The sequence below is a fragment of the Eriocheir sinensis genome, chromosome 12 (genome assembly GCF_024679095.1).
Source record: "Eriocheir sinensis breed Jianghai 21 chromosome 12, ASM2467909v1, whole genome shotgun sequence".
Classification (NCBI taxonomy): domain Eukaryota; kingdom Metazoa; phylum Arthropoda; class Malacostraca; order Decapoda; family Varunidae; genus Eriocheir; species Eriocheir sinensis.
The window spans coordinates 13,102,242-13,174,330 of NC_066520.1; the positions used below are offsets into that span (position 1 = coordinate 13,102,242).

General features: G+C 41.6%; 4 protein-coding genes across 12 annotated transcripts in view; 3 read left to right on the forward strand and 1 right to left on the reverse strand.

Moving 5' to 3' along the window:
- The first annotated feature begins 5,556 nt into the window (after positions 1-5,556).
- LOC126997422 (tyrosine--tRNA ligase, cytoplasmic-like) lies at positions 5,557-22,053 on the forward strand. Of its 3 annotated transcripts, XM_050858504.1 has the most exons (6): positions 5,557-5,653; positions 9,748-9,864; positions 10,725-11,005; positions 11,845-12,042; positions 17,124-17,277; positions 19,361-22,053. In XM_050858504.1, the coding sequence occupies exons 3-6, from the start codon at positions 10,742-10,744 to the stop codon at positions 21,649-21,651; spliced, it is 2,907 nt and encodes a 968-aa protein (XP_050714461.1). In that variant the 5' UTR covers positions 5,557-5,653; positions 9,748-9,864; positions 10,725-10,741; the 3' UTR covers positions 21,652-22,053. The 3 variants fall into 3 exon arrangements, with proteins under 3 accessions (XP_050714461.1, XP_050714462.1, XP_050714463.1); XM_050858505.1 differs by lacking the exon at positions 9,748-9,864; XM_050858506.1 differs by lacking the exon at positions 5,557-5,653 and having other exon boundaries at positions 9,712-9,864.
- Positions 22,054-23,909: 1,856 nt separating this feature from the next.
- On the forward strand, positions 23,910-51,397 carry LOC126997423 (ras-related protein Rab-32-like). Of its 7 annotated transcripts, none has more exons than XM_050858508.1 (6): positions 38,108-40,259; positions 43,239-43,446; positions 44,184-44,365; positions 45,084-45,227; positions 46,683-46,799; positions 47,447-51,397. In XM_050858508.1, exons 1-5 carry the CDS (start codon positions 38,652-38,654, stop codon positions 46,791-46,793), a joined length of 2,253 nt encoding a protein of 750 aa, XP_050714465.1. In that variant the 5' UTR covers positions 38,108-38,651; the 3' UTR covers positions 46,794-46,799; positions 47,447-51,397. The 7 variants fall into 7 exon arrangements, 6 of the variants coding, with proteins under 6 accessions (XP_050714469.1, XP_050714468.1, XP_050714466.1 ...); XR_007752100.1 differs by having other exon boundaries at positions 38,110-40,259; positions 46,683-46,847; XM_050858512.1 differs by lacking the exon at positions 38,108-40,259 and adding an exon at positions 23,910-24,067 and having other exon boundaries at positions 46,683-51,397.
- On the reverse strand, positions 50,905-58,432 carry LOC126997425 (glutamate receptor 1-like). The gene is made up of 8 exons (XM_050858513.1): positions 57,989-58,432; positions 56,787-56,893; positions 55,751-55,924; positions 55,117-55,400; positions 54,265-54,482; positions 53,488-53,738; positions 53,169-53,277; positions 50,905-52,531 (listed from the first exon to the last, which is right to left on the reverse strand). Exons 2-8 carry the CDS (start codon positions 56,840-56,842, stop codon positions 52,391-52,393), a joined length of 1,233 nt encoding a protein of 410 aa, XP_050714470.1. The 5' UTR covers positions 56,843-56,893; positions 57,989-58,432; the 3' UTR covers positions 50,905-52,390.
- A 13,350-nt stretch (positions 58,433-71,782) lies between these two features.
- LOC126997427 (succinate-semialdehyde dehydrogenase, mitochondrial-like) overlaps positions 71,783-72,089 on the forward strand; it is a 22,084-nt gene continuing 21,777 nt past the window's right edge. The window contains exon 1 of the mRNA XM_050858516.1: positions 71,783-71,947. Within this exon, the coding sequence (XP_050714473.1) occupies positions 71,906-71,947 (42 nt within the window). The 5' untranslated portion in view covers positions 71,783-71,905. The remainder of the gene's footprint in view (positions 71,948-72,089) is intronic.

Genomic DNA, 72,089 nt, shown 5'->3' on the forward strand with positions numbered 1-72,089 from the left:
ATAAATGCATATTTCCACCAGCCATGTTCTGCTATACCTGGTACATTTGTGGCTATAAATGATAATATGCAATACTATAGTTCATTTTTTAGCTACATTTTCTTTAGTGATTCTAATATGCACAAGGACTCCCAATTCTTTCTTGCTTTAACTACTCATGTAGAAAACTAACCAGAATATTTTAGGGCACTGGAATAAATAGAGTAATGAAAAGTTGCAGCAGGTCCATCCTCACTAATATAGGCTTTACAACATTAACATCAAACTGCTCCACTTGTGCAAGCTATATTATTATACTATTATATTATTACTATTGGTAAACCACTCTTGAGACAACCACATAACCTTGACACAGCACTTTGTTTTAAGCAGAGAGGGGAATTACACTACCATATCAGTTTGTCATTTATCTTGCACTAGTATATACATATACATATAGTGGAGTGGAGTCCCTGCTTATCTTGTCCTGTATACATACCTATCTTGGTCAAATATACCTCACTTCATTGAAAGTTTAGGCTGTGGCAGGGCTATTTCAACCACAAGGTCCTTTCATATACATACCCATGGTTTTTTTGGGGGGGAAGCTGTATGAAGCCTCTGAGCTTTCTTAACTTTGCATCTCTGTATCATCAAAATCATGTGATCAAGTAGCAACTCCACTCTTTTACTTCTCACAATTTATGTCAAAAATTACAACATGGCTGATGGTAAGTATTTGTGGTATTATTATTTTATGCTGATTTTTTCTTTGAGTTAATAGGTTTAGCTCTATCATGTTTCATCATCAATACTCACGTATAATCTCTCATGAACTGAAGAAATTAACTCTATTAAGCCATTGCACTTTCAATGACAAAATTTTAATGCAAGGCAATAACTCAGAAAATTTGGACTTGCTAATGGTACAATGAGGAAACAAAATGCATCACGAAGGTCTGTGTGCGTGTGTGTGTGTGTGTGTGTTAATGGATAATTGTTTTTAAATGACATTCTATCCTCTATCTTATCATGATAATTGTTATGGTTATTTAAAAATGTGGTCATCAGCATGTACCTTATAACTGTGGTCTATAAATGTTTGTAGTGTGTGTGTGTGTGTGTGTGTGTGTCCCAAACTGCAGTGGCGTTCACAAACTATACGCAGCTTACAATCTACCTCTTTAAACACCACCAGCTTCCTTACTGGCCTATAATAACCTCTCCATGTGTGCCGCGTCGCCTCCACCCGCTCCCTCTGCCTCACCCCCCTGGCACAGTCCACCCTGCACCAGCTCCTCCACCGCCCCAACTTTCCCCGCGACTGCCGCGACCAACAAGTGATCCAGCGGAACGCCCCGCCCATGCCCTCCCCGCCTCCCAACAGGTGCTCTCCCAAGCAAGCAGGTCCCAAAGGTGCGTCGTGCGGACAGGTGCGCTTGTTACACCTGCAAGGAAGCAAGCTGTGGAGGGTGTGGGGTCAAGGAACACCTGTTACAGCCGCAAGACCTTCACCATCCTGGGAAACAAATATATACTCCCATCCTACAAGTGGCAAGAAGAAAAAAAAACATATTTCCACGTACCAAACGGAACTCAGGGCGGTACGAGACATTGGAGGGGCTCAGGCACTCACGTCTGGGAGTGACTACACCTGAGGAACCCTGGAATTTAAGGCATAATGAAACCAGTTCGAAATCTGTGTCAATTTCCCAAAGAGAAACTGCTACTACGAGAGATCACAATAAAAAGGGTGTTGAGTGCCATGCGAGTGAGCGGGACGGCATTACCTTGGTGGCTGCGAGCAGGCTGTGGACTTGATGACACTCTCGCGGTCTGTGGTCCTAGTTACATAGTAATTTAATAAAGGCACGGCAGCACGAGCGCCGCACACACTCCGACCTCGACGACACTTGGACTGACACTGACGCAATCTGTGGTCGCACCTGCGTACATCCTCCTCCCGGGGGCCCCGTGAAGACAAAAGAGCATCGCAGAGGTGGCGCCGCACGCCTTAAAGGGGCGCGCTGACTCCACTTGTGTTGTTCCACCTCCCCTGCGTGTTGCCCCTCGTCCCCTTTATACTAGCTGCACCTAATAACCCATAAACAGTATATAGTGTAGAAATTTAGTAAGACAGCTTTAACCGTAAAACTGAAGAGTTGATCGATGACACACCACCACTCGGGCAGCGTCTGTGGCCTACAAGTGTGGGCCCTGCACAGCACCCGGTGTTTGAAAACGGCAAACAGCTTTATTTGTTTGTTAGCATGTTTTACAGATTGCATTAGCCATTAGACTACATATTTTCTTCTTAGAAGTTTGACACAAGCTCGTAGTGGTTTGTATATTACACACACACACACACACACACACACACATATATATATATATATATATATATATATATATATATATATATATATATATATATATATATATATATATATATATATATATATATATATATATATATATATATATATATATATATATATATATATATATATATATATATATATATATATATATATATATCGTAAGGTTTGAGTCATTCGCTGTTGCTGCGCGTGGCCTTCATGCCCATCTCCGTCTCATTGGCCCTTGAGCCTGTGTTGGATAACAAACAACCCATTACCCCGAGACACAGGACAAGTGAGACATTCGGATTACCACATTTTACCTTCTCCAAGTCATCCAAGCTCAGTGGCGGATCCAGGGGGGGGGGGCCCACCTGGTCACGTGCCCCCCCCCCCAAAAAAAAATGTTTTAATGGAATTAATAATAATGGTAATTATTATTATTATTATTATTATTATTATTATTATTATTATTATTATTATTATTATTATTACCATTATTATTAAATTGCATAAATGAATGATTATCTACTAGTTCACGTTAACATAAAAATTATGTTTAAAAAAAAAAAAGTGAAATACTCCCCCAGAACAAGTATTTACACCACATTTTATTCACGCTCTGCGACTTTCGCCTCGCTGACTTGTACGCGTATCGGACAGTTACTGGACAAGGGGGAGGGAGAGGCTCAGACAGCTGCGGCTGGTCGCTATTGATGTACAAAGAATACCTCTTAATAAATTATTCAGTTCTGGGCCTGGATGATTTATATGATTAATATGTCACTGAATTCAGAATGTGGAGATCACGTTGATCATCTGTACCTAAAAGTTCCTTGCCAAATGCTGTACTTGATACATATAAGCAGTGCTCACGAAATAATCCTGTTACAAAGAAATTATTACTTATATATTTACTTAAAATCATACAGACGGTCAACTATGGGTGAGGAGAGATTGGATGAGCTTGCAAAACTATGCATTCACCGTGAACTGACTATCGGTGATCTGATTGAAAATTTTGTCACGGCTCTCATTGATATCTTTAAAAAAAAAGGAAAAAGAAGAAGAAACTTTATCCTGTAACACACACACACACACACACACACACACACACACACACACACACACACACATTTCTCTCTCTCTCTCTCTCTCTCTCTCTCTCTCTCTCTCTCCTAAAAACAAGTAGCTTAATGTTATTTAATACATTACTGTGGCTCAACACTTGACAAAGAATTTTTCATTTGCTTTTTATTTACCAAAACACTGCCAACAAATTACATCGAGTAAGTAAACTCAAGAGCAAAAATTTTCTTCTCCAACTTCTTTTCCACATTCACTTCACAAAAAAAGTTAATGAAGCTCCTCATGTAGCCTAACATATTTTAGAAGTACAATATGGAAGACAGGCTGGGATGGGAAAAATTAGTAACCCAGAGACTAGCCTATAATGTCTGCCTAATAAAGTAATACTCGTAGGTAAAGTGGGGAGCATGCGATATTGCCGCGCGTTGCATCGGTGCTCATTTCCGCCTCCTTGACCTTTTGAGCCTGTGGTGGACTCGTATCCACTAGCCCGGGGACACTTGGCCCTATGCCGTCTGGATTCCCACAATTTACCTTCCCCAAGTTTCCCCAGGTACCGGTTTATCGACCAACCCAAAAGGAAGGATGATCAGGAGCAATAACTGGGTGGGCTGTGCGCCGAAGGCACCTAATCGGACTCGAACCGGTGCCCCGAGTAGTGGTAGGCGGTCACAGAAACCACTCAACTACAGAGGCGCAGCTTCAGGGGTGTAAAGACAGAAAGCCCATTTTAACTCTCACTCTGCCCGGGAATAGAACCCAAAATCTCTATTCAACCGAAAAAATTCGGTTGCAAGCCGAGTCCCAAGTGCCCCACCCCCAAAAATGATTTTCTAGATCCGCCACTGTCCCAGAAACAGCTCTCGAGTACGGCCAACTCCTCCTGCCCTCCCTGGAACACGCCTCAGGCAGCGATGAAGGCACCAACTAATATATCGTCGTAAGATATATGTATACATGTATATGATTCGAGGTAACCGGATGTGGAGACAAAAAAAATATGTACATTCTTTCACTGCAGCAGATAGGGCAGGAAATATTATATGAGGCTAAAATCTTCACCGATTCCATATATAAGTTGGCATACATATTTTTTTTTTCATTTATGTGCCATCTTTGGTAGCTTGGGTTGTTCGTTCTTGCTTCCACCTCGAGCTTCCCTGCACACGTGAACATTATGACCAAATAGTAATATATGCTTTCAAGCATTTTTCATCCATGCATGAAGCCTACGTAGAGTTCTTTAGGCACAGTGTCCTTACGGCACATTCCCTGCATGGTGAGGGACAATGTAGTGGAAAGATAATCACACAAAAATACCGATATGGACATACTCATGTTCTCTTCAATTTCCATCGTATAGTTTTCAATGCTGCATTTTGTTAAGTCTGTTCATGCGTGTGGTGAGGATGTCGAGGTCACCAAATGCTTCACATACCTTGGTAGCGTAGTGCATAACAATGTTGGGTCAAGAATTTGTCACTCGACTGATTGGCATGGCCCACGGTGTCATGGCCTCGCTCAATACGAGTAGGCTATGGCTTTGTCGATATCTATGCAGGCGGACAAAGATTCGAATCTCTTATTAAGTCTCTTGTTCTCTCTGTCTTACTGTACATATGACTGTGAAACATGGACACTGAATATTGACTTGAGAGGCGTGACGATGCCTTTGATACCAAGTACCTTCGCAGGATCATGGGGTATCGCTGCAATGACTTCGTGTCGAACCAGCGACTACTCAGTGAAACTGAATCGAGGCGGCCAGCTCAGTCCGTGAACGCAAACTCCGGCTATATGGGCGCGTGGCACGCCTAACGGACGTCGATCCTGCTCACAAGGTTGTTTCTGTACAAGACAAACCTAAGTGGAGGAGACCAAGGGGACGCCCACATAACTCATGACTGGGGCAAGTCGATCAGCTGATACCTGCGTGGGAGCTTGCTCGTGAGAACCGCCGGGAGTATAGGCGACGAGTAAGTGAAGCTAAGCTCCCCTGGGCGTATGTTCCCCATAAGTTAGTTAGTTAATTAAATAAAATAAAAAGTTGACTTCAGTGAGGGAATCCCGTCCCCGTTGCAAAGGTGTTATCAACCTCATCGACATTCTGTCTTTCCCACGGGCCGCGCCTCAGCCAGGCCTGCCTCCCCTCCCTCCTCGTGCAGCACGCCAGTCACCAGTGACAGCTGCGGGCCGCGGCGCCTCCTTACACAGCTGAAAACAAGGTAAAAACGAGTGCGAGACATTATTCATGAAACAGAATATGTATTTATATGCATCATTTGGCTTGAGACGGATGAAGACTGTGAAAGAAATGTGATGATGTGTACAAACCTAGGTCATATGTTGGATCTACCGGTACGTGCTCACATGGACTCCGTGATTGCCTTACATGTCGTAACACCTCGGCATTACTTGGGGAGCCAGATGTGCCATGCGATAGTTATAGATGTGTGGAAGACAAAGTGTGATGTCAAACACTGTGAATCCCATCTGATTTTCTCGAATATTAGTTTCTGGATTCAAAAATTGTTCTTTTCCTTTGTGCTGGAGAAAGTACAACAGCAGCAATAATGTACGTAGTTTCTCCACAGTAAGTTAAGATTCGTTTTAGGTCCGTGCCAGTATCTCATTACCTACCTTATGAAACATCAGTATCTCTTCATATATCTTTTCTACAAACCTTCAACAGTCATGGAAACGCTTTGAAAATCCAATTCAAGGACTTCTTTTTTACTCTTGAAAATAGGGGATAATGTTTACGAAAGCGCGTTGCCTCCTCTGGCGGTGGTGCAGCCGGTGTTGCGAGAAATACCTCTTTGCTGACAGAAGTCACATATACATGTGGGGGGGGTCCAGGGGGGGGGCTATGCCCCCCCCTGGTTAGAAGGGGGGGGTCGAGGGGGGCACAGCCCCCCCAGTAGTAGGTCGTAAAGTTCGGTTGGAGTAGTTTAAATATGCTCCCCGACCCTAAACCCTCTGCGAGCTATTTTACGGCTGCAGCGTCGTCGCAGCCGCCGCCAGAGGAGGCGACGCGCTTCCGTAAACATTATCCCCTATTTTCAGGGTTAAAAAAAAGTCCTTGAATTGAATTTTCAAAGCGTTTCCATGACTGTTGAAGGTTTGTAGAAAAGATATATGAAGAGATACTGATGTTTCTTAAAGTAGATTATGAGATTCTGGCACAGACCTAGTACGAATCTTTACCCCACAGTATTTCCAGTTATGCCTTTGTCATTCTGCTGCTTGTCCTCCCTTTTGGCCTAGTTGATAAATGACTATCTGGGGAAGGTGACTGGGTAAAATTCTAGTGTATGCCCATACTCCCCCCTCCCCCCCATACAAGCCTGGGGACCTGGTGGGAACACGGGGTTTTGGGTGGGGGACACGAAATCCGTCGCAAGTGCATATTTTTTTAGTGGGGGGGGGATAAAAACTTCCTAGATCTAGGGAAATTCCCTACATTTAGGGATTTTTCCTCCCACCACCACTAAAATGAGCGTTTGCAACGAATTTAGTTTTTCCCATACGGAAACCACGCACTCACTAGATCCCTAAGCTTGTTTTGGGAGAGAAGCGTAGTGAACCCACCAAACGATGCTCACCTCACCATCTGGTGTGGCGCCGGAGGCCATATGCGCTGTGTGCGCTCACATAAACCGCCTACACCACACTCTCTCTCTAGTAGGTTGTCACCTCATCGCAAGGTTTCTGTCCTCCAAGTAGAGTCCGTGGCACCAAACACAGCGTATCTTCATTGTTTATCACTGACACAAGCAAAACCACCGGCTAGCCATGATCCGTCCAACGCCGCACCTTAAACAGTACTGCGGGTTCTAGAGCAAGTGAAGGCTCTTGAACCTCCTGCCCGAGCTGTTCGAATGCGTGAATCCTTACTGACCGCATTTTGAATCTGCTTCATGGGTTCGTATTCCCAGTATACAAGGTGATTGTGGATATTGACTCCGCGCCTCCAGAATACGATAATACGCCTCCATATATCATAGTTAAAAAAACAAAATACATGTCCCTCAACCATAATATGAAGGCGGAAGTACTTAAAAGTAAAAAAGAAGCCGAATTAATCCCCTTCCCCCAACGATCTTGGGGGACCCGCGGGGAGTTGGAGTATTTGGGTGGGGGAGCATATTTAAACTACTCCAACTGAACTTTACGACCTGCTAACGAGGGGGGGCTTTGCCCCCCTCGACCCTCCTGCTAACCAAGGGGGAGGGCTGTGCCCCCTCTGGACCCCCCCCTTATAAGTACCCCAACCAAACTTTACGACCTAACAGCTAACTGAGGGACATTGAACACAAGTAACCTGCGTTTGAGCCTGCTTCACGCGTTCGTACGTGCTACCAGTAAGTGAATACGTAATCGTATATGACGGTTGCAAGATTCCTATGATGTAAATTACTTACCGTTTGGATGCTTCATTATGACCTTAATACTCTAACGGGGGGCTTTGCCCCCCTCGAACCCCCCTTTGGTATGGAGAGTGAGTGAAATTGCATGGTTTCCATACGTTGTAAAAAAAAGAACGGAAAGTATGAAATTTCCCTACATCCAAGTAATTGTAAGGAATTTCCCTACAGCTAGGGTATTTTTCAACCCCCCATAACTCAAAAACTATGCATTTGCGACGCATTTCATGTTTACCACCGCATTCCCCGAAGTCTCAATGGCCCCCTAGCTAATTTTGGTTGCGAGGGGTGAGTATGGGCAAACACTAGAATAATACCGGTGGCTGTAATAACCTGGGATTTTGCACTGTCTGTGTGGCCTAGAGTAAGGGGTTATTTCCCACCACAAACTCAAGGGCCAGTGTGACAGATGAGCACTGAGGCTTTAGCATATGGCCCCATCTTTACTTTTGTCATCCACAATCTTGAGCCAGATTCAAGTTCAGCACCAAATTATATCCATTAACTAAGGGCCATGTTAAAGACACATGAAGGTTGAGGACAAAGGCCCTTTGAGAGGATATGGTGTTAACAAGAGTCAGGGAGACCGAGCTTGAACAAGGTGGATGGTCGAGGACAAGTTTACCCCTATGTCTTTGTCGAGTGTGTCGAAATTTCAGTTTGAACTATCATTAGAGTGTGCACATGATATTAAGGGCCACTTTCACAGTCACTTTGTTTGTTTTGATAGTTACCAATGGCGGCGATCACCGCTATAGTATTTCCACGTAAAACTGGCCGATGGGGTAGGGGCAGCTGCGGGGTTAACCTAGCCCCGCACCTTACCGCACACTCTCAACACCTCTCGCTTCGTCTGCAGCCGCCACTACCCCATAGGCCAGTTTCACGTGAAATGTTATAGTGGCGGTCGCCGCCATTGGTAACGATCAACACAAACAAAGTGACTGTGAAAGTGGCCCTAAGACATTGGAATGATACAAAGAAAATTGAATTAGAAATAGATGTAAGCACAACTTATTTTTCTGGAAATTGTTTCCTTCCTTGTATTAAAATATGATAGTGAATGAAATTTACCATGGCTCAGATGAAAATGCTAACATAACCCATTTTCCTGTATATTTCAAAATAACCTATGTTTTGTTATTTTATTTATTTTTTGTTTAATATATCAAATTATGATAACTTCAAATATTAATTTGTATCAGTACGATATTTTATCAGTGTGAAATGAATATTTGCAATCATGAATATTTTTTTAATGTGTCAGGCTAAGCAGCAGCCATTTGAAGTTAATATTTGCCCATTTCTTTCTGCTGCCACTCATGGCCTGAATGTCAGGTTAAATGTTCTATTTATTTGAATTTTTAAGCCATTTCTTGCCATTGCTTTTCATGCCTGGGCAGTTTGGTCATGTTAAATATATTTTTTGCCTAAATCTATTTATCAGTTGTCATACTTTTTATCTTAATTTTTTGACTTTGTGCCCTGAAACCCTAATGTTACTGGAAATCCAGCGTATCCATGGATAGTTTGGGCTTGCCAGGCATACCAGCACTCAGACGCTAGGGAGACCGGTGTTTGGTATCCATTCCATGGCTTCTAAATAGCCTCAAAGTTTAGAGGTTGCCTAAATTGTTCAGTGTCAGGGCAGGAGCTTCATCTTTTTGTGTTTCAATACGGACAAATTTTACATCTGAACTCAAAGGTAAAGTTGGGTGCCTATGCTAAAGCTGTGCGTGGCTGTGGTGCTCATCTCCGATCTGTTGGCCCTTTGAGCCTGTGGTAGGTAACAACCAATTACCCCGGGACAAGGGCCTGTGTGAAATCCGGGATTGCCACAGTTTACTTTCCCTAAGTTTCTCCATGTACCCATTTACTGACCAACCTGAAAGGGAGGATGAACAGCTGAGTGAGCTTCACGCCGACTGCCCAGGCCAGGATTCGAACTTGGGCCCGCAGAGTGGTAGCCAGGCACGCTGACCACTAGACCACAGAAAAGTAGACTCAAGGTAGACTCAAACTACACTATTCTCCTAATACTCTTGTTCTATTTATTGGAGCAACATCTATTAGGCTTTTGTTGTTGTTGTCTAATTTTGCCCTTGAGCTCCTTCCCTTGCTGTAAAAAAACTGTCAATCAACAATGTTCAGAGGAAATTATTTGCAGTAATGAAAGAAGTTGTTTATCAAAGATAAAATAATCTTAATTAATAAGCACAGATCTACAGTAGAAACTTTACCAAATTCAAAACTCATTTTGTTTTTCTTAACTCAATATATTTGTATTTCACTTTTGACTTCTGCTTTTAGGTACTATAGTCTGTTCACCCAAGTCTGAAGTGAGCATTATCGTGGGCTGGCAACCTGCTGTCACGTGGCGTGTCCGATTTCATGGATGCTTCATGCTAGCCTATGCATAGTAAACAGTTGTCAGTGTCAATAACATGCAGGCTGTAATAACAAATACCGTCAGTTAGCTATAGTTGATTTTGAGTTAAAAAAAGATTAGTAAGTATTTGGTATTGCTGCCTGCATATTATTGACACTGACGACTGTTTACTATGCATTGGCTAGGATACAGTATGTATACACGAAAACTGACACTTCGTGTGGCAGCAGGTTGCCAGTGCACGATAATGTTCACTTCAGTCTTGGGTAGTAGTAGACTACACTATCCACATACGCAATGTACATGAACCATTAGTTGGCAGGATTCATGAGTGATAGAGTTGCTGTTTGTTTTATTATCAGTTAGTAGATCAAGCCAAAGGAATGTATTTGCAATGGATTTACATTTGTTTGTACATACTACATTAATAGTGTACAGACACTTACACACATGCTTATAATTGCTGTTTTTTTTCTTCAGAAAAGAAAAAAAAAAAAATGAAGGGGGTCAAGTGGAGCCCTGAGAATCTAAAGGCTCTTGATGATCACCTCCGTGACTACAGTTATGTGGAGGGATGGCGGGCAACGCATAGCGATGGGCTCTTGGTTCGCGCTGTGGAACCTGTTATCAAGAACCTGGTGGACTATGTGCATATAACAAGATGGTGGAAACATATGAAAACCTTTGAAGTTGCTGAATTCCAAGGAATGGCCAGGACTACGGAAGAAGTTGTGGCTATGTTTGGAACAACCTCCAAAACAGTAAGAGTTCTATGTTTTCAACAATAACTTTGGTTATTGTTAACAACAAAGGTGCACCTCTTTTTTTTATTTTTTTTTTATTTATTTATTTATTATTAATTTTTTTTTATGTCTACGCCTATAGCGCTGGTAGGCTTGCTTGAGGAGCCTGGATGGTGTTCAGCCCCAGCCCGTCATGGCGCAGGCAAGTGTTTATAGTGGCGCCATCTTCTCTTGGCTCATGCTGCCCCCCGGAACTTGTTCTTGATTCACTTGGACGGTTTCCTCTAGAGTCCAGGTTGATGGGTGGTCTTCAGGACAGCATGTGGGTAGTTTTAAGCCACTTGCCAGTGACTGAAAAATCCGAGGCGGTAGCATGGGGATTCGAACTCGCGTCGTCCATCACTCGGTAAATGTGGGCCCAGCACGCTACCACTCAGCCACCGCCTACCCATACTCATATTTCACCAAATTCTTTGACACAAATGCAAGTAATAGACTCATAATAGATAATCAGTATAGAACTCCATCAAATATTGCTATACAATAAATTGCAGCAGTTGAGAGGTCACATTATAGAAATAAGTTACAGTCCATCTTGAACTTTGTTTTTAGTTTGCAATGTTCCAAGTTTGAAAGCTCCTCTGGAAAGAAAAAAAAAGACTATGTATATGAAAAATACTTGATTTTTTTGCATTTGTGGAATAGCAGCATCCTAACCACTGAGGTCAGTCATTTCTCCGAGGACTGCTACACTGCTACTTTTTTTGTTTGGGAATTATTGGAGAACTTCTTTGTATAGAGAAATCATATTTGTGTGTGAGGGTTTATTGGCAACTAATTCCTGTGTTTGCTTGCAGCCTGAGGTGTGTGCAAAGGAACGACTCAAACTGATTTGTCGTCGACTGGATGAAGTTACTGGTGAGGACCGCATTATGGCCACCCTGAAGGAGCGCCCTCTCAAGGTCTATTGGGGCACTGCCACCACCGGCAAGCCTCATGTGGCCTACTTTGTGGCAATGACTAAGATTGCTGATTTCCTGAAGGCTGGTTGTGAAGTACGGATTGCTACAGTTTAATTTTTTCTTACCATACAAATCATTCATTCAAACCATTTAGTTCTCATGGAGTCCACTTATAATATATATAATGTTTTTTTAATTGATGAGTAACCCTATGGGTATCTACTTCATGATAATGATGATCAGATCATTGTTATTTTCATCATAAATCCTATTTTTGCACTGATCAAAGAGACCTCGAACAAATATATATATATATATATACAGTCACCTCTCGATTAACATGAGTTTAAATAACGCGTTTTTGATTTAACACGAGTTGATATTTAAGGAGATACGTTTAACTGATGCGATATGTTCGATTTTACACGAGTTTCATCGATGATGTCATCGTGAATTTCTGTATTTCCTCCTGCCTATGACTTGAACTCTTTCAAGAGGAAGGTATCAGGACACCTCTCCTTCCAAAGTTTGACCTCTCTTTTGGCCACTCTTCTGAGCGCTTTTTGTGGGACCAGTGAATAGCAGGCTTTTTTTTTTCATTATCGTTCCCTTTTTTTTGCCCTTGAGCTGCTTCCTCTGCTGTAAAAAAAAAAAAAAAAAAAAAAAAATATATATATATATATATATATATATATATATATATATATATATATATATATATATATATATATATATATATATATATATATATATATATATATATATATATATAGATATAAGTGTTTCCATTGCATTTCACCTCTCTGTACCACCATAACCACTGCAGCTTCCTTTTCATCTTCTGTTGTAAGGAGTTCGTCAGCCAGGACAGCTAGTAATGCATGTTAAACGTCGCCAGGAAGATCAGCGTACACCATTTTGCTGCGAGTGGGACGCCGTTACCATAGCAATGACGAGGCTTAGTAAAAGGATGGCCTTTATCTCCACTCTTGCAGCATTCTTGGAGCACTGGCAGTTACTGCGGCAAGAATTTATTTTACTCTATGATTTTCAGGGTGTTGGCCCTGAGGGAGTAAGCCGTTTCAAAGGCTGTAGTTGGGACCGAAAGGGAAAACTACCTCCTGAACAAAGACCAAGACTCAGGGCCGCTTTCACAGTCGTTTTGTTTGTTTTGATCGTTACCAATGGTGCCGATCGACATTGTACTTTTCCACGTGAAACTGGCTGATGGGGTAGTGGTGGCTGCAGAGGAAGCGAGAGGTGTTGAGAGTGTGTGGTTAGGTGCGGTGCTAGGCTAGCCCTGCAGCTGCCATTACCTCATCGGCCAGTCTTAAGTGGAAATTCTATAGCGGCGATTGCCGCCATCGGTAATGATCAAAACAAACGAAACGACTGTGAAAGCGGCCCTAAGACCAAGGGAGAAATCCCAGGCCACCTGTGACATTAAGACCAAGACCAAGATCATAGATACAACGAACACTGCTTTCATTCACGTGGTATGCTCTCCCTACACAAACATAACTCATCCCAAAACGTAACTTCTCTTAAATCTGAATTCTTCTGCAAGGTGAACACCTATCTCGAATGATTTGGGGTGTTTTCAGCAGGTGTTTTGGTAGAACAGTGTTGCCACTCACGCCATGGCTACTTGGTGTGACGAGGGGGAAATTTAAAAATCCTAATAAAAATTTTCCGTGACAATCCGTATAAAACCGAACTATATATATATATATATATATATATATATATATATATATATATATATATATATATATATATATATATATATATATATATATATATATATATATATATATATATATATATATATATATATATATATATATATATATATATATATATATATATATATATATATATATATATATATATATATATATATATATATATATATATATATATATATATATATATATATATATATATATATATATATATATATATATATATATATATATATATATATATATATATATATATATATATATATATATACAATAGTTTACTTATCAAGTCTCGCTGTATCATGATTTTAAATTGTATCATATCGCAGATTTTTCACTATATCATGATTTTATGTAAAATAATCATTTTCTAGCCTTAAAAATGAAAACGATATAAATCAATGTAAGTAGGAACACACCTAAATAAGCACCTACGTCACCCACCTATTTTTTTATTTTTCCGTCGCGGCCTATTGCGCCGTTAGTCTTTTCCCTGGTTCATTCCTCCCCACTTTCTTTCTTCTCCCTCTCCGTCCCCGTATTTTTCTCCTTCATTCTCAGTTTTTCTCTTTTAATCTCTTTCCCTCCCACTCACACCCTTTCTCTCCCCCTCTCTCCTCACCTTTACCTGACCCTCCCTACCTCTCTCTTTTAATCTCTTTCCCTCCCACTCACACCCTTTCTCTCCCCCTCTTTCCTCACCTTTACCTGACCCTCCCTACCTCTCTCTTTTAATCTCTGACCTAAAACTAAGGAAGCAATGTATTAGTGTGAGGAATAGGGCTAACAGGGTATTAGGCTTTATTAACAGGACGGTAACCAACAGGAGTGCAGAGGTCATCCTCAGACTCTATTTAGCGTTAGTTAGGCCACACTTAGATTATGCTGTCCAGTTTTGGTGCCCACACTACAGAATGGACATCAACTTGCTTGAATCGGTTCAGAGGAGGATGACCAAGATGATTCAGGGGCTGAGGAACCTCCCATATCAAAATAGGCTGAAACATCTAAACTTACATTCACTAGAGAGACGAAGAGTGTGGGGAGATCTGATAGAAGTATTCAAATGGGTCAAGGGTTACAACAAAGGTGATATAAGTAAAGTACTGAGAATTAGCCAACAGGATAGAACTCGCAGTAATGGATTTAAATTAGAAAAGTATAGATTTAGGAGAGATATAGGCAAGCATTGGTTTAGTAATAGGGTGGTGGGGAATGGAATAGACTCAGCAATCACATAGTTAGTGCAGGGACGATAGCTTGTTTTAAGAGTAGACTGGATAGCTACATGGACGAGGACGACAGGTGGCAGTGAGGTGTGGGTGCAGTAAGGTGACGGGGTGCTGGATGCGTGCCTAGTACCGCCGGTATAATGAGGATCAAGCCTCTACCTGTAACCCTTGTAACTACACCTCACCCACCGTGAGTAGTGGGGGGGATTCTGGAGCTGCCCTGTGTAGGCCACCCAGCCTCTTGCAGTTTCCTTATGTTCTTATATGTTCTTATGTTCTTTCCCTCCCACTCACACCCTTTCTCTCCCCCTCTTTCCTCACCTTTACCTGACCCTGCCTACCTCTCTTCTTTTCCCGTCCCATTCCCTCCACTCATTTCCCTTGTTTCCTCCTGTCTCACACCCTCTTATATTTAGTCTTATCTCTCACTCTAGCACTCTTCCTCCCTTTCTCCTTCCCCATTAGATTATATGAACACACACACACGCACACACACTGTGTGTGTGTTTGTGTGTGTGTGTGTTTATAACTAGGTAAACACACACACACACACACCCTGACCTGACCTGACTCTCCCTCAGGACTTCACCTGACATGACCCTCCCTTCCCACACCTCCTTGTTTTCATCCTCCTTATCTCTCCCTGTTTCCTCCACTACTTTTCCTTGTTCTCCGTTCTTACATCCTCTATCAGTAATTTTTTCATGACTCGCTCTGTCCCTCTCCTCCCGTTCCCCTTCCATGTATTCACTTAATTGTGATATAAAAGAAGTGAGCTACGCTCATATTGTCCTTTCTCTGAGTATTCTTCCGCCCCGCCAAACTAATTCCTGTGCGAAGTTCGTATTTACGAAGCAAATGTTGAAAGTCGAAACAAGAATTATACGTAGTATCATTTATTGGGACTGCGTCGTAATGATGAAACGTCATAAGAAGTGTTTATAAGAGTGTGGAAAAGGGCAATAGGAGTATGGGAAAGGTTTGTAAGAGTGTGGGGAGGGTTTATTAAGCCTTAAAATATATATAAATAATAAAAAAAAATATGAGGTTGCTACTTCGCGGATATTCGCCTATCGCGGGGGGTTCTGGAACCTAACCCCTGCGATAGACGAGGGACGACTGTGTGTGTGTGTGTGTGTGTGTGTGTGTATATATATATATATATATATATATATATATATATATATATATATATATATATATATATATATATATATATATATATATATATATATATATATATATATATATATATATATATATATATATATATATATATATATATATATATATATATATATATAAATCAAACAAATAAAGAGGAATGTCTAGGCTTTTCCAATGAAGACAAGTATATCAGTTTTTATCTTATCAAGAGTGACAAGGCTGGGGAAAGTAAAGGGAAAAAATATCCATGATGGATCACACCAGATGTTGACTGTTGTGGAAGATTTGCAGGAGTGGGTTTCAGAGGGTGATAGAAGGGCTCAGGAAAGAGTTTAGGAATATTTCCCTACATAATGTTGAACAGGAAAGAGAGGTGACTGAATTAATAGCATGTTATGAATTGACCTCAAATGAAACTATAGTTACTAGAGAAACTAGCAGTTGTTCAAGTGGAAACTGTTAGCACTCACACTTCCATAAAATTCCATATCTATTTTCCAGGAGAAGGGAGGCTTGCCCCCATGGTAACATACTGCTTTTAAAATACTTTTGTTATTGGTCACCATGAACCATTTATCATTTGCAATATGTATAAGTATTTTCTGTAGGACTTTCCTATACTATAGTGTTTGATAGCCCACTCAGGCAGGATCTTTGGGGGAGTTGTACAGTTTGAGGTTATGGTTGATTATGTGACTTAAGTGTTGGGCGGCTCAGTGGGTCTGATGGTTGGCTGGCGACCAAGAAGTTGCAAGATCAATCCCAGCTCATGGCAGCTTCTTGGTGAGAGAGGTATCTCTCTCTTGTAACTCTGGTGGGGTTATATTGTCTTAGCTACCTTGCTCAGGAGGGATTTTTTAATCACCTTTATAGTTATGTGATTAATTAAGTGCAAAACTAACAACATTGATTTACAGACATGAAATCTCCCATGAAGTGCATGAAAGTGCAACAGCCTGCTTTTTTCACAGGATGTATTTTTTCTTTATATATGTCACAATATAGCATATATGAATTCTTGACTTTTCAGGTAACTGTGTTGCTAGCTGATCTCCATGCCTACCTGGACAACATGAAAGCCCCATGGTCCCTCATTGAGCACCGTACCCAGTACTATCAGGCTATTATCAAGGCAATGCTGAAAGCCATCGGGGTTTCTATAGAAAAGCTGCACTTCATTCAAGGTTAGTCATTTTCTTCTCTGGAACTAGTAATGATAATTGCTTTCATCACTAATTCTTGCTGTCAAAGATAATTACTAACTGAAAGCTTTACATTGAGGTGGCTCTTAATGTGAGTTATAGTTGATCCTCCACCAATATGGTTTTCAGTGTTACAGGTTTCACCATTGTGGCACTCCCCAAAAATATCCATATTTTATACCCACCTCAAAAATCTGCGTCATAATATCTTTGTATATTTATTTACTATATTTAAAAGAGACAGGTTGTTTGGTTTGTTTATAGCAGCTTTCTTTGTATTTACAGTTGTTCCATAGTGTGTATATTAAGATTCATAATTGTTTTCATGTTTGGCTCTTTATTTAGACCCACAGCCCACCCCTATTATTTTCAGGGACAGAGGGCAGAGAAGATGTCATGTATTATGTATGTGTATAAATGTCGATTAAAAAAACAAAAGGGCGTTTCCAAGGAAAATTAAAACATTGGCAGTGACTTTGGCGATTACAGTCTCAGCCAAACAGTTTATAAAGTACATTAAGGTTTCACCAATGTGGATTTCATCACCACGATCCATTTTGAGTACAGTGCTTTTTGCAATGACATTGGTGGAGGGCTGACTCTATACATAGTTTAAATGCTGTTCCTGAAAAAGAAATACAAGAACTCCTGATGAAAATTTATTGGTTTTCGTATTTATAGCATAGTAAATAGTAGTACCCTAAAGTAAGTGTTCTCCAACTGCATTGAAGAGAATTATAAAACAAAAATGTATGAGCAAAGAGGTAAAGAAAAGTATCACCAATTGCATGGTCCTCCCAACTCTTGTATGCATCAGTGACATGGCTGTGAAGTGTAGCACAGTAACCAGAAATAAGAAGAGTGAAAATGCCATGAATGTAACGGCAGCCTAGGCCGCTACAGAGAAAACCAAACATTTCTGTTTGTTATGTTTTCTAGACAGCATACGTTATAGCTGGTATAACGTCGTGTGATTCCGTTAAGGCCGTCTTGTAGGATCAGTGAAACAACTGGTATCCTGGTGGTGACTCCATTGACAAGCGAATTTATTTCCTAGAATATACATGTTTTTACGAATGGCGATTGGTTATTTACAGAAGTTCGTATGCGCTAATATTTCCAGTAATGGCTTTATGGTGATGTAGTTTCAGTATGTTAATGTTTGTAATAATAGGAGTGATTGTATACATATATTTACATATAGTGACTTGCAGTCTGATGAATATAAAGACAAGATAATACAGTGTGATGAGAGTGGAAGAAGAGAAAGAGGACAAGGTGATTTACAGGGCAGACTGAAGAAATGAAGGTGGAGGAAACGAGAAAGAAAATGGTGTGTTTAAAGAGGAGCAACAGTGTAGATGAGTTTGACAGTTGGTAAGCAAGGAATGAATTTGCAGAGAGAGTCAGAGCAGAGGAAATTTGAGTGTAAACGCCTCAATAGTTGTTGCCATCTCCAGACACAATGGATTCCGGGAGAAAAGTAAATGAATAGGATCAAACGAAAATTTTAGAGGGGTGATTGGCTAGTACAGCACTACACTACCACTCATAAGCTGTTTTAAGTTCTGCTGTCTTGATCCTGATGGTGAATATAGCCACAGCATCATCACTTACATAGTATTTAGCAGCCCATCAAAGTTTGAGCATCATTGGCTTTCAGGTTGAAAAGGGAAACTACTGTGGTTAATTTTTTATGCATTATAAATTTCTGAACCAGCCTATTTGTCATGCTTTGCATTTGTCATTCTTATTTAATGTTATCATGGATTTTTCATCATATCCATATTCAGATGTGTCAAAAGGTTGGTTAGCCTTTTATGATGCACTTTATTTCCACAGCTCTTTTGCAACTTCCTATTACTTTTACCTAGTGTCATATAGCTTTAGTAATGAAGCCCTTATTTTTCTTTTTCTATGCAGGTTTTCAGTTGGATATGGTCTGATAACTTCACATGTCATCACTTACTTTTTCTCATCACTTTTATTTATAGGTAACATTAATTTTAAATTAGATCACTTCAGGCCTTTAGTCAAAGAGTTTTAAGTATTACTTTCTCCCCAGGGCGGAGCTACCAACTGGGACAGCGCTACACCCAAGACATGTACCGCCTTGCTGCCATGGTCACTGAACATGATGCCAAAAAGGCTGGTGCTGAGGTGGTCAAGCAGGTGGAGGCTCCATTCCAATCTGGTTTATTGTACCCTGGACTGCAGGCACTAGATGAAGAGTACCTAGGAGTGGATGTTCAGTTTGGAGGAGTGGATCAGAGGAAGATCTTTATGTATGCTGAAAAGTACTTGCCCAAGCTGGGGTACCAGAAACGGTCACACCTAATGAACCCCATGGTGCCAGGTCTGACTGGAGGAAAGATGTCTTCATCTGAAATTGATTCAAAAATTGATCTTCTGGACTCTGCAGAGGCTGTGGAACGGAAACTGAGTGGGGCAGCTTGTGACCCAGCCTCCCCAGACAATGGTGTGATGGCATTTGTAAACTATGTAGCATTCCCTGTGCTGGAGGGGCAGGGAAGGGTTTTTGAGTTTGATGATGGTCGGGTATTCTTGAGCTTTGAAGAGCTGAAGGAAGACTTCGTTAATCATAAGGTAGATGGGGAGGATATAAAGAAAGCTGTTATCAGCTTCTTGAATTCCTTATTAGAGCCTGTGAGGTGTGAATTTATGAAACCTGAGCTCAAAGAATTAGCTAAAGTAGCCTATCCTAAGACCATTGAAAACCCTCCAGTTGCAGGGGCTGTCTGTGAAGAAACAGGTGAAAAGTCATCCGCACACGGACTGAGTCTTGATGAGCGATTGGATTTAATGGGCAGGAATTTAGCGTCTCCTCCCCCTCTCTCCCTCAACACTATCCTTGACCAGTCTCCCCATGTTTTGTGGTCTGTGGCTGTCACCAAGCGTCCTGATTGTTGGATACTTGGTCACATTGCTAAGTTACGTGACTTCCTTGCTGCTGGATGTCGTGTCACTGTATTGGCCTCTGACATTCTATCCCACTTAGATGCTTGCCAAGTGCCATGGGAACTGACCACACATGTTGCCAACTATTACTTGGAAGTGATCAAGGCTGCTATGACTGCAAATAATATTCCACTGCAGAATGTCAACTTTGTTAAAGGCAGTAGTTTTCAAGAGGGTGAAAAATATGTTCTTGATTTGTACAAGATGAGTGCCCTGGTTACCTGCAAAGACTCTGGCGAGGCAGTTTCAAATGTAGTGAAGGATCCAAACCTCCTTTCAGCTCTCCTGTATCCTGACATGATGTCCTTGGATGAAAAGCACTTGCAAGCTAATATTCATTACTGCAGTGTCAAATATGTTCCAATATTTAAATTTGCTCAAAAAAGCCTCCCTTTGGTGGAAGGAAAACCATGTGTCCCCCTGATGGGTGCTGAAATTCCATCATTGTTGAATCGAGCTGCCCTTACATCTGAGGAGGAGTATATTGAACTGACAGAACAAGAATCACAGATAAAGAAGAAAATTAAGTCTGCATTTTGTGAGGAGGGAAACACCACTTTCAATCCTGTGTTAGATTTGGTGAAAAATATCATCTTCCCATGGCTAGGGAAAGATAAATTTGTAGTTTCAAGGACAGAAGAAAATGGAGGTAATTTAGAATTTGATTCCTTTAGTCATCTAGAGGAAGTATTCAGCCAAAAGAAATTACATCCAGGAGACCTAAAGGCCAGTGTTCTAGAATATGTCAAGAAAAGTATTCAACCTATTCGTAAAGCAGCGGAGTCCCCAGCTATGAAGAAACTTCAGAATCTGGCTTACCCACCACCAGCTAAAAAGGCAAAGGGTGGCCAAAAGACAGCAGGACCTGGTGGAGAAGAATTTGTTCCTTCTAAGTTTGATATGAGAGTTGGAAAAATAATTGAAGTAAATAAACACCCAGATGCAGAGTCCCTTTATGTTGAAAAAATTGACATTGGGGAGCCTGAGCCACGAACCATTGTGAGTGGATTAGTCAAATATGTTCCAATTGAGGAAATGCAAAATAGAATGGTAGTGGTATTGGCCAACCTCAAGCCAGCCAACATGAGGGGTGTTAAGTCAGCTGGGATGGTTTTGTGTGCCTCTGTAAGTGAACCAGCTGTGATAGAACCTCTGCAGCCTCCACCTGGAAGCCAACCAGGTGATCGTATAATGGCAGAGGGGTACGAGGGTGAGCCAGACCCTGTCCTCAACACAAAGAAGAGTGATGCCCTAACCAAGATGCTGGAGGGCTTCATGACTGACAGCTCCTTGAGGGCAACATGGAAGAAGGCTGTCTTGGGCACCAGCAATGGACCAGTGACTACAGCAACACTTAAAGATGCTCCCATTAAATAATGCTTGGAACATTTAGTGTTTTGTCTGATTTGGGGAAATGACTCATATTACTATGATGAAATATGAGCATTAGTAATGACAGAAATATGCTCCTTAAATGGATTGATTTGTCATTTGTCTAAGTGCCTTCTGAGTGAAAGAGTGGGACACCTTAATTTGCTGGTAGATACCTAAGACTGTCTATAAAGCTGGACTTCCTAGATTTGCATAATAGAGATGTAAGGTGTAGTGTGGGACTTGTTTGCATGAAGGTATGAAATGATGATCTTCCCTGTTCATAAAACCAAAAAGTAACCGTACAAATTACCTTCATTCTGTAGTATGATCTCAGAGTTATATTGTATATCTGTTTTTATCTTTACTTTGTTGTCACAATGAATACATGATTAAAGTTTCTTGATATTTGTGTTTGTTGCTCTCCATCTGTAGAAAGTGTTAAACAAGTTTGCCATTCAGTTTAAGTTATAACTGACATCCTGAAGATGTGACTCGCATCTGAATTGAAAGGAACATTTTAATAATGATATCATATACATATTGATGAAGGCCTGCTGAGTGCAATATGCTAATGACATGTTATGAACATCTCTTTGGGCAGTTTATGCACAATTTGCATTCCATCATGCATGTTTTGCCTTGGGGAAATAAAATGACAAAATACCAGAAATAGTGGTTAGTAGAATTAGTATGCATGTCAAATGAAAAGATTTACGATTATTCTATGTAAATTCCATGTGATCATGTGAAACCATTCAAAATTATATCCCACTTAAAGAATTGCTTTTACAGATATTGAATTATGTACACTATGACATCTGGCACAAAGCTTTACTTTCCAAGAGACCTTGAGGATACCTGTTGCTACTTTCATCTCTGGCTGACCTATTGCTGTTGTAGCAGACAACAGTCTTCTTAAAAACATGTTCTACCACCTAGTTTTTCATTAATCATCTGTGATTTTCCACGGATTTAACAGCAATATCCACTTACTGGCAAAGTCAGCAACCTTTGATGGCGGTATAACCAGTGACAAAGTTTGCTGCTAACACAAAAATAGGATTACCATTATTAGCTAAGAACTACGTACAATGTGGTATTACAGGGGAAACTTTTAATAACCCATATGAGTGGTTTGTTAAATGGATGATACATTTCAACATCGACAAATGCAGCGCCCTAAGTAACCACATTAGGCAATGGTTGTCATTCCAGCTGTGAAAGGGATTTGGGTGTGCGTGTGGACTCTGACCCCCAGCCCAGAAATCAGTATCAATATTACCGCCAGGAACCGTGCCCACAGATAGGTTTTATTCCAAGAAGAGCACATTAGATAATCTTCAGTATTATATCTGGCACTGGTTAGACCCCAACTTGATAATACTGTACAAATTTAGTGCCCATATCACAGAAAAGGATGTCGATTTTCTCGAATCCGCATCGAGAAAAATGACCAAATTATTTTAAACTGCATTCTATAGAAAGGCATAGACTGCAAGGTGATTTAATTGAAGCATTTAAATTGTTGAAAAGATGATTCGGAAATACATTTACTGGAAAACATGTTAGGACACGCAGGACTGGGTATTATTCGGTTTTGGGGATGGATAAAAACTGGCTCATGAGCATTGAGCAGGGTGGTGGGTGAGTGGAACAAATTAAGCAGATATTAAAGTTGATGAGAGTTTCATGATGAATTTAGACTGATTTATGGATGAGATTCGAAGGACAGCTGTAGGTATTTGCTGGAGTGTATAGGTTCGAGTCCTACCCGGTGCCATTGGGAGTGGAAAGGTTGGGCTCTTTCCGACACCCCCAGCCCCGTTGTTGGGTCTCCTCCACTTGAAAGAATTGGGCATTTCTCTACCAGCCGTCTGGGTGGTTGCGCGGCATGCACCGCCTTCCTCCCTTGGGGTATATCCCCAACGAAATACCACCCCCCCCTCCAATAAAAAAGTATTAGTTATAAAAAAAGACCATTTCATTACTTTCTCTACCTTTATTATTATCATTACTCTTATTTATGTATTATTTTTTTCATAACTGAGCCCAGATAGATTGATGACTGGGAAGGGGATGTTAGTGATAAAATAAAGACCATTTCAATTTTCATTTATCTAGTCTACCTATTTAATTACTACTCATCACATTCGAAGCAGTTGGTACATGGAAATTTCACCACCTGCACCATAGAACACCCATTTACTAAGGAGAGATAGAGAAAAAAGAGTGTCGACACCCTCCACGCTGGGATGGTGTCACGTGCACCAGCTGATATGGGTGCGTGTTATCAGGTGGTGCATCAGTTCAGGGGACTCCTCCAGTATGTGCAGAGGGCGGGCGTGACGGTGCGAGTTTATGTGCGTCCACTGCATGTGCATCAACCATGGGGGAGGAACCCAGCCAACCAGCCGTCCAGGTGAGCCATGGAGAGCGGTGCCACAGGTAGAGGAAGGTTGGGAAAGGTAAACTCCATCCCTTCACCTTGCTTGTTTGTTGTGGCGGTCCAATCAATACCGCGTGTCTCAATCTCAGGCTCTGGCCGTGTCTTCTGCCCTAATCTCACGCTCTTTGAGGCAACTGGCTATTGTTTTGTGCGTATTTGGCGTCCAGGGTTGGTCCTCTTGGTTGAATGGAATGTATGAAAGTCTGGAAAACAAAATGACCCCAAAAGTTCCAGGCGAGGCGGGAATATGAACACCACATATCTGTCCTAACAACACCCTCCTTTCCAGTGCTCATCTCCTTGTCTGTAGAGGAATGAGGCGACATAGCTTTTATATAGACTGTAAGACGATATTCAAGCGAGGCGTATGATGCACTATAGACTTGTGTTAGCCATGGACTACGTATAGCTATCGAAGTATAGGGGTGCTGTTTCAAATGAGTGCCAGAGTTGGGTGCATGGATCACAACAACCATTTCACAATAAACTATTCAGGAATGCTGTATATCTAGCAGTGAATCAGGTGTTGGCGTCTATGTAACCACAGCGCTGCGTTTCTTCCTCTACAATGCCTACATGTTCAGATATTGCCAGGCATTTTGAAACAGCTTCAGTAAATGTGCAGGCGATCGAGGGTTGTCCAAACAGATAATTCATTTCCAATTCCTATTTCAATGGCCTTTTCTTAACCCTTTCCCAACCTTCGTTCTCTCTATAGCCTTTAGATTTTTTTTAACGTTCAATTAAGTGATTCAACGATGAAACGTGAATTTATCACGTTATACTCCTGTCTGATAATTATGTTAGGCGTTGGTGTTGGGCCACGTGTCTCCACACCAACAGTTTGCAATGGAAAGCGACAGGAGGCAGATGTGACAGTTTACCATTATTCAACTGATTTAATATGTTGATTATGGAGTTATTTGTTTACGATTTTTTTTAATGAAGAATGAGGCTATTTCTGGACATGATTATCAGAGGGACAGTTACTTTACTTTTTCTAAATTTCCCATTTTACGGGCTGGTTTGTGGCTCAGCTGTGATTTATTTTTTTAATTACATGAAAAATAACCATGGATGCTACTATACTTCTTTGGATATCAAAACTGCTTTTCAGTCACTGACTTCATCATAGTATGTTAGGACCACTGCATGATAATTGAGAGAGAGAGAGAGAGAGAGAGAGAGAGATATTGTCGTGAAGAACACGCATGCTATTCAGCGTCTGGGTCACCATCCCGTGCGTCTGGCAGAGGGGCACAGCCAGACCCAGTGAAGGATCGTCTTGTCTTCTGTTCAGGGGAATGGTATTAATGAGATCACATGCTTTGTACCTACCTATGCGTGATGAAAATGCGATCAGACTGGAAGGCGCCACAACAGTATTTGTTATTCAGTCACTTGGGCGAGGGCTGTCAAATATTAAATTTTATTCCGTGATGGATCACGCTTGTCACAACGATTGTGGAAGAGACTCAACAACTCACAAAATTTAGCAACCATTTGTTTGGATAATGTCACCTTACTGTAATTTACTAAATATGCCAAAAATGTCATAGACGCTATGAAAAAAAAAAAAAAAAATGGCTGGCCAATAACTGCTTCGTCTATAGAGAAAAATCGTGTGTGAACGAAGATTTCTGGAGGCCCCCCACCCCCGTGTGGAGCGTTGGCAGTGGCCAAGGGGCAGAGAGAGCCTTGAGAGACCACTACTGCTGCTACCTTCTTGCGTCCGCCTTCAGTCTGTGTTAAATAATTAGGGTGTATTTCGCCTAAATGCGAAAGATTACCCTGCTATCTGTCGCCATTAGCCGTAGCCGATGTGTGCTGTAAGGGCGAGTGATCAAGGCGCCGGACACAATGCATGGTGTGCAGGAGAGTGGCTGGTTCACTTGAAGTTTGTTCCCTGAGCTGGTGTGGTCACTGCCAGCCTGCTGGTGACTGCTGAACACTGTTAATACTGCCCAACGCGCTGCGATGACCAACAGCGGCATGAACAACGGCGCTCAGAGGCGGAGATTGACGGTGAGTGGGATGTAGTTCTTGCGATGCGTGTTCTCGAGGGCCTGTCATCGGCTTTATGCTTTGCGACGAGCTTTACTATTGACACTCAGATATTTGAGGAAAATATCACAGGTAAAAGCATAACTAATGTTAACAAATGTCGTAAACCACAAGTACTATGAATATATTTGCCTGTCTGGCATACAGACAACAGTTCGTCTTCCCGCTGTTCAACTACAGAAATTGCTGAGCTTGTGGTTTGGTGGAACGACTGGATAAAGGGAGGAGGTGAGGTGTTTGGATGCTTCATATTATAATTATATTTGTTGATATACTGAAAGGGTAGGGTTGCCGATCACTTTTTGCATACTCCGACCCCGTACTTGATAAACACTAATGAAGAGCAAGTGGAGTGTAATCAGTACTAAATTATGTGGTAACTTTTTATCTTCTCATAACATTGCATTAGTGGCTCCAAAATAGTCAATGTACGTAATACTAATGATAAAAATAATTGTCAGCTATAATAATAAAATAATAATGACAATGATAATAATATAATAATATTAATAATAATAATAACTATAATAATAATAATAATAATAATAATAATAATAATAATAATAATAATAATAGTAATAATAATAATAACAAAATAATAAAAATACTTATAACAATAATAGGGATAGACAATCGTATCACGTTATTATTTATTTCTCTACTCTGCATGCACCTTTTCTCTATATTTATCTATCTGTCTATTAATCTATCTATATATTCATCCATTCCGTCTGTAGATAAGTCACTCTATGTAAACGCATATGCGGTACGTAGTGAAATATTTATGCATCCGAGTCCTCTTTCTGGGGGTCAAGGGTCACCAGAGTCGCATGCCAGTGTGAGGCGCCGTGTTACAACACATGGGCGCGGTCGCAATCGTGATGCGGCATCTATTATAGTATCATCATAAAGTCGGCGCTTTTATACTGAATTGCGTCTTCCCCCCCCCAAAAAAAAAAAAACTATTGTAACTCCGGTTGTCGTCTTACACCATCATCAGCAAGCCGATGGAGTGCTTATATATGTACTACCTATAGCAATGGATTCGTGTTTTGCCCTAGGTGACTTCTGTCCTCTTGAGTCGTCGCAGACACATTTATTAAGCGTGTCTGCTGCGGGCGAGGCCTATGTGGCGCGCTAAGGGCTCCGGGTGTTGGGGTGCTGTGAGATCTTCCTTAGATCACCAGACCGCTGGGGGCTAGAAGGTATACCGGTTTAGGTGACTCTCACTCCCACCTTACCTTGTGTTAACGAACGCGAGTTTTCTCTTTTATCACCCCCCTCCTCTCTCTCTCTCTCTCTCTCTCTCTCTCTCTCTCTCTCTCTCTCTCTCTCTCTCTCTCTCTCTCTCTCCTCAGTACCCTTTCCTTGCTGTCTCTTGTTGCGTTATTGTTTACCAATCTTTAAAAAAAAAAAAAAAAATACACTCGCGTTTCCTCCAGAATTGATTAATAATTCCCCCGCCCTCCCTCTCATGTATTTTCTTCTACCATTCCTTACTTTTGTTTCCTCTATCCTCAGTATTTAGAAAAAAAGTAATCCATCGCATAGGTAAGCGCCTCCACACGCCTATAATAGCTACGAATCCGCAGGCTTGGGCCGTAATGAAAAGATAATAACTAATAGTAATAATAATAATAATAATGACTCATTATTTTTTGTTATTATTATTATTATTATTATTATTATTATTATTATTATTATTATTATTATTATTATTATTATTATTATTATTATTATTATTATTATCATCATTATTATTATCGGCATTTTTGTTACATTATTATTATTATTATTATTATTATTATTATTATTATTATTATTATTATTATTATTATTATCATCATCATTATTATTGGTATTGGCAGTGGCGGCATTATTGTGCTCTATCATGGTAAGTGTAGTCGTGGCTGTCGTCGTTATATCGTGCTTGCAGGCTGGAGTGCGGCATCCCTGTTTTCCAAGCCCTCGTCTAGCACACCTGCCGCCCTCCTTGGGGCTGCATAGCGGAGAGTTGTGTTCAGCAAGGTCTTTGGGATCATGAAAACCCGTTCTTTGTCCTTTTTGTCGGGAGCGAGAGTGAGACCCCCAAAGCAGCACATGAAATTTAAAGCATCCACATCAGATTTGGGTCATGGAAAGTTCATGTATACTATTCTTATTGTTATACGCGATACAGATGCGATCATTTATGCTTTTAAGGATTTAATTTGCACACACACACACACACACACACACACACACACACACACACACACACACACACACACACACACACATTCCATGTTATACCCAGGGTTTTTCCTCCCCATTCCACTTTGCGCGCTTCTTAGCTTTCTCTGAATATTTTACGTGGCGCTTAGTTTCCGATGCTTATGTCAGGACTGGCAGGATATTTTGTACACCCTTTTCTTCAGGGAGAGTGGCACGTTGCTATTCATGACATTATGTTTACCAAAAGTGCTCCTTCACATTGCTATTCTCCTTCTGATTTATTAAGATTTGGCAGTGCCTCTACGTATAAGCCACAGCTTGTGTGTTCAGATTTCATACAACTGTTAAAGATGAAGAAAATGTTGTTTGCTGAGGTATGGGATTTATAACTAAACATATAAACAAGTAGGGCACTTCTTTTAAGGCTAGCACTGAGGCACATGCTCAGATGCTGACCATCTCATGGGCATACGTGCTTGACCACAATAGTTTGAGTATAATCATTATAGAAAAAAAAAGGTTAAGCATAATTAAGTAGCTCTGGTGTTTGTGTCGGCAGAGGAGGTGGTGGATAGTGTGATGGTGGTGGTGTGTGGTTGTGTAATGAAAGAGTCATGTGGATTGAGAAAATAATGAACCCGTGGGGTGTTCAGAACAGGTCCCCAGCGTCGGTAATACAAGTAAAATCCCTTATTTGTGTCGGTGGTCAAGGCGAGGCGTGGTCGGCGGCTCACAATCGGATGGTGATGATGGCGGTGTCTTAACGTCGTATTACTTCATCAAACATAAGGTGGCTGATTTGTCTTTTTGACCCGTTTTTCAAGGCGTGGTTAGTTGGTTTCGTTGATGTTTTTATATAACTTTTTACGACTGAGTTTGTAATATGTCGAGCTAACTGTGAAAGTCCGACACTTCTAGCTAACGCCGTCTCCAAAAAATGGAACTGAAATGGCAAGCAAGCCACGCAACTTTTAATAAATACTAATACGACGTTTAAAATATCTGCCGTGAGTCACTTGTAGCGTTTCTTTAACCAGCTTAAAAACTTCAGATTATCCAACAAGGCCTTTGAGCATGGCGGTTTTCTGCGCCAAGTGTCGTAGTGAATCTGGGTCCTTCACTTTTCACCTCCTTATTGTTATGATCTTATTATCTCAGATTCATTGTTGGGTTAGAACTCATCGATACAGTAGTTTCTTCCTTCACGAATTTGCCCACCAAATGAGTCTGTATCCCTTAATTTTCCTCTCCTTACTATTTTTTTATATTATTATTAAATGTTTAGGAAGAACTGGGAGATGAAAACAATTTATTTTTTCACCAAACTTGTCATAAAACAAATCTAGGTACATTAACTTTCATCTCCTGATTATTGTTCTTTGACAACGTAAAGGAAAAAAAATACTATGCGATACTTATACTAAATTCCAGCAAGACAAAGTAATAAGAGGCATCGATGTAGGAAGATACTGAACAGTCAAATGGTAGAATGGGAAGACTTCGGAGAGGAAGGAAACTTGGAAGGCGAGCTGCCCCCTCTCCACTTTTTTCTTTACCTGTGATGATAGAGGGGAAATATCTTCTGCTAAACGTAATACAGTATCGCAGTGACAAGTGAAAAATCTTTGAGTCTCTCTTATTTTATGGATTATAGTCTTTCAAGTTACATATCTGTGGGATTATCAATGAATCAATTAATGGGGGCATACGCGGGTGGCCGTTGCCTTGCCCACCCCCACGAAGCCATTCCGCGGGGGTCCTTTCGGGGAAGTCTCCATGCCGACCCCTTCCCCTGTGTGTGTGTGTGTGTGTGTGTGTGTGTGTGTGTGTGTGTGTGTGTGTGTGTGTGTGTGTAAGGCTTCCTTTGCTCCTCCCACGTCTCTCTTCAAGTCATCTGACAAAACAGCGGATTAGTCCTTGACTAGCGTTAAAATGGCGCGTGATAAAGGTACACACACAAAAAAAAAAAAAAAACATTCGCACTTACAGCTGTTTTTGTATATGTAAAAAAAATAATAAAAAAAAACCCCGCTGTGTGTGTGTGTGTGTGTGTGTGTACATGACAGATAACACTAGATGGACCGTATTTATGTTTTGACGCACGTTCTTAGTACCGGCCTCTTGTATTGTTTGGTTACAAATTCTAAAATCTTTCAACAGGGAGCTCCAGTTACGCATTCCCTTCCCAAAGCTCTATTGTCCCATATATCTTGAGATGCGACGAGGGTAGGATGGCCGGGTCATATTAAGCCGAGATAGCCGAATATCGAACCCTCTGCTGGCGTGCTCACTATCTCTCATCAGCCCATTTTCGTTATATTATCGTCACTTTTTGTCCAGGATATAGCATGAAGAGGAATTGGATTAATAGGAAAGGTTCAGTGGGGGAAAAGGAAAATTGTTTGAGTGTACAGGCTTGTTAGTTGTTCTGATGTGCAAATTGTATATCGGGCACCCAATTTGTATGCCTCGGCGAACTGAGGGTATAATTATCATGAAGAGGAAGTGGGTTAAATGGGAACGGTCAGTGGGGGTAAAAGGAAAACTGAGTGTATAGTTGTATGATGTGTAGGTTTGTTAGTTGTTCTGACTTACGAAATGTTGATCAGGCACCTAATTTGTATTCCTCGGCGTACTAGGGGAGTGTACATTTGATTTGTTTGTATTTAGAGAGCCAAGCTAAGCGTCAACACAGTACTAATTCCCTCCCTCCTTCCTGCCGCGCACTCTGGTCCTCAGCGATCCTCTTGCATAGTGATATTGCGTATAGAAAGGTCCAGACTCTTCTTGGCAGGAACATTGGAATCTTGTCCCAGTCTTGCTGTGAAGAAGGCTTGGAGAGAGAGAGAGAGAGAGAGAGAGAGAGAGAGAGAGAGAGAGAGAGAGAGAGAGAGAGAGAGAGAGAGAGAGAGAGAGAGAGAGAGAGAGGACTTTTTTTTATTCCGGGCATTCTTGTACAAAGTGTATAACCGTAATGCTTCTTTGTGCTAAACATCGTAAGGTTTAGCATGAATGGACGAGACTCCTCCCGTCAGATTACCGATGAATGCCACCACAAGCACCCTCACCTTCCAGGCCAAGTAGAGGCTGCCTGCAGGTGTAGCGTCAGGAGTGTGTGGTGCGCGCGGGGACGAGGATAACCGGGACCACAGGTAGACGCTTGAGGTTGTGTGTCCTTCAGATTACGGTGGTACAGGAAGGAAGGAAGGGGTATTGTGAGTGATCGGGAGTGGCATTTGGTGTTTAAGTAGTACAGGAAGGAAGGAAGGGGTATTGTGAGTGATCGGGAGTGGCATTTGATGTTTAAGTAGTACAGGAAGGAAGGAAGGGGTATTGTGAGTGATCGGGAGTGGCATTTGGTGTTTAAGTAGTACAGGAAGGAAGGAAGGGGTATTGTGAGTGATCGGGAGTGGCATTTGGTGTTTAAGTAGTACAGGAAGGAAGGAAGGGGTATTGTGAGTGATCGGGAGTGGCATTTGGTGTTTAAGTAGTACAGGAAGGAAGGAAGGGGTATTGTGAGTGATCGGGAGTGGCATTTCGTGTTTAAGTAGTACAGGAAGGAAGGAAGGGGTATTGTGAGTGATCGGGAGTGGCATTTTGTGTTTAAGTAGTACAGGAAGGAAGGAAGGGGTATTGTGAGTGATCGGGAGTGGCATTTGGTATTTAAGGGTGACAGAGTAGACGTAGAGTTAGATAACCAGGCTGGGTGCGTGGCTATAGTGGCGTGGCTGTCTGGCTGCATGGTTAGGGAGGCTGAGACGAGGAGGCGTGGAACTGTGATTTGGTTTTGGAGCTACTCATGGAAACGGACGTAATCTTTTAATTAAGAAAGTCCATGGAAGTGAATGCAAAAGCTGACTGTAGATTAGTGGTTTTATATCGCTCTTTGAATAGAAAGATAAGTCTTCTTCCCGTGGTGTTATAGTAAATTAAGAGTATTGTAACGGTCTACTTAATTATTCTCGATCATCAAATTTTCTTTTCACGTAGACATTGCAAGTTGATTTACATGATTCAAGAACACTTTACAACTCTGATATCAAGTACCATGCTTACGATTTCATATCAATTATACTTTTTATTCATTCTATGCTTACCAACAATATTTGATTTCCTTCGCTTTTTCTTTATTTTTTCCTGTGACTTCTCTATCAGAGTTGTTTGGTTCGGGAGCATCAGCCTCATATTTTGAAGCGAATAAATATATAATAATGGAGTTTCCCTAAAAATATAAAAACAGCGAACATTATTCTTTCTGGTGACACATCACTAAGATAATCCGGATAACGATGTCGAGCTGAAAAGTGTGTGTGTGTGTGTGTGTGTGTGTGTGTGTGTGTGTGTGTGTGTGTGTGTGTGTGTGTGATATGACTAAAAATTCGAAACCTGAACTTATCATTAATCTAAAATCGGTCTCCAGCCTTCAATCGTGAGTCTTGCGAGGCGGAGCGTGTTCTGCCCGGCGCCGGAGCGTCCCTTCCCCCCGCCCACGTGACCGCAAGGTGGCCTTTTAAAGTATTAGGTTATGTGCCTCTGTGGTTAATCCCTCTTGTTGCAGTGGCGAAATCACAATCTTAATAATCAGAAACTCACTAGCGTAAATAAACCGAAAACTGCTTTGGAGCAGTGAGGCGCAACTGGTTTGAATGTGTGATATTGAACATGAGCAAATTGCATTAATTTTATTGTCTGTAAACATGGACAAGTATTATAAATGCATGCCACTCAAGCTAAACTAATTCGAAGTTTAATCGTCTCATAAGTAACAAAAATAGGTATACCTTTTTATTGTTTATAATTATGTATTATGTGTTACTAGTGAGGCGTGTTCAACGGTTCGACATACTAAACGAAAAATAAACTAGCATAGTCTCAGATTCTGTTTGCAGATGTGTCACGTGTGGGGCAAAGGTGTGGTGAAGAATGGCAGCTTTCCGACCTTAATATCACACACACACACACACACACACACACACACACACACACACACACACACACACACACACACACACACACACACACACACACACGTTTATTATTATTATTATTATTATTATTATTATTATTATTATTATTATTATTATTATTATTATTATTATTATTATTATTACACACACACACACACACACACACACACACACACACACACACACACACACACACACACACACACACACACACACTTTTCAGATGGCGTCTTTTTGTTATCAGAACATAATGGAAAACAGATAGTGAGCCTCTTCAGAAGACCTCACTTTTACCCTGGAGTAATAATCTTCATTCCACTTCAGGACATATACATCCCCCAAGCATTCCCTTTCGTTTCTGTCCTGTGTTTCTAGTTTCCAATTTCGATTTACAACCCATAAACTACGTATTAATTTAATCACACGATCTGCAGAACAACCTCTCCTTTGGTCATTTTATATCAGTCTATTACTCTTTTTGTCCACTTGCTGTCCTTTCTTCTTGTACGTGACTTGAGCATTACCATTACTATATATTTTAATCGCTTTTATTGTGTAATCTATTTTGGTCTGTTCTCTTATTCATTTGCGAGTTTTCTTATCTGATATAGTGATACCCTTAATGTGTGTGTGTGTGTGTGTGTGTGTGTGTGTGTGTGTGTGTGTGTGTGTGTGTGTGTGTGTGCCAGACAGACAGACAGACAAACAACCAGACAGACTTTGAGACAGGAATCTACTTCTTAATTACATATCCATACGTCTGTCTTGTTGCAGTATTTCTTTGGTCGTGTCTTATTTTTTTTTTTTTTAGCTCCTCTACTCAGTGGAATATTACCTTTCCGTATTAAAAAGACAAGATCGTGACCGCTGGCGAGTGACGGATACCCGGGCTCCTCTTCCCGCCCGGCTCAGGTAACCCGCTGGCCGTCGCAGGTGGTTCGAAGCCGCCTCCAATTTTAATCTGAAATATAAAGTGACGTTGTAGTTTTCTTTGTTATTTTCGCATAGTTTGTTGTGCTTTTGGTACTGAATCTTCGTCTTAAAATTGTGTCACGCTTCTATCTGGGTCTTGACGTCATGCACTGGTTTAGATTCACTGTTTGATGTTAGCAGGTCGGACGGGTTTTAGAAGTCTTGAAGTGCTTGGTGCTGAGCCGTCCTCACAATCACAAGGAAAGAGTGAACTGGGGAGAAATTTGAATGCTAGTTAATCTTAGAAGTGACGTGATGCTTGCTTCTGTGTGTGTTTGTGTGTGTGTGTGTGTGTGTGTGTGTGTGTGTGTGTGTGTGTGTGTGTGTGTGACTAAGTGTTCAAAAAGTAGATTCACGATCCATTTTATCATCCCGGACAGTCTTCACCGATTAGAACCTTATCACTAGTTGACTGGCTACTTCTCACACTCTTTTCCTCCGCCACACATTCCTTCCGCCGAAAAAATGTGGGTTAGTGGGTTTTCTACAAGCATTCGTCCTCTAACCTTACTTTTTTTTTCATTTTCCCGTCTTTCATCCGGTCGACCTCTCTCTTCAGCTTACGTACCCATTTTCGAAGTACGCCCTGAAATAGATAGATAGATAATTATTTCCCTAACTTCATTATTATATTATTTTTACTGACTTCCCGTAGGTCAATATCTCTAGTCAACTTACGTAGCCAGTATGATAGATAGATAGATAGATAGAGGGAGAGACAGGCAGACAGACTGAGACAGATTTACGTAGCTCTTCAGGTTGACAGAAGACATATGACAAAAGCGTCGCATCGGCCAGCCTAGGATTAGGGGGAGACCAGAGGGTGACGGGGACGTGCGCGCGTGTGGGAGCGCGGGCGTGATGGGTTAGAAGTGGGTGGGGTTAGGAAGCATTGTAATCGTGGTTGATGAGGCTCTTAGGGCTGAATGGGGCAAGGCACTGAATGTATAGGACTGTGTGGGCTTGTGACTGAAGGATTTAACCTGGGTAGTTGAGGTTAGAGGACGTGAGAAGGTTTAAGAGAGATTGTGAAGATGAGTCAGGAGAGTTAGAGAAGAGGAAGCGAAGGAGGATAGGAAGTATGATTAAGGAAGCTTTAGGATGAGGAATGAAGAACATCTGAAGAAGCAAAAGAAGAGGAGGAGAAAGACGGGAATAGTCATGAAGTATGAAAATGGAATCAGAAAATATAAGAAAGAAGGTTCGCTAGTGTTGCAAGGGCGTGCATGATTTGAGGGAAAAAAGGACATGTCGAAATGGTGCTTATAGTTCATCCCTCGTGTGTGAGAGAGATGTAACATAAGGTGATCAGATAGGGAGAGAAAGTGGAAGAAAATGGGAGTCACCTGTCTGTCTGTCTATCCATCCATAGGGCCTCAAAATAAGATGGAACTCATATTTCTTAGGACAAAGATGTGACGTAAGGTGCAGAGATAGGGAAAGTGAATCAAATTAGGGACTAGCTTAAAAGGCCTAAGGAAAGATATAACCATTTGGAAGACGTGGTTAGATAAGTTCAATGCAAAAAGGGTGAAGGTGATGACCCTGAATTGTTTGAAGGTTTGAAAGGGACGAGGCAAGCTGCGATGGGGCGGGGCGGGGCGGGGCGGCGATAAGGTGTACGATAAAGGGGTTCTGGGGTGCAGGTGAAGCCGAGAGTTGGGTCAGGTGGAGGGACGCGGACGAGGAGGAGCTGTCACTGCAGGATCATCTTCCTTCACATGACGACACATGATAGCCTCCCCCTGCCCCCCGTCCTTCCTCCTCCTCCTCCTCCTCCTCCGTCTGTGTGTATTTGTGTACGTATTCTTGTCTGTGGGGCTTCGGTTCAAGAATGAGCGCGCGCTTGCACACACACACACACACACACACACACACACACACTTCGATAGCTCAGTCGGTTAAAGCGCTGTGCTGCCAGGCTTCGCGGCGTGACAGGCAGAGGTTCGAGCCTCGCTCAGGTCGTTTTTTTCCCAATGACTTGGAGTGGTTACTGTCCTCCCTTGGGAAAGAGGGATGGATTGTATGGTGTGTGAGATCCTGGCAGTGTCCAGAGATCGACTAATGAGCCTTACTCTAATCGAGAGGGTACTTGTTGGCGATTGCGAGTCCAACTCCTGATCAAGCCGTGGTGAAATACACACACACACACACACTCCAGTTTTCTCTCAAAAAGATAATAGAAAATAATGAACAATAACTAAGCCATAAAAGCATCTGTTGCGTTCGTGTAATCGTTTTTGTCGTTTGTTTTTGTTGTTGTTTTTGTTGTTATTGGCTCGCTCCCTTCTCGCCCCGACCCTGTTTATCGTCGCTCCAGGAGGCGTGGAGGGCGTGGCGCTCTTGACCGCTTTGTCACCGAGCACATGACTGGCGAAGGTCCAGTCACGAGGCGTGCATCAAGGGAGCCGCGCAGGTGGTGGTCACGGGAGGGGCGCGAGGCCCCGGCGCGGGATGAGATGACGAACCAGCCACTGATAGACTTGTATTATAAAGGACAAACGATGAAGGTCAAAGCAGGTGCCGGTAACGTTAAGGTAGCACAATGAAGGGTTGAGGTTGACACACACACACACACACACACACACACGTTAACATGCATGTCAACAGTCGCCGGTCGGTGCCGGAAGCCCTGCGACTTCCCGTAAGAGGATGTCAGGCCAGAGGCGCCTAAAGTACGTTTGGAAGAAGTCTCTTACAACTATAAAGATCCGGGACGAGAGTTCTTTCGTTTTTAAAGTTGGCAAAGAAAAAAGAAATAAAAAACTAAATGCGCACAATGAATAAAAAAAAAATCTTTTATGAAGCATCACAATGCCATCAGCCGAGTTTCAGATACACACTGACGTAAACTTATTTATTTATTTTTCTTTGTCATTCCCTAAATCTTGGAGCCTGCTAGTTTCACACGAATATGATAATTCAATCTGGGATTATTTTTCAATAGAATTGTGTAACCCAGAAGACTTTGAGGAAAATATAAAGAAAGTCCTAAGCAACTTGTCACATCTTTGAGTATTGTTAAGCATCCATGTACATACCCACAGTACTGTGTCGGGGGCTGAAGTGAAAATGACCATTTACGGGGTACCTTTCAGGTGCTATTGTTGTATTTTGCTCGTGATGGTCTATAGTGGTGGTGGTGTATTGGCGGTGGTGGTGGTGGTGGTTGTGACGGTATCTTTACGTTCCAAGCGAAGGCTGTCGCTTGGAAGGACGTGTACGTACATTGTCACTTAATGTATTTAGTCGAATGATTGTCATTCAAGAGAGAAAAATGGAACCAGATGCATCATTGAATGAGAATGGCCAGGAATTGAATGGAATGGAATTGAATTGAATGACCCGGTGGGAACGCTTACATAGGAATTAACGTGATCCATCATAGCCACTCATGAATGACAATGAATTGAATGGAATGGAATTGAATTGAATGGTTTGGTGGGAACGCACCCTAATATAAATCACCCACTTCTGTATCACGGTCAAAACTGTTAGTAGCTCTCGCCCCTTCACAAATACAACAGTAGTAGTTTTCTCTAAGTCATATACAACTTTGTCAAAGTAATTTCCTTGGCGTCAGTCACGAAGTAGGGAGTGTATATTTAAGGTCCCTGCTGATGCTGTTGTAGTATGTACTTATCAACCTAAATTAGGAACTGGAAGATCGTTTCGATCCTACTTCATAGCGGAGAAAATGTGGTTTGAATTACAAAGAAACGCCAGGTCTTAAAGCGACGTAATGTGTGTGTGTGTGTGTGTGTGTGTGTGTGTGTGTGTGTGTGTGTGTGTGTAAACCTCAGAGCCTTGCTTCTCTTTCGTCCTATCCCGTTCCGGCCTCACTTCCCCCGCCTCCTCTTCTAGCGCCTCCCTTCCCCCCTCGCCCTCGCCAGCTCAGCCTCGCCATGGCCGCCGCCACAATCGCACTCAGTTGTACGTGTGGAGGCGACCTCTCTCCTCCTTATAGCCCGCTGCTTGTCACTCTGCTGGGGCCTGACCTGACTGTGACCGCCCGGAGTTAATGCCGACCTGATTCGAGACATTCTTTAGCGGTAGTTGAGTGTTAGGCAACGTGAGGTCGCCTATTGTGTGGTGGTGGACTGTACGTGTTGGAGCTGCTCCTGCGGGAATCACCATGCATAACTCCGCCTAGGAGGTGGCTCTCCAGCATGTATTAAGATTGCTGGCACTCTCTTGGGTCAAGGATTAGGTGGGTGCAGCGTGAGGGACGAGAAGGCCTGCGTTGTGAAGGCGAGCGACGGCATCTCGCATCGTTGGTGAGTGCAGCAGACAGGTGGCGGTAACCTGTCGTGCTGCCGTGACACTGCTCTTGGAAAGTGATGAGCACCCGCCCGACCCGCTCTGCCACAGTAGTTGAGAGAGTGCGGGCCACGGGAAGCCACAGTGATAGAGCAGCAGCACCGCGGGACACGAAAGACACTGCCGCGCCCTTCGTATCTCACGCGCAGCAGGCACCGCCCGGCGCTGTCGGCGAGTTCCCTGTCAGTGGCAGTATAGACGAAGACACGTACTTCAAACTGTGTGATAACTTGAAAACCCTTAAGCTGGGGGACTCTGAACTGTCTGATAGCTTTGAGGAGTCTATAGACCACGAATCCGACACGACTGGCACGCAGGACAGTGACACTGGCTCATTCTACTCAGTGCAATCCCACCGCACAGAAAAAGGTGCCGACAGCTTTGTGTCACTTTTCCCGTTAGATTCCACTAGTGAATCAACCCTTTACGCCTCTGCTCAGTCCTTTCAAGGCGGTCTGCCCCACTCCTTGCCCGCCCAAACTGTTCCCTCTCACGACGCTGTCTTCAGGGAGAAACGTGACCTTAGAGAGCACCGCAGTAGTTTAACGTTCCTGCCGGGCCACACGCAACGCTTCGACCAAGTGTATCTTAGTGACCCCCTCGAGGAGTACACAAGCTGTCCCAACCTCGCTCCCCTCGAAGAGTACCGCCTCACACCCACAGCACCTGTACCCTGTCCCGCGCCAGCACTATCAGGTGCGACTACCAGACGCACCATGAGCACGGTAGATGGAGCCACTTCTCCAAAATCGCCCAGGTCAAGGAGGGAAGAAGATGGAGAGAAAAAGAAAAAAGGCCTGATATCGTCTTTCCGTAAAAGCCGCAAGACAGGCCGAAAGCTCCGTCAACAAAAGAAAGCAGCTGAGGGAGACACTGGTTCTGTGAGCACCGGTGTAAACAGCGACTATGATTCAGAACCTAGCGCCCCCAGCAGTCCAGCAATAGTTAAAAGCCAAGCCATGGGCGACTACAAGGATGGGGAGGACACAGAAGAGCCCACGGGAGCACTAGATGGCCACGAACGACTTAACGGATCAGCTGCGCCGAAGGAAGCAGACCCGAGGAGCAAAACCCCTTCCCCAACACCTAAAGGCACTGGGGTAGAGGAAGGGAACAAGAAAGGAGAGGAGAAGGAAGAAAAGAAAAGAGAAAAATCCAAATTTGGCAGTTTTCTGCGTAAAGAGAAGAAAATAAAGGATTCTGCATCAAAGTCGTCCTTGGCGAGTAACGCTTCCGCCGCCTCTTCTCAGGCCACCGATCCCTCCTCCCAGGCCAGTGCCGACGGTGTCTCCACATCCGATTCTGCAGAACTCAGACAGGAGGAGAAAGAGTTTAAGAACGATACCGAGCAGGCAACTGCGGTGGACGATGACGTGAATCTTGAGCCGCGCGATGTAAACAGACGCCCCTCCGACGCCAAGGAGCTTCCACAGTCCAAGACGTCTCCCGTTCAGCCCCGCTCAACCCCCGTCCAGTTTGTTAAAAACTTCACAGTGAATACCACCGTTCCCAAAGACAAGGTAGCACCCGAAAGCAAACCTAAACTCGATGCTGACGCGGACCAAGGAGACGTGAAAGGAATGGAGTCTGCCGACGTGAAGAAGAACGTGAAGCCTGCCAGTACTGAGGTAAAGTCATCTAGGTCTTCTGAAGTCACTTCTAAGCAAACAGAGGCATATAGACTCGAGCAGGCCTTCCCCCTTAAGCCCGTAAAGGTGGTGGCGCCCCCCTCGCCTGTACCGACGAGGAAGGTCGTGTGGCTTTCAGGTGAGAGGAGGACTTCCATTTCCTCCTCACGGTGCATGACTCCCATTCCCCTCCCCGGTAGGCGATACTCACTCGAAAACATATCACTCTTATCAGGCCCCAAACCTGTGACGACCGAGCGACCGATTTCTTTGAGCTCAAGCCATTTCGTCCCTCCCCCCCTCACCTTCACTTCTCCAAAGGATGGAGCATCTCATCCCCCGCGGGGTGCAATGGCGGTCCCAGCGGCAAGACCGGTGGCAAATCCGGACTCAGGCCCTGCACAGGGACCGATTCACTCTTCTCCTCCATCTAGCCCCGAGGGTGATGCTAAGGATTCCAGGGAGACCCCAGAAGGAGACCGCTCCGAGGGGGAGCGGAACCCCTTGCTAGACGCGTCCAGCTTCAAGAGCGACTCTTGGGTATGGTGACCCGTCCTGTTCACTTCTGCTGTAGGTGCTGCCCCCCACCCCCTCTTCTCCCTGTAGTCAGCCCTGACCTTTCTTTGGCATCATCTTGGTGTTTGTGGTGCTGATGGCTGTAATTGTAGATGTTGTAAATTGTTTAGTACTGGATAGCTTCATGTAGTTTCCGAGAATGTAGTTTCGAGTGATGTTCGAGCTGTACAATCATCGGTCACGGTACTATACATGCCAACTCTGTCGACATCATGAAATGTTAAAATCGATATGCCTGTGTTACCCAAAGATTTTTATATCTGAGGACTGATGTGGACGGAACAGGAAACGAAACAGGAGGGTGGAGATAACATGATGCTGCCCTTTGATTCACACATCACCACACGTCCTCTTAGATACCTGCTGAGCTCCCCTCGCCCCTCTCGTATATACACACACACACACACACACTATTATATGTAGTTGGCCTATCATAATAATTACGCTCTGCAAGTTTGTTATGGAGTAAATCATGGGAAAAAAATAGTCATAAAAGATGGGCAGTATTGATGATTGGTGAGCGAGGTGTCAACAGTGCTGGCATGCTTATGGGATCAAGATACAGGTACAGGTAGAGGCACAGGTTCAGGTGAAGTTGAGTGCGGTGAGTTGAAGCACTGCGTGCGTGTGCATCCTAGTGAACTGCTCAGCGCAAACATAAGCCCGGGGCAAGATGGCGGTCCGGAGTTTGTACGGCTTTACAGTGTCTCAGGAACACCGGGTGCTCTTCAGTGCTCGTCCAGTTTAACACAAAATCTTGAGTCTTACCAGTGAAGATAATACTATGGTCGTAGGAAATATAACTACTTAGACTTTTAAGAAACATACAACTTATAATCCATATTTCAAACGTTAGTTTCCTCGATAGATGATGCGTTCTTGAGTACCTTGCGAAATTCAGTAGGCTTGTGTGTGTGTGTGTGTATGTGTGTGTGTTGCGAGAGGAGCGTCTTGCCGGCCCTTGTAGAGCTTCCTCGGTGTTTCGGAGGGTGTGTGCGTCAACAAGGAGGCTTCTCTGTCCTGCTTCCTCAGACCCCTTCCCCACCGGTGCCTTTCAACCTTCTGTTTACCTTTATTACACCTGCACTAACACCTGAAGCCATAACGGGCATATCTTGATTTGCAAGAATGATTATATTTTTTTCCGGTTTCTTGCGTGTAGTCAGCCCAATGATGCGGGATGGGTGTATCCAAATTTAGCTTAGTTTAGTTCACGCTCTCCGTAAATGTCAGTGGCGTAAGGCTTTTCTTAAACTCAGATGACAGGGATAACGCCCTCTGAAATTACAGGGACAGACACATGATTGTATTGCTGATTATTTCGAAAATTAGTCCGAGTTTAGAGCTAAACACACACACACACACACACACACACACACACACACACACACACACACACACACACACACACTTTTTGGTTATTTTCTCTCTCTCTCTCTCTCTCTCTCTCTCTCTCTCTCTCTCTCTCTCTCTCTCTCCGATGACGCAAAAACATAAAAAAATGGCGTCACACAACGTAATCCATATAATAAACATTTAATTATACTTTAGGCGCTATTATACCAGCATATGCACGAATTGTAAAAAAAATAATTATCTGCGATAATGAAAAGCGCTGGCAGTCCATCCAGGGCTTGGCCAGCAAGACCTCGACCCTCACTAGCAGGGCGGGAGATGCAGCAGTTCAGAATTAGCGGCCGCGCAGTGCCCTAGCTGCACTGGGACGTTTTTTTTGTTTGCGTGTGTGTGTGGGGGGGGGGGGTAAGGTCGCCCAGGTATGATAGACCCACTATTGGGACTCCCCATAAGAAGTTTTGAGAAAAATGCAATGTAATTTAACAAATTGGATTTATTTTGTGTAGGGATTGGGCCCCCCAGAGATAACTTAGGTCCTCCATATATAAACGTAGAAGAGCCGCGCCACTGCGTTAAGCGTTAAGTTATGCGTTGCTTAGTACGCCCAGCCAGGAGCATAGTGTGTCATGTAGTTGTTACAATGCCTAGGATTAATTACTAACAAAGCTTCATGTAAACTAGCTTAATATATATATATATATATATATATATATATATATATATATATATATATATATATATATATATATATATATATATATATATATATATATATATATATATATATATATATATATATATATATATATATATATATATATATATATATATATATATATATATATATATATATATATATATATATATATATATATATGTATATATATATATATATATATATATATATATATATATATATATATATATATGATACAACAAATGTAAATAGATTGTCTACTACTGAAACTGCTGAGATTCCATTAAGCAGCATATGCATACCCCTAGGGAAAGATTACAATATTTTCTAATAGTAATAATCACCCACAGACAAACTCCAGCATAGATAAGCGGGAGCACCTGTACAAGATCTTGGTGATAGGAGAACTTGGCACCGGCAAGACATCCATCATCAAGCGCTATGTCCACCAGTTCTTCAGCCAGCACTACCGGGCCACCATCGGCGTGGACTTTGCCCTCAAGGTGCTTAACTGGGACAACAACACTGTTATTCGCTTGCAGCTGTGGGACATTGCAGGTAAGACTGATAAAGTATAGTTTTTGTATGACAGCATCATTGAGGTGGAACATTGCTTTAAACCTTCATGAGGTCTTTATTTCAACACAGTTAATCAAGTATTCACATGTACATATTTTCTCCAAGTCTTGCAGGGAGCAGACAGCAGAGTTATTATTACAGGGAGGCTTCAAGAGTGTATTCAATGGCTACTAAATTTGCCTTTTAAATCTATCTACCTTTATTTATCTATAGATATATAAATAGATAGATAAGTTTTGACAATTCACTACCTATTTTGGTCTTGTGGACAGATGATAACTATCATACATTATTGTCTCTGTCAAGTAGGCCGTATGTGTAAGTGATTGAAATTAAAATGCATGTTTTTCTCCTTTGATGAACAAGACAAAAAAGATGCAGTACCTCTGATTTTCATGCATCTTAGGTTTGTTACATGTATACAGTCAAATGTTTGTGTGGAGGTAAACAAAGACTCAGATTCAGCACCACAAAATCCTTTGAAAAATGCAGCTTAGCAGCTTTTCCTCAAATATGCTTTAAAAAGTGCACTTTTCTGTAAATCTGCCTTATCTATTTCATGGTCTGAACAACAAGGTGTGTGGACCAGGAGTATGTAATGTAACTCATTCCATTGATCCTTCTTGTGACTACATTTCTCTTCATGTTTCCCAGACATGTACAATGTTCCATTGCAGTTACACTTATGGAAGTGTACAATATTTGGTACTATACAGGTCAGGAGCGATTTGGGAACATGACACGTGTGTACTACAAGGAGGCAGTGGGAGCCTTTGTAGTGTTTGATGTGACACGTGCACAAACCTTTGATGCTGTGACCAAGTGGAAGACTGACCTGGACACCAAAGTCACTCTAGCAGATGGTTCCCCAATTCCTACTGTCCTTTTGGCCAACAAGGTAGGTTGGCAGGAAAGTTTCTAAGCTTTCAGTGTGTAAGGAATGTGTGTTGTAAACCTAAAATCTGATAAGTTTCAGACACACTTTTTTCACTTAATCCTGATGTATTACATAATAGTTTCAAGTGCTAATATTTCTTTTAAGATGAAAAATTTCTTGTGCACAACAACAACAGTGCCCTATTAGTCATATGCCAACATTGAACAGAAATGGTTGACCCCAGAATTGAAATATTTATTCTTAAATAATTGCTTATGAGACTACACCATAAATAGTTTCAGGAACGTATGGAGATATTGTATGTATTTCATAATTGGAAGATGTCATATGTTTGTCGGCATCATCTGTATGGTATTTTCTGAGCTCAGTATTGCAAAGTAGGAAATGATGTTTCATACAACCAGCAACAGTGAATCACCACAAGAGTATACATTTTTAGCTGAGAAAATCATGAACCATAAATTAATTACCGAAGTGATTTTAGAGAAAACAATGAAAGAATATTTTTTCTTCACAAAAAAATGCTAAGCAAACCTTTGCCTTCCTTTTTTGCATCACTAGTTGGAGTTCAGTCTGTTACAGCTTATGCATCCAGAAAACATTTTAACTGACCCCTCATTTCTAGAGCAGCACTGGAAAACATTTATGAATAAGAATACATGATTTCTATGTTACTGTGTGATCTGTCAGCAAACCTTAATTTCTTGTACTCTAACAGTGTGATCAGCCCAAGGAAGGTGTGGTGAACAACCCGGCACGGATGGATGATTACTGTAGAGATAGAGGCTTCAGTGGATGGTTTGAGACTTCAGCCAAGGAAAACATTAACATAGATGAAGCTTCTCGATTTCTTGTTAACAGAGTAAGTTTTACCCTATTTCTTATTTATAAATTATTATATTTATTGTTTATTTAATAATATTTATTATATTGCTTTATTTTACTTGTTATTATCATTATTATCAATGGTCAGCAAAGTATGAATTACGTACGATCAAAGATAAACTCAGAAAGAAAGCAACTGTATCCATGGTGCTATGCTGAAAAGCTGAAAGTGGAACGTATACTATTGGCCTAATGGTTATCAGTGAATGCAGAGAAAAGATACTCCAGTTTGGTCCCTGCTATCATTGAGTCTGACCTAGCTCTGCAGTGAGCCCCAGCTTCTGGCTTCTGTCAGCACTGGTACCAGTACCAGAGTTCAAGTACTAATGATCTCAGTACCAAAATCAAAAGTATATCTGCCCAGCCCTACTGTGCACACATGGCAAAATAAGCAAGTGTCAACAAAGAATTATCCTCAATCATTGATCTACTTCTAAAGACAGAGAAAAGAAATGTTTGAAGAGCTAGTGTCCTGTAGTGAAATGATATAGGCTGATAATGATGTTGTATAAATGTAGTACACCAATTCACATAGCACTGGTGTGTGACTCATGGATAAGTGGTTTCTTTCCTGATTCCCCAATTGGTTGGCTGCTCGCCTGGGATGGTGGAGGAGCCCTAACTTACAAGCACCTAACAGTGTTATCTTACCCACTGTTCAGCTGTTTTCTAGTGTTGACATTATAGTAGTAGCAAGAACATATCATGAACAACTCAAAACATATTGTTAAATATTGGGACATAAGTTTTTTTCATAGGCAAATGATATCTGGTTAATTGTGGAAGTACTATTTGATTGTACTTTGCTTTTATTTTCATAAACAGTATGATAATGTCATCATACACCAAAGTGTGATAAAAGGCAACTAAAAGCAAGACATCTAATAAAGTAAAAGAAGATGAGGTTGGGGCCTAGGCCCCCTCCCCCCCTACATCCATAGAATACTTCAATATGGTGACACCAATTTTTATCTTTAGTTCACTCTACCTCTCTGAGAAACAAGGTAATTGATGATTTAATAAATGATAATTTTAGCATTCTTAATACATGTCTCTGAACTCCACTGCATGCTATAAGGGCATGTGAAAGGTAGAGATTTCATCTTACAGGAGATTGAAATGGGTAACTATTATTAGCCAAAACTCTTGGCAAAGAGATCACATGGACTTTTATTTTTAACCCTCATACCTCTTTTGTCTTAGACATGAGGATTAAAAATTATTCTCTGTATTACATTTTGTATTTTTTTTTTAAAGGAACATAAATTTAATGTTTTATGTGTAGCTGAGTGGATTTTCTTTTCTTCTGCAAGATGTTGCTTCAACTATTCTGCCGTCATGGTGATGAAAACAAGCTTATGATAAAGATGATACTTATGTGACATTAAATTTTGAGCCATTATTGTTGACTATAGAAAATAAATGCCCACAGATCCTGAATAATGAGAAGCAAGGGATGATGATGACAGAGAGTTTGGATGCTGACAAGTTCTCAGTGGATGGGAGGGCCAACCCATCAGACAAGAAGGGATGCCTCTGCTAGTGCTAGGTGAGCACTGCACTTAATCATGGATCCAGACTTTGTTGGGGAAAAATGGTAACAATTTGCAAATTTGTTAATTTTAAATCTAACTTATTTTGTTTAAGGGTTTTGCATTTATGAATGGGATGAGGTAGAACATAAAGTTCATGACCATGAATTTTTACCACTACCTTGTAGTAATTTCACAGTTTTACATTGAAATTGCAAAACATAATGTATTAACTGTCTGAATATGGGAAAAGAGAGTGTTTTCCCTCCATCCCTGACCAGTATAAGACATTATATTGTCTCCATAGATAAAATTCAACATATTCAGATAGTTTTGCAGAGCCTATAATCTCTGCTAAATACCCAACAGTTATTGCTTCTTTGATTTTTTTCCATTTAGAAACCCAATAATTATTTGTTTTATTAGTTATTCAACTTTATTAATTACAGTTTTCTTTTTAGATATTTGCTGCTTGATTCTTGTTTGATAACTTTGGTAAAGCATGTACTGCCTCTAGTAATGTTGCCTCAATCTAAAGTATCAAAATATTACTTTCTTGTCCTATTCCCCAAAGATTTAAACAGGAGAATGGTATTTTTATTTTATATGTAAGGTAATATTAAGAGATTCAACCTGAGCCAGGTGATTAATTGTAAATTTGCAGCATGACACACCTGTGCTTGGTGCTGCTAATCACAAGACTGACCAGGACTGGAGTTGCCATCGTCTTGCCGTGTGGTGTGTAATGTGTTGCTTGACTATGCTGTTGCAGACATTCCTTTGATCCCCTTACTGGCTTGGAATGAAATATGTGTTCAGTAATGCAGCTATGTTTGTGATGAGTGAATGTGTTCATTTCAAAGCCTGAGATGGCTGGAGACATTTTGTTTTATCAGTTTTTATACAGGAATTTTTCATATCAGTAGCATGTTTGGACCAATTCCTGTGATATAACATGATGTACATACAGAGTTTATAGTTTGATATGTGAAAATGAACTGTAGGCTAAATGAAAAGTGGCAGATATTTTCTCTGACACTAGGAAAGATATGTTCCACTCTCCTCAACCATGTAACTACGATTTGTTGTATATTTTTTTTTCTGCTGTCACTTGACAATATTGACAAATTAATTGTCTCAGTCCAGTGCTGTTGATGATCTGTAGAAATAATTGTTCATTTGAATCGGTAGCAATTTTTTCGTTGTGGTTATTTAAAACAAAACATTCTATTTTATTGTCATCACCTTATCAAACTGGTTGACACCTTGCTCTTTAGGTTTGAAGGTTTTAAAAATACGTCATTATTACTGATCAAAATCTCTTCCAGTGAAAACTTCTGCCCTTTACAAGCTCAACCAATTATTTTGTTGCTTAATATTCTAGAAATTACCTTTCATTTTCACTATGGTGCCTAATATAATTTTCAATGCAGCTCAAGTGATACTATAATAGTATTCACCTTAGCCTTGTTTGACTCTGAAGTATTGCTATGTTTATGCATCCATTTTTGATATTTTGGAATAAAGAAGTTATTTTGTTTGTAGCTGCATCACATGTAACAGCAGTTTTATGAGGAAATTCATCCTGCACCACAACAGTGCATATGTTTATACATTTGTTTTTTGTTTCAACTCTGCTGGTCATGTTCTACCTTTTAGCCATAAAGGTTTATGTGCATTATATCTGACAATACTACTACTAGTTTGGTGGTGAGATGAACGCTATATAGTATACCTGTATTTAGGGCAGTATAAAAATTTGTATTTGATTCTTATGCACACAGTGGTCAGCTCAGGGCTGTTATGGGACTCTGATCAATCTCAAGCGCAATTTGGCAGGTAGATAAAAGTAATATCTGTCTGGTTGTAGAGATACTGCTGCACTAATAAGCAGCCTCATGCTTCATGTTGGGCATAAATTATTCATTTCTGAGTTATTTATATTTAACCATATTCCTTTGACTTTCTCTAGTGATGTTAGCAAACAGTGAAAATCAAACACTTGGCTTTTTTTTTTATTTATTTATTTATTTATTACATATTTGATGTACTGCCCCAGTAATCTTATATTGATTCCTACTCTACTCTACTTAATTCACTCTTCTGAAAGCTCTTCACATCAAAGCACTGAAAACTCATACATACACTTTAAATGACTTATGCTGTTGGTTATTGTAAATTAGTTATCATTACATATGACTGTATATATACTATTATTAGTTTTATCTGTTAGCCATCATGCATAAGAGTTGTATCAGATATCTGCATCTGCATCACCTACAGAACATTAACATTATATAAAATTCTGCATTAACATCTGCAAACTCTTTTGAGATTAAATAAACATTTCCATTTACATTAGCATGTGTTTTTACAGTCAGCATCTGCATCCTCACCAACCAAAAGTACATGTGGCAAATTATAGGAGAATGAGAACATGTACAGTAAACTTCTGGTTGTCAGTCTTAACATAATTTCAGATTGCTAAAACACATTGATCATAATATCTCAGACTTGTAATTTGTCATGTTAAAGGATAAAGACAACCAATGCTCTCTTTATCAGTGTGCACACACACACACACACACACACACACACACACACACACACACACACACACACACATTGAAGTGTTAACACGTGGAACAGCTTACGGGAAGAGGTGGTGGAGGCGAACAGTGTCCAACAAATGAAGGAAAGGGTGAATAAATGTAGATATGGAGACGGGACTATTAGAGCTTAGCTCGCCTCGGTAGACTACAAATAGGTAAATAAACACACACACACACACACACACACACACACACACACACACACACACCAAGGACTAATAGGCCATCACTGTTGTTTAATGGAAAATTAACATGTAGCAAAAGTGAGAAAGAATAAGGACTTTGGAGTGCTGGTTCAGCATAACTTGTCACCCCTAAAGCACACCAACAAGATTGTGAAACTTATAAAAGTTGACAAACATAAGCATTGAATGGCACTACATGGAAGAGATGATGAGGAAATTTTTAGAGACCCAGGTTAGAATATGCCACATCTGCAAAATGTGTATGCTTGATATGCACATCTATACATCTGCAAATAGCTCTTTTCAGACATCTGATACATCTCTATTATGCATCATTCATTTGTACTGGCTAACTGATTGATTAATATGTAATAATCTACGTCTGTATTTGTCCAGCATTGAACTTCAGTATTAATTAAGCTGATGTAAGACCTAAAAATGATACAAAAAAGTCAGGCTATTGTCCCCTTGATGCCACCCACTCTTACTCGTCCAGTAGTATATATTGAAATATGTGGTATAGCATTTTGTATTAACACTAAGGTTGGTTGATTCAGTACCAAAGGCTCTCCCCAACTAAAGACTTAGAATTTTCTGCTGGGTATATTGCCATATATTTTGTATACTTATATATGTGTAGTTTGAACTTTGTGACCAAATTATACAATAATAGAGAATAAGATTATACATAATATTTTTGAAAGGTCAAAACAGCAAGGGAAGGTGGGATACTGATAGACTCGAGTGTTTATTTACTTGTACGATGTGCATGATGGTTTCCTTTTTTTCCAATTAATGATATTTTTTCATAAGTTGGATAAAGTACACAACCTTTTACAGAAAATTGCTGCAATGGCAGCATATTCCTGGTACACACATAAAAGCAGCATTAGTCATTATGGAGGGCATGATTGTCTGAATTCACTCCAGAAATTATATGGGATATATGACTGAAATAGTTGTCATCTGCAATCAAGACCAAACTGCAAGGTAGTTGCAACAGTGCTCTTCAACGAGTTAAGCAGCCTGTTGACACAGCAAATATATAGTCGTTTCATACAAATTGGATTTATTGATATTTAACTACATAACCTTTTTTGATTAAGGTAATCAGTATTTTTAAAAAATGGAAATTCAAGAGGATTGATTTATAATGTTTAATTTAAACCTGATTCTAATCATAAATGTTATGATGATTCTCACAGAAATGTAACATTTGCATCAAGCAAAACTTGATATTTATATAAAGCTGTCCAAGAGTACCAGGCTTGAGTGGTGTGTAGTGGTGGGTGTTAACGGTGTTATTCCGTTCACAAACCAAATGCTCTAATTCAAGATTTATTGATTTGTTGACAATTAAATTTCTCTGGTGCAACAACAGTACATCATGATGATATGGGACTGAAAATGATGAAGTAAGTGTGTGTGTGTGTGTGTGTGTGTGTGTGACCTGATTGCATGAGAAATCAATTTAATAAAAAAAACATCATGACCTGTATATAAACAGAGATTGTTAATATTTAATATAGTACTGGTTATTTAATAATGACATTTGGGCAGTGCCCCTCTTGTACTTTGTCACTTTTACAAACTGTGCATTCTGGTATTTTGTGTATAACCTCGCTGCAGATAGCAATAAACTGCTTTTTATTATCTCTTTTCATGATGTCTGTAATTTTTTTCAATGAGTTTGTTTCCAACCTGGGTAAGCCTTATTTATGCACAGAATTGTTTTGTAGAAAAGGTTGGACTTGACACACCAGCTCTGATTTTGTGGATATTTTACAAAAGACAATAAAAATATATTGAGGAATTTAACTGATATTTATGATATCCTTATATATTTATAATTTGCACTCAGCATGTAAAGACACATTTCAAGGTAGTTTTACAGAGAGTAGTGGTTCTTCATGTTTTGTGGCACCGATAACCCTAAGCTCATTCCATGTTGACATGATAACCCCTTTTCAGTTTTAGCATACATGGACCCATGAACTTAATTTGATACTCTTTGGGTATATTGAGTCACTGCTTTAAAAACACCTGTTATAGACACTTGAGATGCATCCCCACCAATTTATAACATTTCCAAATCTATTTTATTTTTGGGGGGGCAGAGCTTTGAGACTAGGGATTATGGGGCATTTGCCTGTTCCTAAGACCTTCATGAACTCCTTGCAGACAGCTATGAAGTCATTGCTGTAACTTGCTTCACTATCAACCCCCATGGCCAACATAAATACCCAACATGTATTGCCAAAATTGCATTCAAAGGTCATATTCCTACAGAAACATATGTAGGTGGAACTCACTGCTAAGTCCAGCCATCCATTCTGCCCCATGTTGATGCACCATGCCTATCCATACTGCTCTCAAACAATTACACTATATACAATCAATAAATTAGCTCATCTATTGTACTCTGTATGACCCACTTTATTGGTTGGTTTCCCCTTCTGACTATAAATTTTCTCTTGTTTTCTAGACTTACTTCATTCTTTCAAATCTACTTATCCAGGAATGGGATTCTGATGAGGATAATGATGACATAAAAATTAATATTCCATATGAATAATAATTTTGAACCCAAACAATAGTCATTTTGGCCACTTATTCATGGTAATATCAGACACATGCAAAACTTTCAACTTTGATTATTTGGAGTTCAGTAGAATGAGGAATGCTAATGACATCTGTAATAAAAATTAAGTTGAATGAAAGGTATGGTTAAAAATGTATTAAATATCAAATGCTCAGTCATACTTTCAAAATTGTGTACAACTAAAAATAAATTATTTAAGGTGCTTTGTATTAATTTTCATGAACATGCTGTTGTATGCACACTTGACTTTTGTTGTTGTCTATGCTACGATGGAAGAGGAATTTTTCTCCACTTAGAAACAGCATACTCAGAGTGGCCCCTACACCCAGTGCCACAAATGCTGTTACAACCTGAAAAGCAACATAAAATTTAACATTAAACAATGCTATAATGATTAAACATCACGTCCTAAATCATAAAAATCTGTATCAAACAGAATTGCATCTAAAACAATTTTCTATTCTCTTCAATATTACCCCACAGCAGACTAGACCATCACCACCTCTGTCTTAGCTGTTGATCCCTTACATGGATGTCCTGTAACAGGCAATGCCTTGGTCAGCTATAACTCAGCCATCCATGTCTCTATGCCAAGGTAAGCTATCCTGTGGCAACCTAATTTAAACAGCCATACCTTGCATGGCTTGCTCTACCTTCACAGACAAAAAAGTGATTAAATAACCCCAGAGGTAAGAAGCTAATACCACATAGCTCTGCTAGGGTTATGAGAGAGCTCTACCTCTCTCACTGAGAAGTTGCTGTGACTTAGGATTCAACTCACAGCTTCTCAGTCACAAGGCAAACACCAAACCCACTGAGCCACCTTCACAGGCTAACCTTTAGCAGGGTATTCATTAGTCACTTATGCCTTAACATGCTAACATGTAGCAGGTTAAAGTTTAGTAAGTCTGTATAATAAATCTCTTAAATTGTAATAATATGTGGTAGATATTAGATGGACAGCTACAAGTGATGATTGCCACACACCTGCTGAAACCCGAGGGGAATTACAGGTTCATCATTACAGTCGTATGGCTGTGGGTACCACTTTCTTGCCAGTTTTTGCAGCAGTCCTGATTCCCTCAGTCTGATGATGCTGTAGTTGATTTTCATGATTACAATGAAATTGTTTTTACATGCAAACAGCAATATATATATATATATATATATATATATATATATATATATATATATATATATATATATATATATATATATATATATATATATATATATATATATATATATATATATATATATATATATTTTCATCTTTTCCATTCAAAATTGAAACCTTTTGACTTACTAGTAATCAAAAATCTCTACGTAGGATGATCCCCTGGGCCAGCCAAGAGCCCCAGGATTGAAGAGAAGGTGCTGACGGGCAGATTGAAAGGTGCAGGCTCCGACAGGATCCAGTCTTTGTACCTCATAAGACCCCACGTAGGCAAAGTCTGAGTCCCACATAGCCAATGACCGCAAGTCTTTATAATTTGTAGATCTGGTGTCAGGGTAGGGTTCAATAAGTGCATTCCAGTATTCTCTGAAGCTCTGACTCTGGGAAACAAAACAAATTTAAATACGTTTGGCTTCAGAGTCAGACTCCCGCCTCTAAATCACATCATGTATGGCTGGGAAGAGAAAACTCTATGTGCACTGGTTTCCTGTTTATAAGGAATGAGAAACCAATGTATGATCTTGTTTTTTTTTTCAAGAATCAGTAAAACTCCTGAAAAGGATGAAGTTACATAAAAAATCAAAATTATTGTTTTGAACTTTTAATTTTCCACAAATTCTGTCTGCTGGAAAGTATCAATGGAAATGAGTTTCTCCTTTTTGCCCTTTGGTCAGGGTATGAGGCAGCCTCAGAGAAATGCGGCCATTAGGTGCACAAGAGTTGCATAAAGTATTCTTTGGAGACCACTATGTAAGATCAACAATTTATGTAACTTTAAAATTAAGCATTTTTATGTATAGCTAATCCAGCCTCTATCATTATTCTGGGCACTTAGATATTTTTTTTTATATACCAAGAACAGTATGTATATACTGCAACCATGCTGGTCAAGTGCACTTGACTTACCTTGAAATATTCCTCAAGTACTGAGCCCTTGAGGATGCCTAGACGGTATCCTCCAAGTTTTTTAAGGTCTGCCAAAGACTCAAAAGGAAGCCCATTGTCTGCCACAGCAAGAAAAGACACCAGTGTGGCAGAATAGGCAGCCACTACCACCAGGCCCACCATGTATATAGTCCAAAAGAGGATACGCAAGCTGTTTGCCTCTGGAGAATCTGGCCACCCTGCAATAGAGGCCAAATGGTCAAACTGGACAGGCATCCCATAGTAACTAGGTTCCATAAAGGACAACGAAGATTTATTGTATGGGGTTTGGTGTTAATACAGAAGCTTTTTACTAGCTGGTGACAATTAATAGAGAACCTGACCAGTATTGCGAATATAGTTTGGTTTTGGGGGGTTACAAGAACACTATATTGGACTGTGGAATCTTCTAACCCCATTGTTGGTTAGTCAGGACAGTTTGATTTGAGGGTTTACAAGAACACATCAACATCCTATTGGACTGTGGAACCTTATAGCCCCTTTGTTAGTTTGTTAGAATATATAATTTAGTTTGAAGGTTTACAAGAACGCTTCAGCAATGTTTTGGACTGTGGAACCTTAAATCGATCTAGCCTCCTTGTAAGCTATTATAGTTTGGTTTGAGGGTTTACAAGAACACTGTAATGGATTGTGAAACCCTCTAACCCCCGTATTCGTTAGTTTTATAGTTTGGTGTGAGAGTTTACAAGAATACTATTGAACTGTGGAACCTTCTAACCCCCTCGTTCGCTAGTTAGGTATAGTTTGGTTTAAGGGTTTACAAGCTACTATTGGACTGTGGAACTGCTGGCCCATTGTTCATTAGTTCCTTGCCTTGCTGGGTGAGGGCGGCCCACACGAGCATCAGGGCGTCCTTCTTCCACAGCCGGTACCTTGATACCTTCCGGGGATCGGCCAGACTAATGACCTTTTTCTCCTCTCCCGCCGTTGTTTTCAGCACCTCTTGACGTAGATGCCATTGCGAAATCGAAAAGAAGATGGTGGCCAGTAAAACTATGGTGAGGGCCACACCGAGCCACACACCCATAGAGAAAGGTCGAGTGTAGGAGGACCAGGAATAACCGGACTTTGCTGGTGGACGGGCGAAGATCCGGTAGCTAGCAGACAAAGGTATGTATGGTTATTGGCTGCCTTATTGGTTAGTCATTCATGTTCAAGTTCATATAAGTAGTGATATCCTGCAAGGTACGGAGGCACGTAAACGATCGAAGGTGGACCACTATTTGGGTTCTTTAATTAACATTCATGCTGTTTATCTACCTATATCTGCATGCATTCAGAGAGAGAGAGAGAGAGAGAGAGAGAGAGAGAGAGAGAGAGAGAGAGAGAGAGAGAGAGAGAGATTACATATGTTAATATAGATATGGAGACCACACATACCCTATGCTGTCCTTAATCAAACCAAAGTGAAATTACATAAAATCAAATGACCACCAGGATTTTCCACCTGAACTTGATGAGCACCGACGAGTAATCCACGACCTGTGCCCTGTCGTAGGTCAGCGAGAGGTGGGCCACCACCACGTGCGCCCTCCCAGCCATCAAGTCTCCCACCAGGCCCGTCCACTCCCCGTCCTCCAGGGCCCCGAACAGGCCATCCGCCGGGGTGACCACCGAGTACCTTCGGGAGAGAAAGGTAGGTACTGACAGCGCCATACTAGGAGAGTTTGGCCAACTTCATCGCAGTGCTTCATCCGAGGTGCCATGCTGTTACCAAACGAGCCGCGTGAAATTCAAATCGGTACTGACACAATAGTGTTTTTGTTGTGCTCTAGGTACTTCTTCGAGATGCTGACCATACCCAGAGAATAAAAAAAAACCACACCATTGTATCGGAAGGCGGTGGCCGGGTGGTCAACATGGTTGTGAGCACGACGACCTAGGTTCGTGTGCCACCGTGCACATTGACGATTTTCAACCATCGCCGAGTGGCGGAATCTTACCCACATGCTGGAGCACCGGCGGGCAGCATGGGGCCAAGCAAGAGTCATACATTACGGCAGCCATTATAAATAAAATTCGCCTGTGCTACTAACGGGCTGAGTTCGTCCAGGAGACCCGCGGCGCTACGCTTGTGATGAAGTTGTCCAAATTCGCCTTAGTCGCCTAAATTATGGTTCTTGGTATTTACAGCATTCCTGTTGGACTTGTAAGCTGAACATATATCTACTTGATTACAAAACGTGGAACATTGTGTTTTGCTGAGAGGAGCTAGCTAGACTCATTCTTTTCTTATTTCTTGCACCCCCTTTCCCTTTGATGTATTATTTTGCGAGAATTAGAGCCATCAGTCCCTCAGTTAATCAATGAATCAATAATCACGTTGCGTCATCATATATTTTTACAGATACCTAGTCCTTTTCATTAGCGCCTAAGATCTAGACTCATATATTTTATAATGATGACAGGATAATTATAAGTCAAGGAAAAAAAGTGGTTACAATAAGGCAACTCATTTTTCCAACGGTGATAAACTGACTCACGTGAAGTTCATATCTCCCTTGAGCAACTCCCACACGTCTCCGACGTAGCCTGTCATCACTTCACGTCCCAGCTCCTTATCGAAGTACGACTTGTGGGCCCTCGTGTCCTTCAGAGAGAGAGAGAGAGAGAGAGAGAGAGAGAGAGAGAGAGAGAGAGAGAGAGAGAGAGAGAGATGATTTAGCCATTTTATTAGTCAGGATGACAGATAGCAAACCTCTGCAATGCAACACGTCTTTGGGTAGAATATTTAACAGCCTGAGCCATTAGTGCAACTTGTGTACATCACTAGAAAGGAAAACACACACACACACACACACACACACACACACACACACACACACACACACACTTCAGCAAATCTTTAAAAATGTATTGGCCAAACTAGAAAGGCTGGAGGAACCTTTTATCTCTTCCTCCTCTATGTGCTAGTTGTTGAAGAGGTAAAAATCTTTCCGCCACGGATAAATTGGTCCCTTCGCTCACCTTGAAAGTAATATCGACATGAGCTGTGTGGGGCAGGGGCGTGTTGGATCGAAGGGCGGCGTGTAAGTGGCGCAGTGGGCCGACATTCCCATTAAAAATCAAGGGAGGAGAGTCTTATTAATGCACTCCTACCCAGAAAAAGAAGAAATATCCTCGGCCAGACGCCAAAGCGGAGGGTAAAAAAGAGAGATGGTGAAAAAAAAAATAAGTAGAAGACAAGTCTCATGTTATCTCAAAATTATATTTAAACAACTGTTAAACGTATATTTACTTTATGAAGGCTACGACTTTAATTAAGAAAAACTATCTCAACTGCAAAATTTAAGAAGAAAAACAAAAAGAAACTTCCAGACCTCAATCTAGCCAATACAAAACTATTACGAAATGGACCTCTCCTTTGTCAGGGGCGTGCCTCCAGGGTGGCCAGGGATGCGTGTAGGGGCTGCATCAACTGCTCTAGATCATTAAGGTGTATAAATTTGTAAATTTGTTCACTGGTCAATGAAGGAGGATGAAAGTCAAAGCTGATGGTGAACATTGAAATCAATCTCTCTCTCTCTCTCTCTCTCTCTCTCTCTCTCTCTCTCTCTCTCTCTCTCTCTCTCTCTCTCTCTCTCTCTCTCTCTCTCTCTATATATATATATATATATATATATATATATATATATATAATTCAAGCAAGGTCGCACAGCAGCTTCCACACCCATACTTGGCTTACGTTTATGGAGGTGATGATGAAGTGGACGCCGCTCAGGTCCTTGCGACGTTCATATTTGGTCTTCGGGTACAGCCTCAACCTGTCCGTGGCTATCGCCCAAGGATCATTTGTATCCTTTCCGCGGAACTTCGAGTCTCCTGTCCAGATGCCCACAAACTCGCTTTTGAGGGGCAGGTCGCTCCCTGGCGACCAGACCTCGGACAGCGTGACGAAGCTGCCGTCCCCCTCCTGGTCACCTGTCACTTCTATTACCTGTCACGGAAAGATTACTCGCAATGTTGTCACGTAACAGGTTCAGGGAGAAATACACTTTTGATACTCAATATAGTCAGTGGTTCGGTTTGGTACTGTCATGAAATGTCTGCACTTATTTGTTTAACAGTTATGTGACCATTGGTATTAAATTAATTGTTCAACATCAGCAGCTGCTCAACGTATAGTTGGTGTACTCTTCTCATTCTTAATCAGGTTATCATTGGATTCTGCAAGTGTTCTCTTCCCATGTACTTGAGTTAGATAAGTAGAAGATGAATAAGAATCTACAATCTGAATTGAGTTACTGGTAGTTTTAAGTGTTGTGTTTATTGCATGAAGACGTCAGTTCTTTCGTATTGCACTTAAACTTTTCCGTCGATTCATTTATTTACTGATGCCAGTGTAGTTTATTTTATTTCACAAATAATAGTTAACGGCACCGAGTTCTTCCGGTTGTTTGAATCAGAACATACATATGCCACACAACGATGGATGTCAATAATTTTGATCTACAGAAATGTGTATCTTTTTATGAGTTTACCTAAAATTTATTACACTTTCAAATTATTTTATCTCTTCAGGTAGAGATGCCTTGAATTTGAAAAGTTGACTAAACTAACCATGGCAGAGCGTGTTGTTGTATGATGGAGTCGAGTGCGTGTAGTATTTCAGCCGGCAATTTTCATGGATGGGGTCTTTGCATAAATTTAAGGATAGCAGGCTTTCTAAATAAATTTAAACTGCCTAATATCGATTTACCATGAATATTGACGACTAGATAATATGTATGCACTACTTGAAACCTTTATTGAGGCTAATACCCGAAGATAACTGAATGAACGGTCAATAAAATATCACCTGTGAGTCGATGGGTACGTAAAGGTAAGGTGCATGGTCTCGAAGTGAGTCGTCAGGGAGGGGGAACATCAGCAGCCACACATGATGCCTCAACCCCTTCGTCATAGCGGCCTTGGTGGCAGTAACAACAGCAAGATTAGTAACAGATACAGTGTCAAGGAAACGCCAATAATAGTAGTAGTAGTAGTAGTAGTAATAGTAGTAGCATTTTTAGTGGTAACAATGGCAGTGATAACGTAAGCCCTAAGTTTGTATACTATCATAAATGATGTAAATGTTTATCAAATAGTAAGGGAAATTCTTTTTAATGATGTTATCTTCTAACTGTTTTTTTTTTTACTTGCTTTTGAATGAACTATTCACTTTGATATTTATTTAAATGTATATATCAACAATTTTAAAGAACAATCAATATATCAGTTATGTATATATATATATATATATATATATATATATATATATATATATATATATATATATATATATTTTTATATATATATATATACACACACACACACACACACACACACACACACACACACACACACACACACACACACACACACACACATATATATATATATATATATATATATATATATATATATATATATATATATATATATATTTTTTTTTTATATTTTATTTATTTATTTATCATTATTTTTTTTTTACGTCTACGCTTATAGCGCCGGTAGGCTTGCTTGAGGGGCCTGGATGGTGTTCGGCATGACGGGCTCGACATAAAAAAAAAGTGTGTGTGTGTGTGTGTCGGGTACGGATATTTTTAGCCTGCCGTCTCATGCATGGGCTAGCTGCATATTCATTTATGCATTACTTGTGTTAAGAGGTTGACTGTCGTTTGAATGTCACACAGCACCACGACGAGCCCCTGGCCCACGGCCCCTTGGTTAGGGGGTTCCGGGGGAGGAGGGAACCCGGAGCAGGACCAGACAGCCCAGTAGGAGATTGGGCGGCGCGCCACCCTCTGCATCAGGAACATCTCTGCGTTGGGAAGGTAACAATTATCTCGATGTTACTTGCCTCATCACACACACACACACACACCCACACCCCCATATATATATATATATATATATATATATATATATATATATATATATATATATATATATATATATATATATATATATATATTTATTTATTTATTTATTTATCATCGCATAGCCCCCACAAAAAAAAAGTAGAATAAGTCTGTTAATGACGATGATGAAGATGATTAAAAGGATAAGGATAACTATAATAGTGTAGGTATGGTGAAGGTGGTGATGCTGTTAGTGGTGATTTTCATGGTATTTGGACTGGTAGGGAAACTAGTGGTGATGAGGATGAAAGTGGTAATTACAGTTGTTTTCTTCTGTACACTGCTCCGCTAATGTAGTTCATTCATGCTAATGACAAATCTTGCACGTGTTCATTAATGTAATTTGATTAGTTTCATCACAGCACTTGTGAAGGCCACATCATCTTTCCTGAAGTATCATTTTGGAGAGTTAAAAAGTGTTACTTCTATCGAATGAGTTCATGGGTATACCCACAGAGTTATATACATTGAGGGTTCCCAGAGCCTGGATTTTGAAACAACTGGCGGCCATCTTAGGATGATGGATGGCGAGACAGAGAAATTTAACATCACATACATAGTTATGTCCGCTGCAGCTATTATCAAGTTAGTAGCGCCTCGGCGATCCTCTGTCAGATAGACTTGTTATTTTCTTCTCCATTTTTTACCCACTGATTATTGTTACATTGGTACATGTCATATGCCATCTCAATCGGAAAGATGTGCTGAATTTGAAGCTGTAGACGAAAATGTAATGCAATAAAAAAGTACATGAATGACAAGGAGTTGAAGAAAAAAAGGTGAATAAAAATGTTTATACACTACCATATATTTTTCTCATTATTTTATTGTAGATATACGTAAGTGCAATAAATTTGTGATCATGATATGCAGCAATGTCTAATCAACACGATGATCGGCACAGTTTTCCAAAATATCATAATGGTGGCTAGCCAATAGTGGTTAAGTGTAAACATGTGGAATCATGGAAAGGTCGCCAATCCGTCACCCTATGGCGGCCGACCACAGAGTTACAGGCAGGAGCATTGGTTTCACCTCTCACCGTAGCGAGAGATTGGAGTTGAACCCTCTAGTTTAAAACTGTGGGTATACCTACTGCTGGGCCAGCGTGAACAGTGGTATTCGTTCGTTTTTTTGCAGCCACCTCCAGCCATTATTGATGAGATAACGCCAGTTGATGATCGTATAATGCATGAGAGGCTGCTGCGCGGAGGAAAACCCGGAGTAAAGAAACGTCGTAGTGTGGGGCGAAGTAACGCACCCCCTGTCTTATGCCCCCATTGATTGATTGATTATAGGCAAGTAATTTAAACTGCTCCCGACCAACAAAAGAGAAAACGAAAAAGGGTGAGGACACCACGTTAGGCAAATGTGTTTCGGGTGGACATGAAATAATTATTGCTGGCGTGTTAGTGAGAGTCGCCCTTCCTCGCTTCCCTTCCTCCTTCCCTCCCTTCCTTCCCTCCCTTCTTTCTCACCCTTCCACACCCCCACCCTCCAACATTGGGTAAGTCTCAAGGACAAGAAGGGCTTCGATTGACAAGAGACTTAAAAACCGAACTTTATATTCAGTGTAAGAACTATGAGTAAATAATGTAGATGCTTATGGAGTTGACCTGAAGATGGAGTTGACTCGTTTCATCACTGTTTTCAGGAGAAAAAAAAAAATCTCGTTGAAAAAAATATATATTAGCGTATAGTATTATATATATGGCAATAATTTTCAGGTAGTATATCTGGACAAACATTTGAATCGTGTATAGAGTTATTTCACCAACTGTAGTTTTTGTTGCATGGGAGAAGGTTTATTGCATTGAAAATCATATAGTTAATCTTTGACCACCAGTGTTAAATGACAGGCTTTCTACCCTTGGGATCATCCATAGGGAACACGATGTCACTGGCTCTCCTGTAATTTTGATGTTTTAGTAAATGATTATCAAATATATACAAGCTCAAAGCATACTGCCGACATGCAAATAAAAAAAATATATATAAATGGGACCCCAAAATCGCAGTCTTTTTTCTCATTTATTTTTGCCCTTGAGTTGTTTCCTTTACTGTAAAAAAAGAAAAAAAAGAAAACATGTAGGTGTATTGGAGTGCCTCTTTACCTGTATCCTTTTCTAACTTCCTCTCTTCCCTCTTCCTGCCTTCTTCCCCTTTCTCTTCCTACCTAGCATCTCTATTTTCATTACCTTTTTCTCCCTACTTCCGTCCCTTTCCCCCGAAGTCGCAATAGGCTTCCCAGCACGTTTAATGGTGTATGGAGGGTTGCTTTCATATACGAACAAAAGGGCTGTCACTCAAGACCCCTCCCGCAGCAGCAATCAGCCTCTATCATCTAGTCATCATTATCAATTTACAGAATACAATATCGATCTCCCTCCCAGTCGTTTGTTGCTGCCACTGGGCGTTTCATGTCTGTTATAGGTCATGTTCTAGGTCATGTCTCGCGGGGGCTTCATCGCTTTATAGTGCCAGGAATATCTGATACGATCTGCCTCCTTTCGTTATTTTCAGACAGTGATAAGGAAAAAAAATGTCTCAGCTACCACGCTTAATCACTATCGTATTCATAGAGTATTTAGCGTCCATTTATGTGTGTGTGTGTGTGTGTGTGTGTGGTTGTGGTTGGGGTGTTTCTATTTATTTATTCATCTGTTCGTGAGTTGGATAATGCATATAGGTGTTGTATGGTAGAGTAAGGGTTATAAATTGTTAATGATTCCTCGTTACCTCGAGCTAATTAAGCAATCATAACTGTGTCACCACTCTCTTGCTCCCCTCAGACAGAATGATCTATGGTATGTCGTCATGACAGCCTTTCTTTATTATTTACTGTAGGGGGCACTCGCTGCATGCTTGAAAAAAAAAAAAAACGCAAGGAGCTCTTCAGCCGGAGACACTTACCGTTGAGGCTGCCATTAGTATATACTCGGAGGAAGTTTAGGCGTAGGGCGTTAACCAGGTCGAGGATCAGTGCATCAAGGTGACCGTAGGGCCTGACCCTCACAGTAGCCTCTCTAATGACCCGGCGAGCCCATAGTCCCTCGGAGCGGTTGAGGTGTCGATCCGATGCATAGCTGTGCCACCACTCACTGCCCATAGTCGTCACTCGTCCCTCTGAACCCTTGAGCGAAGGTGGTTTCCTCGGAATATAATCAAGTGCCCATTTAGTATCAGGATGGGCGGCAATGTTTTTATTTCGAGTGTCTTTGTAATGCATCGGGTAGTGAGTGGAGGGAAAAATTGCTCCATTGTCACCTTGTTCTTTTAGTTCCCTGCACCAAATTTCTCTTGCCAGACACACAGTTAATAAGAATGTAAAGTGGACCATGATTTCAAGTGTAAATTTCCGACGTCATTTGTGGCTCTTTATTCCTAGTTGGGTCTGAAAAGAAAGGTTCAGTATTATTCCACGTTTGAATGCATGCCAGAAAGTTTAATAAGAATATAAATAAACTGCTAAATTTTATCAGGGTGACAGTCCTCCGAGAAAGAAAAATAAATTCCGTATTTATTGCAGCCACAATGATTTTGATTGCAAACAACGAATTTGCACATAGGAGAGTATTGAGCCAATTTCCAACATGACAGGTGTTTGGAAAGTGTACGTTAAAGTAATGTCCAACTTTTTTATTACGATTAGAGGTGTAGAAACATGTGCAGCCTTCTATGTAGAACATCTCAGATTTTTAAAAAAATCACTATAAGAGTAAACAGAAGGTAGTATTCGGGCAGGAAGGAGAAAAATTTACAGATACTCATATAACAAGTTAATATTTGACTCGTCGTCAACCAACCGTGTGACACAATCATGCATGTCATTGTTAGAGTTCTATTAACCAGTAAAAGGAGAAAATGTAATATACAGGTCAGGCACCAATTACTGAAAGGAGTTGGTAATATGTTTTTTAGGGAGAGAAATGGTTGTGGTGTGGTGGAGATGGCTTGATCACCAAAGATAACAAGAGAGACTTACAAGAGTGGAATGAATAATCGAAGGTAACTCATGTAAGAGAGAGAGAGAGAGAGAGAGAGAGAGAGAGAGAGAGAGAGAGAGAGGTAATGAAAATGAGAATGAGAGACAGAGAGAGAATGAGAATGAGAGAGAATGAGAATGAGACAGAGAGAGAATGAGAATGAGAGAATGAGAATGATAGAGAATGAGTATGAGAGAGAGAATGAGAATGAGAGAATGAGAGAGGGATTAAGAAAAAGAATGAGAGAGAATGAGAATGAGAGAATAAGGAAGAGAGAGAATGAGAATGAGAGAAAATGAGAATGATAGTGAGAGAGTAAATGAGAATGAGAGAAAATGAAAATGAGGGAGAATGATAATGGGAATGAGAGAATGAGATTGAGAGTGATAGAGATCGAAGTAATGAGAATGTGAGAGAGAGAGAGAGAGAGAGAGAATTACACAGAATCATACACAGAAAATTCACCCCATGGTCCAGACTAGGTGGTCTGTCCTTAAACCTAAGTGAATCTACACTAATCAGATGGCTCCAAAACGTTGCTTTTCTATTCTAGTTAATATTAAGTTCAAGGAAGTGACGGTCGAACTTGTTTTTAAAGGAGTCAATCGTGTTACATTGGACCACTGACGGTGGGAGCTTATTCCATTCTCGCACTACAACGTTGGTAAAGAAAAATTTGGTGCAGTCTGAATTTACTTGCCTACATTTGAGTTTTATGCCATTGTTCCTCGTTCGCAAAGTGTCATCGATTATAAACAATTTTGTTCTGTCTACATTCGTGAAACCATTAAGTATTTTAAAACATTCGATCAGTTTTCCTCGGAGGAGAGAGAGAGAGAGAGAGAGAGAGAGAGAGAGAGAGAGAGAGAGAGAGAGAGAGAGAGAGAGAGAGAGAGAGAGAGAGAGAGAGAGAGAGAGAGAGAGAGAGAGAGAGAACGTGATTAAAGACGACCTGGTCCTATCTAGTCCTGCTCTTATTTCACATGTTTTGGGAAATAACTATGTGCACATACCAATTCTGATAGCACCCAAAAACCTCGACATTCCATAAATTTGATCTGTTTGGTGTGTAAAAGCCATGGAAAAAGAATTACAGATGATATCCTTGAAGTTACTACTAGGCAATCAGTCGCATTCTTTTGGGCTGCCCTTTTTCTAGCCAGTTTTCACGCCTCATGTTGTTTCGCCTCAGAAAATCATTGATTCTTACTTGGAGGAAGAATGGATCTTTTTCCAAGGTGTCTTACCGATGGAATGTTATGCTTCCACCCCTGCCTCTGTCAGTGCAACCCGAGGCAGAGGAAACCGGTGTGGCGGTGAATCTCCTCCCCCTGATTTGGTTTGTCCGGGCTTTGTTTATATATACACAGGGTATTTTCGTCACGGTACTGTGTCTTTTGTCGACTGCTTATCGGGATCTGTCCCCCCCAAGTTAATTTACATTTATATAAAAGTAGACGATGACGTATGTATGTATATAACTAGGATATCAACACCTTCTCTTTTGACCTGTTCCGCTTTGCATCGCTTTTTAGGTCCTCCTTGGTACTCCTTTACAATTAGATGTTTCACTTATTTTTTTTTTATGCCTTTGCCTGTAGCGCCGGTAGGCTTTCTTCAGGGGCCTGGTGGTCGGCCCAATCCCGTCATGGCGCAGGCAATTTTTATAGTGGCGCCATTTATGCTTGGCTCATGCTGCCCCCCGGAACTCATTCTTGATTCACTTGGACGGTTTCTTCTAGAGTCCGGGTTGATGGGTGGTCTTCAGGACAGCATGTGGGTAGTCTTAGGCCACTCGGCGGTGACTGAAAAATCCCAGGTGGTAACGGGCGGATTCGAACCGACGTCGTCCATGGCGCGGTGAATGCGGGGGCCGCACGCTAACCATTCAGCCACCGCCTACCCACGCCTACTCTGTGACAGTAGTAAAGATGCGCAGATCAGGATGGGACAAACCAAATCAGGGGGACGAGACTTACCGCTAAACCGGTAACCGCGGTGTCCCGTACGCCCAACGGTTGGAGGAAAACGACCAGTGTGACACCGCCTTTAGTAAAAATCAACACCCACCTGTTAACACACTTTCACCATCTAAGCGTGTCGAGACTATAATTCTTGGTTTTGTCCTCGCGACCTTCTCTCATTCTTCTTACTTTACTGTCATTGTCTCTTTTATTTTTCATATATACATCTCCTCATCGAGGGTATTCTGTTAGAGCCTATATTTTTTCCCCTAATACCCTCTCACGGATTTCAATAATAATAATAATATAAATGTGAAAAACAATGGTAGGTAGAGCTTACCATTGAAAGGGATGAAGGTTACTGATTATCTGCACAAATATTAATATTAACAAAACATGGATGGCACGTACTCTGCGTAGATATCTCCCTGCAGGAAATACGGCACAGGGCAAACAAGTCCACCGCGCGAGGTGACGAAACTCCTCTACTGTTGTGAGGGAAGGTGATGCGGAGGCACTGAGACGCCGCCGTGAGTGAGAACCGCCGACACCTGCCAGTGTGACACGGGTCGAAAGCTCGGCCCTCACGCCTGCTCCCTTTTCCCACTCTGTTGTCCCGCCTGGCGTTTAACACAAACGCCTCCCTTTATCTACGCGCTCTGGCATTTATATACTTACATAAGGCTTTTTTTACGGGTCAACAACAGGTTGTAGTTATTAGACTGAATATTATATCAGTCGCATAAACGAGACTAGTGTTTTCAGCGCGCGCGCGCGCGAGAGAGAGAGAGAGAGAGAGAGAGAGAGAGAGAGAGAGAGAGAGAGAGAGAGAGAGAGAGAGAGTGTGAGTGTGTGTGTGTGTCCAACTCGTGATCAAGCCATGGTGAATTACATGCGCGCGCGCGGGCTCAGCTCCACCCCCCCCCCCAAAAAAAAAAAAAAAATGTGTGCACGGGCATGCACATGCCTTCATGGTCGTGTACACACACATGTGCGAGCGTCACACATGTCTGTGACTTTATTATTTGGGGTGCGGGGGTAGCGCGGGCCTGCACGGCCATCTTGGTGGTCAGTGGTTGTGGTCACTTATCAACGCAAACCTTGGTGGCGGCTGCACAAGTGCTTTGCTTTGTGTGTTCGTCATGGGATACGTATGCTGTGCGGTTGGATGTTCTAATCGACACGGGAAAGATGCTGTGTCATTTATAGATTTCCAGCGATACCAGAAGAATGGGGGAAGTGGACAGCAACTGTGAGGAGGGAAAACTGGCGGTCGTCTGCCTCGTCTTGACTCTGCAGTGCTCATTTTGTCAGAGGTAAATATTACAGGCAAGACTGTCAGATTATTACATGAGGTAACATTCATTTAGGTATTGCCCCGGTCCCCTAATTTATTGTGTGGCGGGGGATTACTCTGGAACGGGATTTACATGAGCTGGCGGAGGTAAACACGCATGGTGGCGCTCAAGCAGGGAAAGAAAAGAAGAAAGGAAATTCAGTGTAGGCAAAATGCACAGAGGGACAGAGCTCAGTGCTGGGTGGAGTATATAAGTATACGCAGGGAAGTGACCAAGAGTGCGTAGTGTAAGGTGACTTGCCGTCACCTGCCCTCACCTGTCGTCACTTGCCCTCCCCTGTTTGCCTGCCTGTGCTGCCTACCTGGGCATTACTTGTCAGCAACAGGAGATCGGCCAGGCAAAGGGACAGCCAGTTAACCGACCAGCCAGACAGTCAGCCAACCAACCAATCAGCCAGTCAACCAGCCAGCCAGCCAACCAATCAGCCAGTCAGTCAACCAGTCAGCCGTCCAGTCGGTCAGTTAGACACAGGGGCGGATACAGGGAGGGGGCCCAGGGGGCCCGGGCCCCCCAAAAAATCTCCGCCCCCCCCCCCCCCCCTCCGAAAATCTCGGGTGTATGCGGATAGTGGGTACAGAACTGACACGCTTATAATGTGCTGCAACTATTATACGGAATGTGTCGTCGGCTGTAGGCATATGCAGGCGCGGATACAGGGGTGGGGAGCCAGATGGCCCGGGCCCCCCCAAAAAAATATTAGGATAACTATAATGTGTGAAATACCCATGAATTGAGAAAACATAAGATATATTTAAGATACCCCTAAAAAGCTAGAGAGTTGGGGAGCGAAGCCGGCCGCCGCTAGATAGCTCTGGACGCTGTCTTCCAAACTAAAAACTTCCTCCTCTATAGGTTCCTTGGGCTTTACTATGCGGAGGTGGACGGGATGCTCAGGCAAGATTTACATTTTTTCGGTGTCTGATGTAATTCTTCACTCTCCTGCAGGGCCAAGGCACAATGGGCACGTGCCCAGGGCCCCGCGCTCTTATGGGCCCCGCACTCATCTAACAATCTATATACTCGTACAGGGCCATAGTACGCCGTACCCAAGGGGGGGGGGGGAGGGGCCGGGGGTATCGAACGCCCCCCCCCCCCCCATCTGCTAAAATGTCCACTTTCAGAGAGAGTCAAAACGAAAACTGGTGCCTTTCTGTTGCATCTCTGGAGAACTCAGGATTTTCCTTATTTATTTTCAGTATGTAAGTTACGGAATCGTATAGAGCAAGATTTATAGGCCTAGGAAAAAATCTTTATTTGTGACCTCATTCCTCACATGCAAGCAGAAAATGAATTTTAGTGCAGGCCACTATCATCATCATTCGGCACTTCGAAGAGGAAATAAGGGAAGACTTCCTTGCCTTTGTGCACGCCTATGACCTCACCGGTAAAGGTTTAGCCTGGCTCCTTTTGCGCACCGTTGAAGACCTCGGGCTGGACAGGGCCAAGTGCAGGGGACTTGGTTTCGATGGAGCAAGTGCCATGATGGGAAAATTCAAAGGGTGTGCCGCAGTGCTCATGAAGAAGTACACCCTGGCCAAGCCAATCCACTGCTTTAACCACCGGCAGAATCTAGTACTGACGAAGGCGTGTGACGTCAAGGAAGTGAAGATCGCTCTTCAAACACTGACCGAGGTGTACAACTTCGTTCATTCTTCGAATATGCGCTCTCTCCGCTTCACAGAAAAGCGAAAAGCTTGTTCCCCTTTGCCCCACCAGGTGGATTGAGAGGCATGATGCAGTACTGGTTTTCGTTGAATTTCTGCCTGTCATCGCTGTTTTTCTCGAGGAAGAACTTGACGCCACCGCTGGGCTCCTTCTCATCGCCATACGTGTTCCCTGCTTTCTCGTTGGAATGGTTGTAGTGGAGTGTATATTGGCGCATACTCTCGAGCCGAGCCGAAATCTTCAGAGAAAAGATGGCGACCTGGTGTCAACCTATGCCACAATTCGTGGCATCGAGACCATTTTTGCCAAGTTCAGAGCAGATGCGGAGAATCATTTCCACGACGTGTTCATGAAAGGGGAAGAGCTTATGGTCGAGGTGGGGTCATCGCATGACACCATTCCTGTGCCACGACTCTGTGGACGACAGACCCAGCGATCAAATGTTCCGTGCGAGAATGCTGAGGAGTACTACCGCCGGGCGGTGTACATTCCATTCGTGGACCACGTCTTGGCTGAGTTGAAGAGTCGGTTCGGCGACGACACAGTGCCTGTCGCACTTCGATCAGCTCAAGCAACTCCTCAATGGCCCCGAAACGGATGTTGCGGCTGTGCTTCAAGCGGCGAAGCTCTACGAGCTCGACATCGAAGCCCTGACACTCGTGAAGGCGGAAGCGGAGCGCTGGGCATTATCTGTTGCGGTCTTCCAAACTATCAAAGAAGCCCAGGCACACGCCAGCACCAGCATGTTCCCCAATCTCGCCATTCTCTTGAAAACTCTGTTGATGCTTCCACTCTCCAACGCGGAAGCCGAGAGGTCTTTCTCAGCATTGAAAAGGCTTAAAACCTATTTGAGGAGTACCATCGGCCAAGAGCGCCTGAACAGACTTGCCCTCCTCTGTGTCCACTATGATATCCCCATTTCAGTCGAGGGAGTGATAAGCAAATTCGGCGAAAAAAAAACGCCAACTACTCTTTGCTTAGTGAGGCACTTGTTGAATACTTGGGACTTTGTAAATATAAATATTTCTTTAGATCAGCCAATCTTTGCATATGTGTTACCTCAATCCCATGTAAAAGAAGCCCTACAAGAATCCCTTTTTATCTTCAGCTGTGTCTAATTTTACATATTAACTCTTTTTTGTGAGGGTTAGGTTTGTAATTTATATATGACCTGTATTATGATCACCCTTGCTGCTTACATATCGAAATAAACGTTTAGTTTTCTTCGAATGCTCGTATGGTGATGATTTCTACCTGTTCAGATCTGCCTTTTTACTGGTCGGATGTACAATTTGAATTGTTTCTTGTTATTACTTGCCTGTTTAAATATTGATTGCACTTCACACACACACACACACACACACACACACACACACACACACACACACACATATATATATATATATATATATATATATATATATATATATATATATATATATATATATATATATATATATATATATATATAAAGAAAAAATCATTTGTCACATATACGTTGATTGCTCGGGAGCTGCGGATTTTAAGCAAAGAACCGCCATCACTATCTATTGGTCTTCACTGTTTTGAGGCTGTCGTTAACTTATGAAATTTTACCATCGGGCCCCCCCAAAATTGATTTTCTGGATCCGCCCCTGGTTAGACAGACAGTCAGTTTACCAATCAGCCAGCCAATCAACCCACCAGGCAACCAGTCGACCCACCAGTCAACCAGTCAACCAGACAGATATATACTTTCAAAAGGACTGATTTTTTTCGATGTATCTTAGCTTCGCAGCATTCTCAAGTGAATGCGATCTCGCGTAATCACTGAACACAAATGATGCTTAAGGTCCTGCCATTTGCCCGCGGGTAGTGATCGACATGGGAATGGGGCACACGTGGCCCGTCTGCTCACTCTGCCGGGGAGGTGACCACCAGCGGGTTTGCAGACGACGCACAAGGTACAGATAACGCTATTTCGTGACGTCACTGCAAAACCTCTGTACATACTCATAAAGGAACGCTTGGGCACGCACGTTAACGTACTCGTTTGCAAATACGTACACACTCACTCGAAAATACATACATGCGACATCAAATGTTTAATTGTTTGTGACGGCTAATTAACTCATCATGGTGGTGATCACTCCTGGACCAAGCACTGAAATACTCCAACGCTGGTAGCAACAATAAAGTTGTAGAGCTATTTATGGTGACACTCAAGGATTCTAGAGTGTATTCTTTAGACCCCTTGGGTAGTAACCAGCTAATGGGGAGCATACGCCCGGGGTGGCGTTGCTTCACTCACTCGCCGTCCATACTCCCCGGTGTCCTCCCGAGCAAGCTCCCATGGAACTGTCCTATCCATCCCAAGTCCCTCCCGGCAGGATCGGCTGACTCGCCACATCCATGAGTTACGTGGGTGTCACCTTGGTCTCCTCCGCTCAGGGTTGTCTCGTACAGAAACAACCTTGTGAGCTGTCCAAAGGTTAATAGTGCGCTATGGTACATGTGTCACGGCTGCTTAACTGGTGTTGAAGGTGCCAACCCAGAATTTCAGTATCGTCTCGTCTCGTCTCGATAGAAGACCGAGAACAGATAAGATTATGCTCTCGCTGACTCGGGGGGCAGGGTTGACGCATCCACACACGTTCATTTTTTATGATTTGACATGCATGATGGGGCGCTCGGGGGCGCTGTAAGAGGCGAGGAAGGGGGAGAGAGCTAACAGTAACGGTGAAAGGATGACGTCTCTTCTCGGCCTCGCTGTAGCTAGACCCCGACACGTGAGTTATAGTTGTGCCCTTTCTGAATGATTTGAATGATATCTCTTGACATTTCCATATTCTGATGTGCGGGTTAAATGACGAGTTAATTGTTCAACAGTGCTTAGGATTACTCTTTGATGTAAGGTAGTACGTGACTCAA

Coding starts and splice junctions, on each gene's coding strand:
- LOC126997422 (XM_050858504.1), top strand. CDS start 10,742: ATGAAGGGGGTCAAGTGGAGCCCTGAGAATCTAAAGGCTCTTGATGAT. Junction 11,006..11,844: donor TTGGAACAACCTCCAAAACA/GTAAGAGTTCTA, acceptor GTTTGCTTGCAG/CCTGAGGTGTGTGCAAAGGA. Junction 12,043..17,123: donor TCCTGAAGGCTGGTTGTGAA/GTACGGATTGCT, acceptor TTGACTTTTCAG/GTAACTGTGTTGCTAGCTGA.
- LOC126997423 (XM_050858508.1), top strand. CDS start 38,652: ATGAGCACCCGCCCGACCCGCTCTGCCACAGTAGTTGAGAGAGTGCGG. Junction 43,447..44,183: donor GCAGCTGTGGGACATTGCAG/GTAAGACTGATA, acceptor GGTACTATACAG/GTCAGGAGCGATTTGGGAAC. Junction 44,366..45,083: donor CTGTCCTTTTGGCCAACAAG/GTAGGTTGGCAG, acceptor GTACTCTAACAG/TGTGATCAGCCCAAGGAAGG.
- LOC126997425 (XM_050858513.1), bottom strand. CDS start 56,842: ATGACAGGCTACGTCGGAGACGTGTGGGAGTTGCTCAAGGGAGATATG. Junction 54,483..55,116: donor GGCCGCCCTCACCCAGCAAG/GCAAGGAACTAA, acceptor CCTCTATTGCAG/GGTGGCCAGATTCTCCAGAG. Junction 53,278..53,487: donor GTAGAGATTTTTGATTACTA/GTAAGTCAAAAG, acceptor AATCAACTACAG/CATCATCAGACTGAGGGAAT.